Raw genomic sequence first — 72,089 nt, 5'->3', positions numbered from 1 at the left:
AAAGCTTACACGACACCCCTCTTCTTTTTTCTTCTTTTTTTTTTTTTTTTTTTTTTTTTTTTTTTTTTTTTTTTTGCTTCGATGAAAACTTTGAAACTGAAATTTTATAATTTTTCTTTTAATACAATTAATTGGGCCACGTCCCTAGGTGCATATCAGCACATACTACACAACTCTACTAAGTTTGGGGGATTTGCATTAATTAAACTGCCACGTATTTCACGCTTGAAAAAAAGAAGTAAAGTTGGAGAACTGTTACTATTACTAGTAGGAGTATTAGTAAGCATTTCCATCAATTTTGAAACCATGGTTTCAAACCAGCGTTTGATCATCAATTTTCAGTCATGATTTGAAACCTGGTTTGAAACCATGATTTGAACCCAAATCATCCAAAAAGCATGATTTGGGGTTTGAAACCATGGTTTCAATTTTTTTAAATACAACATTTAACCCATAAGTTAATATTTTGTAAAAAAAGACCCATAAGTTGGTAAATATTTTTAACAATTACCCCCATCAATCATTTACCAATCTCATTAACTTCCACCAACCTTTATTTATGTCTACCAACCTTTAATTTATGTAGGAAGATTATATTAAATAGTAGTTACATTACTATTCATGTTAAATTTTTTATTTTATTGAAGTAAAGTTTGATTAATTGATGTTGCATTTTTTAGAAAAGCCTTCTAGTAGTGTACTAATTTTGTTATAAACTATGATTTGCTCATTTGGTAAGATTGTATAAGAATTGATAATGTTTTGATAGTTTTCACAATTTGTGGGGTTTTTATGTCTATATGAGAAAATACAACTTAAAATATCCAAATTATATGTCCAAACATGGTTTGAAACCAGGTTTCAAATCGTGGTTTCAAACTATGTCCAAACGGGGCCTTATTTTCCGATTATTTCATCAGAAGGTAGTTGGTTTGGATGTACTGTACTCTGCTGTTTTTGCTGCTATAAATTTTTGGTAACATGTTCGAAAATTAAAACCTAACCTGGTTGGTTTAGATAAAAAATCAATTTCGATTTCCAACAGAAGAACTCAAATTTTTTATTGTAAATGCCGGCAAATTGAGAGGAAAGGTGTATTGATGTAACTTTTCAAATATATCTAATCTAACTACTCGTTTTTTAAAATTTATTCAACGCAGTTCAAGCCTAGTGTCAATATTTAATTAGTGGTAATGAAATTTCAATTTAGAAGCAAACGTTAAATAGCAAAAGGCACTACTTTCACTTTCCATGCAAGTTAGGTTATACTTTCACTTTCCATGCAAGTTAGGTTGTTGCTTTTCAAATCTTTTTCCCATAATTGCACTAGCTCCCATAATTGGTGCTTTTCACTATCACCTTTATATTTTTTGAGTTTAAGGATAATGATTAGTTGTGATGTATAATTTCATTACTTCTGTGTTTTTTTCCTATTTGTCAGCTATTAATGCCTTGTCCGTGTCCAGATTTCAAACCTTTCAACAAACCTGTCCTCCTGCTATATTTTATGGGTTGATCCTTCAAAGTTGCACCTCCTTCAAACAAAAATAAATTTAATAGTAAAAGATGTTACTTGGGCTTGAAGTGTAAATCATAAATTGAGCTTCTTCTTTTTTTGTTTAGTAGTAAAAATCCCAAACAAGGGAATTAAAACAAATATATACTCCATCTGCTTTCATTTAGTTGTCACTTGTCAGGATAACAAAGTTTGAATAAGAGAATTACTAATCTCCCTTGCTAGTTCGTACTCCCTCCGATTCAAAAAAACTATTCACTTAATCATTTACCACTACTAAAAAAGCGCTAAAAATCGACGGATCAAAAACCGACGACCGGGTCGTTTAAAAAACCGACGGAAAACCGACTCACGCAGTTCGTTTTTTTGTATTTTTAATTATTTTAAATTATTTTAATCGTAAAACCGACGGACAACATCGGTTTTTTTTGGCGAATTTTGAAAATATAATTCAAAAATAAACCGACGTCCCACGTCGGTTTAATTAAAAAAAAAATTAATATAAAACCGACGTACCCGGTTTTATTTTAAAAAATATTATAAATAATATACAATTATTTTGTTTTTAAAAAAAAATAATAAACATTTTTTTTTTACGGACGGTTTCGTTTTTTTTTTTATTTTTGGGGTCAAAATCCGGTCAAATGTGCGGAAAAAACAGTCGGTTTTGTCCGTGGTTTTTCCATATATTGGCAAGAATTGATTCTTTCCCATTTCGGCCTATCCCTCTTCAAAATTAAACCCACCCTCCCCAAACCCTAGCCGCCGCCCCCCTCCCCTCCGCCCGACGCCGCCTCCCATTTCGCTCGCCAACGCCGCCGCCCGTAGCCTCCTTCCCCCCCCCCTACCCCAAACCCATTTTGAAGGTTAGTTTCTCTTAAATTAGGTAAGATTAAAATTCTTTTAATCTTAGTTTTATTTGTAGATTTTAGGCCTAATGCTCGTCTATTTAGCTTTGTTCAACATCATTTGCAATGTTATTAATGTTGAATTTGTGAAAAAAAAAAAGTAAACTTTATTTGCCTAGTTTAATTTACTTGTCATTTTTTTTTTTTTTGGGTTGAGATTGTGCTATATTTCATATTCTTTGTCAATGTATTTGTGTTAGCTTAGTTATCATTCTTTGTAATATTGTTGATGTTGAATATGTGCAAAAATATATACTTTAATTATTTGACTAGTTTTTTTGTTGTTGTTGGATTGTGCTTTTTGTTAGAAACCCATAAGTTATTAGAATTGTTATTGATCATTCTAAATTAGAATGGATTGAGATTGTGCTTTTCAAAGTTAGAATTGTTAAGTTATAGTATTTCTATAACCTCAATACTAAAATGTAGATTTTATTTCTCTAGATTTACTTTTCAATTTTAGAATTGGTTGGAATTGTGCTTTTCAAATTAAGTTAGAATTATTAAGTTATGTTAGAATTATTAAGTTATAATATTTCTATAACCTCAAAACTAAAATGTAGATTTTATTTGACTAGATTTACTTTTCAATTTTTAGAATTAAAGTTAGAATCCATAAGTTATTAAAGTTAGAATTGTTATTGAGAATTCAAAGTTAGAATTAGTTGGGATTGTGCTTTTCAAAATTATATTAAAGTTAGAATTTATAAATTATTAAAGTTAAAATTTATAAATTATTAAAGTTAGAATTGTTATTGAGAATTCAAAGTTAGAAATGGTTGGGATTGTTTTCTTAAGTTATATTTTAAGTCGAATTCTTAAGTTATAATATATTTCTATAACCTCAATAATTTGTGGGTATATTTTTGTAGATGGATCGTATGTGGATGTATAATATGAATAATAGTAATCGTGTGGGTGTACATGATGAATTTGTTGAAGGTGTTGATGGTTTATCAAACATGCAATGACACTTTACCCTTTTCAAAAAAATGAAGGGGTAATTAGGTGTCCTTGTTCTCATTGGTGTATGAAGTATTTGAAACCGGAAGCGGTTAGGGTTCATTTATATACAAATATTATGTTTGATCATGGAGAGACCGATGGGGTCAATGGTATATTTTACAATATTGTTGTCGGTGAAAGTAGTGTCGTGCAGAATATAGTTACGTAATATGAAGTTAATGATATGGTTAAATACGATTCGGGTTTGAACCGAAATGGGGTCAATGGTATATTCAAAGTTATGATAATATTCGTTATATACTAAGTTTCATTTTTTAATATACAGAGGCAATATATGGATCATGTGGAACAACACTTCGAGCATCCGAGCCGTCCTCCACCGAATTAGAGATAGATTTTTGGTGTAGAGCATGGGGGAGTACAAAAAGGGTAGAGCGTATAGGCCCTAGGAACAACTTAAGTCGCCTTCGGGGGATTTGAAGTGGTCTTCTCGACAAGCCGAGGGAGTTGATGATGTTCGTGTCGCAGCTATGGCGTAGCAAATTCGAACTTAATAGGGTTCGAGGCAAGAAGAGTTGAGGAAAGTAACACCATGAAAGCGAATATTGAATTGCTAATGGCACAAGTTAAAAGCCACATCGCATGTGGACGTTTTGCGTGCCCCCTTCTCCCCTGAAGATGATGTGTGTGTGTATATATATATATATATACTTATGTTAAAACTAGTTAATGGTACTTTTGGTTGGTCATTTAAATAAACTTTCAAGGTTTATTTAGATCGTATTTGATGTGTTTTATTATTACTTAGGATGATTTTATGTGTTGTAGCTCTTTAGAATTGATTTGGAGCATTTTAATGCTAGTTTTGAAAACTTTTTGTTATTGGTTTCGAGCAGATTTTGGTTTTTGTGCGGTGTGGTTGCGAAAAATGCATGATTTGCATGCTGAAAATTTTCCGTAAAACCGACGGAAAATCGACTCTGTCCGTCGGTTTTCTGGAATTAATGCTTATATTTTACAAAAAAACCGACTCGCTGTGTCGGTTTTATAATTAAAAATAAAAAAATTATATAAAAAAACCGACGCAAAGGCGTCGCTTTTTCATAAAATATATTATTTATATATAAGATAAAAAATCCGAATTTAATAAAACCGACCCCGTACCGGTTTTTTAATTTTTTTTTAATTTTTAAAAATATTTGAATAAAACCCGACGGACAACGTAACCGATGTCGTCCGTCGGTAAAAACCGACGTTGTCCGTCGTTTTTCCGAAAGCGAGGCTATTAAAACCGACGGACGTTAAAATGTCGGTTTCCGTCGGTTTGGTTAAAAAAACCGACGCTAGACGTCGGTTTTTGTCAACGGTTTTTTCCATTTTTTTAGTAGTGTACACACCCCATAACAAAATATTAATTCCTAGACAAAAGAGGTAATTTGACTAAATTACCCCTTATTAGATAGTTATTAGTATTTGATCACTTAACACTTAATAAGAGCAAATCTGAAAAAATAATATTAATTTTTTCTTGATTTGGTAAGTGGACATTCTTTTTTAAACAAAAAATAAAGGCTAGTGCACACCTTTTTTGAGCCGGGGAGAGTATTACTCCGTTTTTTAATAAATAAAAAATCTATACTACGTGCCTTTTAAGTTTAATAAAACAACTAATCCCTTCGTCCACTTTAAATTGTCCATGTATTAAAAATAGGTATTTACTTTTACTTGTTCAGTTTGAAAAATCAAGAGATAATTTACCACTTTATAATCTATTTTACTCTTATTATTAAAGCTTTAATTATTTTTAAATTCATTTCCCTACATTAATTGATTTATAGTAGTAATAATTAAGGGTGACATAGTAAAATTAGTTTATTTATTTATTGCTTTTTAGGGTGTCCCAAGGCGAACATGAACAAGAAATATAGACGAAGGGCGTGCTAATATAAAAAGTAACTAATTTTTAAAAGAATTTAAGTTTATTCAATATCAATACTACAACAACAGACTCTGTATAATCGCACAATAAAATGCTATGCTAGAAGAAGGGGTTGAACCTTCAACCTCGTGGTTCACAGCCACACGCTCTAACCAACTAAGCTATGTGTGTGTGTGTGTGTGTGTGTGTATATATATATATATATATATATATATTACTAGGTCATTCAAAAATTCAAAATATTTAGAGGCAAATCTTCCTCGTTTATGACATTTGTAATTTTAAAAGTAAGAAGAGAATTATGCATTGCAACGGGTAATATAACTTAGGGTGTACCATCCAAGGATGTGGTGTAGCGAATAATATTACGTCTTTCTTAATCAGAGGTGTGAAATTTGAATCTAGATATGAAAAAATTCTTAATATAAAGCGCTTCTTTTAATGGACCTTACGTGGCGCGAATTCGAATACAATTGGGTTTCAAGCGACCGAACACTAAAAAGAAAAAAAAAAACTGGGTGTTAAAATTTTATTACAATGACAAAGGACCTGTTTGGATTGGCTTATGAGTAGCTAAAAATATTTTTATGTTCGTTTTCGCTTTTTTTTTTTTTTTTGAGTGTTTGGCTGTCCATCTTCAAGCCATTTTATGTTTAAAATAAATCTAAAAATAAAATAAAAACCTATTTAGCTTAACTTATCTAAAACAATTTATAGGCTGAAAACTGTTTATAAGCCCATTCAAACGGGCTCAAAGTGTTCAACTCAAACTATTTTTTTTTTAAAAAAAAAACAAGTACGGGGTATTTGGGGGGCCCGCTCTACAGTTGTTCTGACTACGAGGCCACGTTGTTACAGACAATCCAATTCACCTTTTCGAATCCCATAGAACTGCTCGGAAAAATAAATCCCACCAAAACTGAAGAAAAAAAGATTCATCTCTCTCCACGCCAAGGCATCTTTTGCCAAGTATTTAATTTACACTTTATACACTGTTATTCGCTGTTTTTCTTACAGAATGTATGCGTTCAATATAATTTATTCTTATAGTAATATTTTTCTTTTTTTTTCTTATCCACCAACTAAGAACAATTTATTGTTATAATATGTAAATTGCTTTTCATGTTATTGTTATGATATGTAAATTTTTTAGAGTCAACTTAACTATTCAAGACTTGATAGTATAAAGATGAGTATATAATACCAGTAAACTGTCAGGATAATATCTTGAAGTTTCTTTTTTGTGATTTTGAAACATCAGGATAACAACTATCTTGTAATTATAAAATAATTATTTGTGAATTGTTATCTTCCCGAAATTCGAACTCAAATATTGGTAAGTTCAACCATCCCACCATAACTTTGGGCTTTTTCATTATCACGCTAACTATGTTGAAAAAAAAAAAAAAAAAAAAACGAGGCAAATAGTAGACGACAAGCAAATACTAATAGTAGAAGTGACCACTTCTTCCTTCAAATTCTAGTGATATAAAACAGGATATGTAAGATGAGTAAACGTGAAGACAGCCTCTTTCTTATTGCATTTTTCAGCATACCCTTTTTTTATTTTAGTATCAACTAACATGTATTAATATTAATTATACATGCGGTTGTGAAAAAGTATAAAGTAAGTTTGTTTCTAAAGCAAACTTAGCCAAAAAGGATGTTAATTAGAATATTATAACTGTTCTGACCTTACTTTGAGCGTGGACTAGAATGAAAATGTTACTGATCTTTCTCTTCCATTGTAGGTATTTAAAAAAAAAAAATGTTTCACTTTTATTGAATTTTCCTCCCTATTATTGTATCCAGTTAACTTTTAGATAGGTTCTTTTCACTCAAAAATGAAGAATTATTTTGGTGCCGTTTGTTTGATTTTTTTCTTAAAAACTCAGTTGTTTTAATTTTGTTCGAACAAGTGCCACCTGATACTTGTACTCTTTTTTTTTTTTTTTCCTATTATTAATAAGGTCCAATACACATTAATAGTTTAAAGCCTGTCGCTTGACTCAATTATTGTTATTTCTACAAAATGTATGTAGAATCACGGGTATGTTTGCTCCATAGTATTGCACTATGATGGGTTGTTTTAGTTTTCTATTTGCAAATTGCAATAGGCATCTAATCCAAAAGTTCCAAATACAATTTCTTCCAAAAGACAACTTTTCAGAAGCTACATTCGGGCAAAAAAAAAAAATTAACCTATTTTTGTTGATATATACATATATGTTGTAAGTTGTAACATACGGGTGGTTTGGTAACCGAAATTAAGTATCACTTTTGGTGTTAATTTTGAAATTGCATTTATTCATTATTTGATTCATCACCTATATTATTTGAAAGTCTTGTAGAACACTACAAAATTAATATGCCTAACAAGTTGGAAGAGATGCGAAAAAAACGAGTAAAACCACATCACTCTCTTGAGAATTTGTAAGAAGTCAGTACTCATCCATAGACCACTAATTTTGTATTTATAACGTAGATTATTGTCTACAATTTACGTAAAATATGCAAGATTCTATAAAGACAATCTACGAGTTTCTCTATTGTTTTCCTAACAACTTTTAGTTTTTTTTTTTTTTTTGATTCTTTGGAAGATGCAAATGAGATTAGGCATTGAATGGTTTCCGTTAACTGGCTCGCCATTTTTTATGGTTTAGAAACCCAATCGAAGATGTTTATTAATTGTATTTTTATCAAGTAAAGGTGTTAGAATAAGAATTCTTAAGTTTGTTTATTTCTACTACTTAGAAGAGGGAGTTTGGTCGCCCTATTCCCTAAACTTATTTAAAACGAATAATTCGTCAACGCCGATTGATGGGAAAACTTAATTTTTTTTTCTTAAAAATCCCATTTTCTTAAAAATTTGAAAAAAAAGTCTTCCACATTTAGTTTTGGGTTTTCCACATGTTAAGAAAATAATTAATTTTTTCAAAATTTTATAAAAAATCAGTTTTTTTCACATTTTGGCAAGAAAAACATTTTTCCGGATTTTATTTGAAAAATAAAAGTGTCCTAAGAAAATGAAATCAAGATTTTTTAAAAAAAAAATAATCAAGTTTTCCATATTTTTAACAAATCCATTTTTCCATATTTAAAAAAAAATCATTTTTTTTTTTTTCTTTTTCAAAAACGGGTTTAAAAAAAAACAAATTTTCAATTTTTTTTTTTTTAAAAAGGGTTTTAAAAATCCTTTTTTTAAAAGAAAATTCAGTTTTTTAATCCATGTTTTTAGTTTTTTTTTTTTTTTTTAAATGGGTTTAAAAAAAATCAAATTTTCAAATTAAAAAAAAAAAACGGGTTTTAAAACTCATTTTTTTTTTTAATGAAAATTCAGTTTTTTTTTTTTATTTTTAAAAAAAATTGACACGTGCTGAAAAAATAAAAAAAAATATATATATATATATATATTATTCCGTTTTAAATAATATGTGGGGTAATAGGATGTGTCGTAGCAAATTCGGGTATAGTTCAGGGGGTAACGGTGCCTTATCCCTTTCTACTACTTAGAAGAGGGAGTTTGGTCGTCCCTCTTCGTCGTCAGTTGATGGGCCCCATTAAAAAAAAAAATCTTTTGGGCCCTATATTAAACAGGCACTAAAAAAAAAAAAAAAAATTCTACTACTTAAACTTTTTTTTTCATTTTTTATATTGCTTGGTGTTATTTAGTATGGGGCCCACCCTTTTGGACATTATTAGCTTACACTATTTTTATGCATATATATATATATATATAGACTATATTCAAAATACGATTAATATAACATTGTAGTTTGTGCTTCGTATCTAAATCTTTATTTTATTATATTAGTGTTTGCATACGGAGCACAAACTACAATGTTATATTAATCGTGTTTTGAACATAGTGTGTGTGTGTGTGTGTATATATATATATATATATATATATATATATGCATAAAAACAGTGCAAACTAATAATGTCCAAAAAAAAAGGTGCACCTCGTACTAAAAAATTGTGGATCCCATATATATTAAACAACAACTAATATTTAAAAAAATTATGGGCCCCCTATTAAATACCAACCAGTATTATAAAAAAAAAAAAAGTGAATCTCATAGTAAACACCATGCGTATTCGTAGAAAACACTAATATAATAAAGTTTTAGATACGGAACACAAATTACAATGTTATATCAATCGTGTTTTGAACATAGTACATATAAAAAAAAAAAAATGGGCCCCATATTAAACAGGCCCGTAAAAAAAAATTGTAAAAAAAAAATTGTGGGCCCCATATATATTAAACAACAACTAATATTAAAAAAATGTGGGCCCCATATTAAACACCATCCAGTATTAAAAAAAAGGTGAAACCCACCACATCCAAACTCACGAGAAAAAAAAAAGTGAACCCCATATTAACAAAATCAAGTAATATTAAAAAAAAAAAAAAAAAAGTTAATCCCATATTAAAAAAACAAACAATGTTAAAAAAAAAAAATTGTGGGCCCCATATTAAATACCGTGCGTATTCATAGAAAATACTAATATAATAAAGTTTTAAATACAGAGGACAAACTACAATGTTATATTAATCGTGTTTTGAACATAGTATCCCATATTGACAAAATCAAGCAATATATATAAAAAAAATGAATCCCATATTAAAAAAATAAACAATGTAAAAAAAAAGAGTGCAAACTTTGTATTTTTAACAAACACTAATATAATAAAGTTTTAGATACGGAGCACAAATTACAATGTTATATCAATCGTGTTTTGAACATAGTATATATATATATATATAAAAAAAAAAAAAGGGCCCCATATTAAACACCATCCAGTATTAAAAAAAAGTGGGACCCACCACATCCAAACTCACGGGAAAAAAAAAAGTGAACCCCATATTAACAAAATCAAGCAATATTGAAAAAAAAGTGAATCCCATATTTAAAAAACAAACAATGTTAAAAAAAATATGGGCCCCATATTAAACACCATGCGTATTCGTAGCAAACACTAATATAATAAAGTTTTAAATACGGAGTACAAACTACAATGTTATATTAATCGTGTTTTGAACATAGTATCCCATATTGACAAAATCAAGTTATTATGTTCACTAAATATACTTAAAATATTTATATTTTAAAATAAGATAGAATTTAATGCAAAAGACAACATGACAAGTAAAATGAGCTAAACCGAGAATATTTACCAACAATTAAAAAATAATATTTCTTCGTTTAAATAGAAAATCAATTTCTACAACAAGTCTTTTCTTTTAAAAAATATCAATAAATTTCCGATTTTGTATTCGTAGCAAACATTAATATAATAAAATTTTAGATACAGAGTGACAAACTACAACGTTATATTAATCATGTTTTAAACATAACATATACACATTCTCTCTCTCTATATATATATATAATCACTATTCAAAGACAACTACATACACGGGCATAAGCCGTCTAGTTTTTAAAATATGTGCAAGTTTAACCTTTAAGCCGGCCGTTCTGACTAAACTCTATAATTACTAGCAATTATAGAACACCTCTTTTTATAACATTAAACATACATAAAATGCAGTGAATTGGCAGCGTATGCAGACAGACTCAATATATGGTATAATTTTTATTTTATTTTTTTTGTGTTGAAGTGCACATTAGTTGTTATAATAAAAATTAATTACCACCAAATGATTTGGTGCAACGCATGGAGCTAATCCTCCCTTAATCAGAGGTCTCGAGTTCGAGCCCGGGATATGGAAAAATCCTTGATAAGGACATCGGGTGGAAAACCAAAAAAATAATAATTAATAGATTAAGTAAAATGTTACTTCCTAATTGTATATTTAAATTTCAAATCTACCTCTTACCATTTTCTTGTAAAGTTTTAGAACTTAGAAGTCGCAATATTTTTTTGCACTCTGCATTACGAAAGAGTTGCAAATAGTTTCAACGGGCCTAGAGAGGCCCTCTTATATAGTTCATCTTCTGGATTGGGCTAACCTGGACGAAGTCCACTAATCCACCTACCAAAGAATGGGCAATTTGCAAGAATGTCCTTCGCTGGGGATGGTCTTTAATTTTTGTCCCTCAAATTAGTAGTCCTTAATTTTTATCCTTCGCTTAATATCCCGAGGTCCTGGGTTCGAACCCAGGCTCAATCAAAAAAAAATAAATTCTCAAGGCATAAGTTGGACCAATTTATGCCTTAAGGCAAACTTTTACCCAAAATTAAGTCTTAAGGCAGAGGTTTGCAAAATTCCAGCAAAGTAATTTTTTTTCCTTTAATGCAGAGTTTGAAACCAACTTATGTCTTGCGAATCCCAACTTATGCCTTGCGAAATTTTTTTAAATTTTTAACTGAGCGGGGGTTCGAACCCGGAACCAAGGGGCTTTTAGCGAAGGACAAAAATTAAAGACCACCAATTTGAGGGGCAAAAATTAAAGACCTGTCCTTTTGAATGACTTTTCCTGCAAAAAAATAAAAAATAAAAAAAAATACCACATTCATTCTTAGGCTTATTGGGGTCGAAGTATGTAGATACCTACTTTTGGAATTATCATTTAAGTCACATTCGCAGTGTATAAAAATTATTTTTTCACTTTGAAATAATTTCAGGCATACGACATCTGAAATTTCATATGGATAAAGTCTAGATACGTATGATCGAATCATTCATCCATGCACATAACCTATGATTTTTTTTGTGTTTGTTCTTTAAAATTCGTTTCAATTACGCTAGTTAACTAAATTTCGACAGTGATAATTCTTTTTCAGATAAGTATATTGGGCTAATTGTGCAATTACACAAAGCCTATTTTTGAGACCACTATTATAAATTTTAGGATTTTTTTTTTTTTTTTGCCAGATATGTGGGTAGGATAAAATATACACCTGGTTGGTGCTTACACTCAATTTGCTAGTACTAAAAAATAATATCTAATGGTCATATTTCCAAAGTCCCAAACCCATCACCTTTCGGCCCTCGATAGCCATATCCCTTCAACCCTCTTCATATACAGTCAAACTTCTCTATAATTATCATTCGTTACAACAACAGCTACCCAATATTCAGGGGATCCTTTTCCTGAACCCATTGATTTTCTCCGGAACCGATTTTTCATTTTATATTTTACTTTTCTATAACAACATTCTACCTATAACAACAATGACATTTATTATAGCAGTTAGGGCTGCGTATCGGGTGGTTCGGTTTGGGTTTGAAAGTTATCGGTTAAATTTATCGGTTATTGATTTGTAGGCATGCTAAACCGTTAAAGAACCGTTAAGGTATTGGTTACTGGATTATCGGTTATCGGTTTAACCGTTAAGATTTCACATGAAATTCTTTCAAGAAGAAAGAAACCATAAAAAAAATGGCTTGACCTATAGCTACATAACAAAAACAAGAACAATAGCACAAAACTTAATTACAGACAATTAACCAACCAAACTAAACTTCCAATTCAGTCAAGTACCTCTACTAATTCTTACTCTTACCATCTTTGATGGCATTATCTACAACAACTACTTTGAACTTTTTTGTACTCATCAAATTCCTTACTAATACTTTTCATTCGCAAAGACTTTGTACAACAACAACATAATGTGCTCATAATATTACTTGCATTAGCTACTGGCTTGTCCATATAAAATGCACCTCATGAAATTGCAACAACTTTCTCACTAAAAGCTTCACACATGAGATATAATGATCAGGCCACTTGAGAGTTGAGACTAGAGAGAAAAGGGTAAAACTGAAAGCGCTGTTTATGAAATGGAAGTCAGGTAACCCTAGTCCAACTGTGCAATATACGAAAGGGTAAAATTGTAATTAAATAATTTGTTATCGGGTTATCGGGTAACCTGATAACAAAAATGGCCAAACCGTGACCCGATCCAATAAGCCAATAATCACAGGGCACCACCCGTTATCCGAATAATTAATCTATTAACCCGAACCATTAACCCAATAACCCATTAACCGGTTCAGGTTATTGGTTTAACCGTTAATATGCACAGCCCTAATAGCAGTACACTCTTTGTAAAATTACCTCTCTACAACAGTCATACTCAAATATTGTGTAATAATATTCTGTAAAAATATATTATGTATAAAAATAAAATATTAAAATATTTATGATAATCATTAAGGGAAAACTATCGTATTCCTTTTTGCTGAAAGTTTCCACAAAAATCTCCATCAATTCAAGAGTTATATTGTCACTAAGAGACTGGAATTTACGAAACAAACTACAATTGTAGAATTCTTACGGCAAACTTGAAATATTTTAATTTTCAAGTAATTTTAAATGCATATATTCCATAGATTTTAATTCCTTATTGATACGGTATAACTAGTTATGGATTTATTAGTCACTTCAGTTTTTAATTAATGAAATATGAAATTAATTAAGATTTTAAATTTAACATGTATTTGTTTTCGTTATAACATAAAAAAGTACTAGAAAATAAAACAAATTTTTGGGTACTTTTGTTTATAACAGCTAAATGAGATCCAAACATCAAATGTCAGTATACATGCATAACAACACCTCAATATAGCAACCATGAAATTTTCGGACAAACGCCGTCATTATAGAGAGGTTTGGCTGTATTTTGAATCAAACACTTACATCAACATTCTATAATTTTTTATATAATAATTATATATTATTTTTCTAAAAACATTTACATTACCTACACTATAAAAATTCTACAGAATGACATTATTCCTATTTTTAAAAACATGTTTAAGTCCCTTATATAATAAGAATCACACACAAAGTAACATTCATATATCTAAGGAAATTTAAGATAAATTTGAAATTACACAATAAAATAAGTAAACTAAAATAAAACGAGATATTCTGTCATGTCCCGAAATATGGCCTGAGTGTAACACGGCACTCGGTGTCTGACTGCATGTGACCGAGCGAATCACATGGCTTGCTGAATCAACATGGGGCATGAACTGAATGCGGAATATAACTTTAAAACATGGATAGTCTGAATAACATGAGTTATCATAATACTGTTTAAACATGATGCGGAAATAATCTCAAAATATAATAAATGCTGAGCCAATACTGGCTATACGACTCTGAACATCTGACATGACATAACTGACTAGTCTATGAAACCTCTGGCATGAGTCTGACTGCTAAACTGTTTACCTGGATAAGGCCCCCGGCATACCTTAACTGCATAACTGATATGAAATAAATAAAGATAACACCCCGAATGAAATGGGGCCCACCAATAGCTGATACGAGCAAAGTCCTAACGAGCTGATCCGTCGTCCTGTAAATCTGCATCATGAAATGCAAGCCCCAGGCAAATAAAAGGGATGTCAGTACATTCGAATTGTACTGGTATGTAAAGCAACTGAATGAAATAAGCATAGTACATGGAAATAATAGGACTGAAACTAAAACTGTATCTGTAAGTTGAACATGAACATGAGTATCATCTAACATGAGTGTATATATGTATATAACATGAGTAAAAGCATTTTTAGCTGGGAGAGCATTAATATAACCGACAACATGAATCACCGCGTAGGTATGTGGAGTCTGGCATCCCATGATTTTCTTAAACACGATTCGTACACATGAATTGTAAGTATAATATAACATGAATATATAATTACATATGTACTTGTATGAAAATATAGAGACATGTAGGATTTTCATGAAAATAAGCATAATGGTTCACATTTTGCATTTAAGAGCCCATAGAATGCAAAGTATGGGTTTTCATTGATTATGAACAGATTTTCAATAACAAAAAAGGAATATCAAGAACACAATAACGAATTATTAATATAAACATGGTATATCATGGTACATGTATTTAGGGTTATCATGAACATGTCTAAAACCCTAGTTTTTTACAAGCTTTCGTATAATCATGGAAGAACATAGCGTGGGGAAGAACAATGATGTTCCCTTACATATATAGAAACCCTACATACCTGTAAACGCTCCAAAACTCTTAATAGAATTCTAAAAGCTTAAACCTTGAGCCATGAGATAGGTTTTCTTGAAAACCCTAGATTAGGAACAATGATTTCCTAATTAGATTACATGAATACATGTTAGAAATGACTTGGAATGGCTTATCTTAATGTCTTGGATTGATGGGAGAAGAGGAACTTCGTTCTAAGGCTTGAAGGAATGGAAAAAAAAAAAGAATTAGAAGATTGAACTGGTGTATTTATACTTAACTGCGGCGAGAGAGATACGGTCCATAAATACGGACCATATTTCAAACCATAAATACGGTCCTTATTTCGCGATACGGTCCATATTTATGGACCGTATTTTATCATGGCACAAAACAGAAAGTCGAGGCTGAATTTTTTCCAAAATACGAACCGTATCTCAAAAAACGGACCGTATTTACAGGTCGTATTTCATTAGACAGTTCTACGACCCTTTAGTAAAACGGTCATAACTTTATGTATAGATGTGCGTTTGACCTCCATAATATACCGTTGGAAAGATATTTCAAAGGCATACAACTTTCATCAAGGAAATTTGCCCAAATTCCCAATTAATAAAAGGGTTATAGTCGCTTGTAGTAAGACCTTCTGCAAACTCACTTGAAAACATGCTCCGTAGAGTGGCTTTCAACTTTGCTTTGTCCAAAGACTCTTCTTATGACTTTATTAGTTTTCAAAACACTTCATATACTCCTCCTATTGGTTCCATTATACTACTGTCTTACGAGTCGAACTCCAGCCCGAATGCACGAGGTGTTATTCTTAAATAGACTAATAGCTTCCATATTTAAAGTGCAAAATAATTATTGGTTATACTTGAATATGCGTTCATTTCTTATTTTAGAGATTTAAAAGATATATGTTTATTTTAAAAAACTATATATATATATATATATAGTACTCTGTATTACTAATAATGATATGAGAGCACATCGAAGTTAATTTTAAATACATAGAGTCAAAATCTAGTGTCACCAACTGCCACTCTTAAACTGGAGACGTTGTATTAAGAGTGGCAGACGTTGTAAGAGTCTTCAAGCAAAGAAGTTTACATGTGGCAGATTTTGGATCAACATTAACAGCTTGAGAGTGAGAGAATAGATAGTTTTGCAAAAATTATACGGATCTCAAATATTTGAGTTGCTACATATCTCTGGTGTAGCAAGAATAAGGCTGAGTATAGTTCAAGATGGTGGGATATTTGAGTGTAGAAAGAATGGGTCAAAACTGCAATAACGACTAAACGGGTCGTTACACATTATACGTTAGTTTAATTAAAAAATATGTTTTAATTTAAAATAGTTAAGATAAAAAATCTTATAAATTCTGCACCAAAACTAACCTAACTATCATTGTTTTAATAATGATATAGACATAGATGTTACTTTTGGGCTGCTATTTAAGCTAAGTATTCTAAAATATTTTTTATCAAAGCAAGTTTACAGAATTTTTTTACTAAATCGATCTAATGTGAAAATTTTGACCAAATATCAATATCAAATCTTGTATAATCTATAAAATATTTCATAAAAAACATATTTATATTTTTTCTTTGGCTAAACAAATCTAACGTGAGAATTCTAGCATAAATGTCAAAAATATTATACATTAATTTTTCTATATATATACTATATCCTTATTGATTTGTAAGTCTATCCCAATAATTACTTTTTATTTGCTAATTTATATAGTACTGAAGTACAAAAAATAAAAAAATGTCTCGTGCAAGTTCATCAAAAAGTTCTAATCTCCAAGATGGAGTAATACGAATGTTCACTTGGAATATTAATGATAGTGAAAGCTATCATTGAGAATAGAACAAACATTGGAGGAGTACAATCCTCATATAGTTATACTCCAAAAGGCCAAGAAAAATACCTACAAATGAAAAAAAAATCATATTAGAAGCCTTGTTAACGATCACTTAGTGTTAATGTGGGACTAGAGTTATGTCGATCTTGTTAGTTCTGGTAGAGAAAATGATGGCAAAAACTTATATTTATGGGCAGAGTTTAAATTAGTTGGAAAAACACTTAAATTCTTAGTTATTGGAGTTTATGGAGATTCGGAAAAAGGTCTAAAATTAAGGCCACTTGATGATTTATTAACTAACGATGATCCATGGATTATGTTGGGGAACTTCAACCTAACATTATCTAAAAAGCGAACCTTCAAATCTCCGAGTACGATTTAAAAAAGCTGAACTACCAAATTTCATAAAATTCTTGGCTGAGCCTCATGTCGAAGAAGCAAAAGCCGATCCCGATGAGTACACATTTGGGGATAAACGTGAAGTAAAAAGGTTGTCCAAGCTAGATAGAATTATTTATAATGAAAAAATTACGGAGTCGTTTAAAATTGATAAGCCATCCATCATAGGAACCAATAGGAACCAATAAATCTAACCATTTGCCCATTTTCATACAATTTAAAAAGTCAACTCAGGTCAATATTGTAATTTTATGTGTTTTACCTACTAATGAAAAATATTATTATATAATTCTTAACCTAGTTTTCATTAACTGCAAATTGATTCTTGTCCCTCTCATAACTTTGTCATGTTATTTTGCCTTCTTTCTCAACCAAAAGCAATTATTTCCTTTCATCAAATCTAAATCGCGTAACTTCAAGCTTCTAAGGCTCCAATGAATTTCTTTATCAGATACCTTTTTGCAATTTTTTTTGTAAACCTCTCATATAGGCAAGCATGCTTGTATAAACCTTGCAATGTTCTTGAATATGTTATTTTATGAGCCGTTTGCACAACAGATAGGGAAAAAAACTTATGTTAAAAGAAGTTTGTGGAGAAAGAAATATGTATTTCTTATTTGTTTGAAGATTTATCCTTTACTGGAACACGAAACCTTTTCCATGAAACCACTTTAAAAAAACTTTTTTCTCAAAAGCTTCCTTGATAAACTTAGACTTTGGATTTGTCGTTGCAAGATTTCAATAATTTCGACCAACAAATGCCAGCTTTGTTATTGTACATTATTGTTTATACAATTTCAGTTTATAGTAATATTGGAGGACCCAAAGGAGTTGGCACACATCATGGCATTGAAGCAGAAATCGAGCCAGATTGGAATAGATATTGGTTCATGTGCGCCAGGCTAGTAATCTGGTTTGCTTTGTCCAATGGTGAGTTCCTAAGAGGTCTTTTGCTAACTGTTTTTGAAGAATATTTTGTACGAAAGAAAATATCAACAAAAATAAATTTGTACAAGAAAAATTGTTCAAGAGTATGGTCTAAAAAAATTTGTACGAAAGAAAGAGTGTTCAAGAGTATGGTCTTTATTGTTTGACTAGAAAAAAGAAATAGCTCTATTGAGAAGAGAATGTTACTTTGATCAGCGAGCTGTGCTGGAAAACTGACCTGCTAAAATTTGTCTTGTCTTGGTCTTCTGCGATGACAAATTATTTAAATCATATTAAGTTATATCTTCGCGCTATGGTAAATAAGAAGTAAGAGCTAATTTTATTAAGATATTGTATAAGTGCAATGTGGTTGTTGAGATTGCACTTGATTTAAAGAATGATATCAACGTATCGTTTAGAAAATGAAAATGAAAAAAAGAAGATGAACAAGGAGCGGTTTGGGATTTAATATATGCAAGTTTATAGTGATTATACAGTACATATCATTAGTCAATTTTACTCATATGTTGATAAAGCCAACTCGTGTTATTCACTATAATTCTAGATTTCATAGAATTGGGAAATTCTACGGTATCTGATATCACCTGTTAGATATATCTGAACAAGGGGATAAAGTGTTAAATAAACTTAGTCTTCATATCGGAAAATGCACCTTTGGAAAGGTTTATGCTTGCACTAAATAGCATTGCATTTCCTTAGGTAAAAATGTGTAGTATTAACATAGGACAATACGAACAGGAAGCTTTTGAAAATTGCACAATAAGAACCAGAATTTTAAAATAGCACAACAACGTTTCCACAATAAATAACTACGTGTTCACGAATAAACCAGTCCCTATTACTTCATCCGTTTTATTTTATGTGATGATATTTGATTGGTCATGAAATTTAAGATAGTTAATTTGGATTTATATATTAGATTAGTGGTATAGGGGGGAAAATATTAAAGTAATGGTTGAGAAAATGTTTTGATAAGGAAAACATCACATCAAGTTTTAAAATTTGAATAGTTTAATGGACTTGATTTCTTGAAAGTTTCATATAAATGGAATGGTGTCAAACATAACGGAGCGTCATAAGATGGAAAGAATGACAAATAAATTGAAAGATAGGGAGTAGATAATTGATCTAAAATTGATTGTGTGTTTTCTTTAGAGGAACTTATGTTTTGTGAGACGATTTTGTCACAATTCCGTCACAAATTCTTATTTGTGACGGATTTTGGGCCGTCACATAGTCGCTGGTTGCAAGTTTTTGCGACGAAAAAAATTCTGTCATATATTTTAGTGACGAATTTGTGACAGAATGTACATTTCAATTCCGTCTCAAAATATATGACATAAAATAAATAAATCGTCACAAAATTGTGATGGGTGATTTGTGACGGACATTTCCGTCACAAATTTGTGTCAGATCACAAAATTTTAATTTTTAATTTTAAAATATATAATAATTAATTAATATTTTTATTTTTTATAAATATTTAATATGTAATTAAATTTATAATTTATAATTTATTTATTATTAAATGATGACGAAATTAATAATAACTTAATAGAAAAATCATATTTCCAAAGACCACCGATCTCACTTCTTTATACACACCACTTTGCCTCTATGTTTGCTTGTCTTCCGATGTGGGACAAATTATTTGCCAAAATTTGTGACAGAAATATCCATCACAAATCCCCATCACCAAATCCAGCCAGTGCTAAATGTTGAATGTTGGGGTTGTCATCAAAATGGTCACTGTCACGCCTCGAATCATGGCCTGGGCGTAACACAGCACTCGATACCTGACTGCATATGACCGAGCTAACCACATAGCTTGCTGACTCAACATGGACATGAACTGATGTGAAATAAACTATGAATAAACATAATAATACTAAGCCAAAATGGCTATACGACTCTGAATATCTGACATTATATAACTGACTAGTCTATGAAACCTCTGACATGAATCTGACTACTAAACTGTTTACCGGGACAAGGCCCCCCACATACCTTAACTGCATGACTGAAATAAACATAAGTAAAGATAAAACCCCGAATGAGATGGGGCTCACCAATAACTGGTACGTGCAAAGTCCTAACGAGCTGAACCGTCGTCCTGTAAATCTGCATCGTGAAATGTAGGCTCCCAGGAAAATATAGGGGACGTCAGTACACTTGAATTGTACTAGTATGTAAAGCAACTAAATGAACTAAGCATGGCACATGAAATAATGGAACTGAAACTGAAACAGTAGCTGTAAGCTGAACATGAACATGGGTTTATCTGACATGAATGTACACAACATGAGTAAAACATTTTAAGTGGATATACATATATATATATATATATATATGTGTGTGTGTGTGTGTGTGTGTGTGTGTGTGTCTGTATCTGGTGGGAGAGCCATAGTATAACCGATAATAGGAAATCACTATGTGGGTATGTGGAGTCTGGTACCTGGCCCAACTAGCAGAGCAGCCTCACACCTTGCTAGAGTATGAGAAACAAGCATGACATAAAAATGGATCCAAATTCAACTTTCTGAAGGTATCGTCCTAATATGGGCAGATCGACCCTTCCCTATGTTGGCATACATAGTTTCAGGCTATCTGAGCCTTCCTGGTAAACCTGTGCTACTCCTAAAAACATGAACATGGAGATAATTAGCATCTGGGCCAATGGTCTGTATAACATGGCTTATAAGTAGGGGTGGGCATGGTATGGTAGATATCAATTACCATAACGAAACCGAACTTTTTTATACCGCGGTTTTGATATTATAGTATTTGGTACGGTATTTGGTATGCATTTTAAAAAAGTTTGGTATTTGGTATGGTATTCGGTATTCATAAAGAAAATACCGAAATACCGAATACCATACCGAAGTATATAATTACATATACAATTCATATATCTTAGTGTTATAATACTAACAAATATATAAACTAGTATTATTAGAAAACTAATTGTTTAAACGTTAGAACTTTGACTACCCTATCTTGATTTAAATGTCTTTTTTATGTAATTGATTTACGAATGGCATTGCTTGTACTTTCTTTTGAATATTTTTCCATGTGTAAGGTATTTAGTACATAATAATTGAGACGTTTCTTAAGTAGCGGAAGTCATAATTCTCCATGATATGAGTATATGTAAGTCGAAGTCGGACAAACTATGGTACCGATTTACCGTATCGTAAAATACCAAAACCGAACTTCAAAATACCGAACAATACCGAATTAGTTTGGTACGGTTATGGTATAATATTTTTAGAAACCGAATACCAAAATTACCGTACCGAAGTTTCAAATACCGTACCATGCCCACCCCTACTTGTAAGCATGGCTTGTAACCTTGATTCATAAACATGGCTTGTAAACATGATTTCATGAGTATAGTATAGCGTGGATATAAGTATATAGTATAACTTGTATAAAATATGGATGGATGTAGAATTTCATGAAGTATACATAGACGTTTATATCGTGTATTTGAGAACCCATGAAATGCAAAGTACGGGTTTTTCATGGATTACGAAGAGATTCTTAATAACGTAATGGAATATTAATTAAGAACATAATAAAGAATTAATCATACAAACATGGTATATCATGGTACATGTACTCAGGGTTATCATAAACATGTCTAGAACCCTAGTTTTAGTGAACTTTCATATAATCATGGAAGAACATTGCATGGGCAAGAACAATGATGTTCCCACACATAGATAGAAACCCCACATACCTGCAAACGCTCCAAAACTCGTAATAGAATTCCAAAAGCTTAAACCTTGAGATAGGTTTTCTTGAAAATACTGGGTTAGGAACAATGATTTCCTAATTAGATTACATGAATACATGTTGGAATTGACTTGGAATGGCTTACCTTAATGTATTGGATTGATGGGAGAGGAGGAACTTCTTTCTGGGGCTTGAAGGAATGAAAAATAGAACTAGAAGACTGAACTGGTGTATTTATACTTAACTGTGTCGGGAGAAATACGAATCATAAATATGGTTCGTATTTTAAGATACAATCCGTATTTATGACCGTATTTTATCATGGCACAAAACATAATGTCGAGGCTGAATTTTCCACAAAATACGGACCGTATTTGCAGGCTGTATTTCATTAGATAATTCTGCGATCCTTCAGTAAAACAGCCATAATGTTTTGTACAGATGTGCATTTGACCTCTATAATATATCGTTAGAAAGGTATTTCAAAGGGTTACAACTTTAATCTAGGAAGTTTTCCCAAATTCCCAATTAATAAAGAGGTTGTAGTTGCTTGAAGTATGACCTTCTGTAAACTCACTTGAAAACATGCTCCGTAGAGTGGCTTCCAACCTTGCTTTGTCCAAAGACTCTTCTTATGACTTGATTAGTTTTCAAAACACTTCATATACTCCTCATATTTATTCATTATATCCCCGTCTTACGAGTTGAACTCTAGCCTGAATGCACGAGGTGTTACAATATCTCCTTTTTGGGATCATTCGTCCTCGAATGATGGGTCATGGTTAAGAATATGGCAGGACATGGCTTGAATACATGAACGTGAAGGAAACATGGCATGAAACATAAAGACTGATATACACGACATGGTTTTTTTGAAACATGGATCTTTGGGGCATGAGACATAAATCGTGAATACATGAACATGAAAGTGAAACGTGAGGCATGAATACGTAAGGGGCATGACATGGACATGAAGGATATTTACCTTAACGTTCTCTGCTTGCTCCTCAAACAAGTGCGGATATCTGGATTTCATGTCTTCTTCGGCTTCCCATGTAGCCTCTTCAACTTTTTGACTCCTCCATAACACCTTTACTGAGGCTACTTCTTTAGTTCTCAACTTGCGAATCTGACGATCAAGAATGGCTATGGGGATCTCTTCATAAGTGAGACCATCCTTAACTGTTATAGTATCAGCAGGAACAACCAGCGATGGGTCTCCTACACACTTTCTCAATATAGATACATGAAACAGGGGGTGTACAATAGCTAAATCTTATGGCAACTCAAGTTCATAAGCCACTTGACTAACCCTTCGCAGGATTCTGTAAGGTCCAACATATCTGGGACTAAGTTTCCCTTTCTTGCCAAATCTCATCACACCTTTCGTAGGTGAAACTTTTAAGAACACCCAATCCTCAACTTGAAACTCTAAGTCCCTTCTCTTTACATCTGTATAGGACTTCTGGCGACTCTGAGTCGTTTTCAAACGCTCCTGAATTGACTTGACTTTCTCCATAGCCTGGTAGACTAAATCTGGTCCTAGCAGTTCTACTTCACCAACTTTGAACCGAACAATGGGTAATCTACATCTTTGCCCATAAAGAGCTTCAAACGGTGCCATCTTGATACTACCATGATAACTGTTATTATAAGCAAAATCAATGAGAGGCAAATGGTTATCCCAATCACCTTTGAAATCTACGACACATGCTCTTAACATGTCCTCAAGAGTATGAATAGTACTCTCTGCCTGGCCATCTGTCTGCAGATGAAAAGCTGTGCTGAGATTTACTTTGGTGTGTAATCCTTTCTGAAAGGACTTCCAAAAGTTTGCTGTGAATTGAGCACCACGATCTGAGATAATAGACACTGGGGTCCCATGCAATCTGACAATCTCATAAATATATAATTTGGCATAATCTTCTGCTGAATCTGTGGTCTTGACTGGTAAAAAGTGCGCTGACTTAGTAAGTCGGTCCATAATCACCCAAATCCAGTCATGTTTGCGGGATGAGCGAGGTAGACCTGTTTTGAAGTCCATGTTTATCATCTCCCATCTTCAAATAGGAATATTAATATTCTGGGCCAAACCATCAGGCCTCTGGTGTTCGGCTTTCACTTGTGACAATTCAGACACTTAGTCACAAAATCTGCTACATTCTTCTTCATATCATTCCACCAATAAATCTCCTTAAGATCATGATACATCTTAGTGGAACCCGGGTGAATGGAATACCTGGAGTTTCGAGCTTCTGACATGATTGGCTCTCTGAGACCATCTATATCTGGAACACATAATCTGTTTCAGTACCTTAAAGTACCATCATCTCCCCATTGTTCGAAAGCCGCTGTCTTATGCTTGTGAATCCCCTCTTCCAGCTGCAATAAAAAGGGATCATCAAACTGCTTCTCCTTCACTCTAGCCACTAAGGAGGAATAAGCCCTGTTCTAGATAACAACACCACCATCTTCGAACTTTAAGGGTCGAACTCCTAACCTTGCCAAATGGTGAACTTCACTTGTCATAATCCTCTTATCTGCCTCAGCGTGAGCTAAACTTCCCATGGATCGCCGACTAAGAGCATCGGTTACTACATTCGCTTTCCCTGGGTGGTAAAGAATATCCATATCATAATCCTTAAGCAATTCGAGCCATCTTCTCTGCCTAAGATTCAGCTCTTTTTGCTTGAAAGTATACTGCAAGCTTTTATGATCGGTGAAAATATCCACATGCACTTCATACAAATAATGACGCCGTATCTTAAGTGTAAAAATCACGACTGCCAATTCTAAGTCATGAGTCGGATAATTCTTTTCATGAACCTTAAGTTGACGAGATGCATATGCTACAACCTTACTATGCTGCATTAAGACACGTCCGAGACTAATTCCCAAAGCATCACAATAAACTACGAACCCTTCGGTTCCTCAGCGGCGTCAAAGCGGAGCGAAGTCACCTCTTTTTCAATTCTTCAAAGCTTTGCTCACATACATCTGATCACTGAAACTTAACCTTTTTTTGAGTCAACTTAGTCAACAGAGCTGAAATAGAGAAGAATCCCTCAACAAAATGTCTATAATAATCTGCCAGACGTAAGAAACTTCTTATATTGGATCTTTGAGGTGAGTTTGGGCCAATTCTTTACGACATCTATCTTCTGAGTATCAACCTTCACATCTTCACCTGAAATTACATGGCCTAGAAATGGCACTGACTTAAGCCAAAATTCACACTTTGAAAATTTAGCATACAGCTTACGATCCTGAAGTGTTTGCAATACTATTCTGAGAGTTCTGCATGATCAATCTCACTACGGGAATACACCAAAATATCATCAATAAATACAATGACGAATAAATCAAGATACAGCTTGAAGACCCCGTTCATGAGGTCCGTGAAAGCTGCTGGTGCATTTGTCAACCCAAATAAATTTAAATGAAGCAAGAATTAGAATAAAAGAAGGTCCCCTTAGCGAAATGTCATTCGTCTTTTCTACCCTTTAAAAATAGATTTCACATTAGACAAAATAGTCATTTAATTATTAATATTCGGGACATCAGAATCAAATAAAATTTTGATTATTAAATCTCTCCGTATTTGAATTGGGTAAGAAATCCTAATATTTATAACTTTAAATTTCCTTAGCTCACTTTTGCATCGCAAAATATTTATTTAATAATAATTTTATATTCGGAAAAGACGCATTGGATCAAAGAAGTAAATTCGTGAGCAACAAAGAAAGAGACTCGACCAATTATCCACTCTTTTCGGTATACATATAATTCCAATGCATATTCCTTTAGTCATTGAATAACATATGTTAATTATAACTTTGAGTAGAACAAGTAGTTTGATTGACAATAAAAGGATTTAAAGGTAGCTTAATCAAAGGAAAACAACGCTAGTTAAAAAATTTATCGCCCTAGGAGTACAATATAGACGTCGGAAGCAACCTTGGCAAAAGATGGAGTGTTAATGTAGAGTTGTTCGCGTGTGTATTCAGCGTGCACTCTGATGACATTCTTTAGTGTCATTTAGATGATCCTGAATATTGTTGGATTTCTAACAATTATATCCTTGCAATTATTATTGTCCTATCTTTATGGAGTCTGAAGATGCACTTTCAGTCGTTGTTTTAGAAAAATGTTGTATAAATATAATTTATTTTGGGTATCTAATAAATTCTTAACTACCATAAATTGTATTTACTTTCGGTTGTCTCTATTAGCAATATGTTTCTAATAGTATTACTCTTTCAGGGTCATAAAGGTAAATTTTTTGTATAAATGATTTTTTTATAAAGGAAATCCGTGTAACCCACAAGATGTATCAATGCCCGGATGACTTTATCCGTAAATGATTAAATTCGCGCAAGCATCTTTTTCCAAAGTCAATTGTGAATCGAATTGAGAGATTAATCGGCTTGCATTAATTTTGTCAATCTAAATTAAACAGGTGCGTATGAAGGACCTCTTTGTAAGCTAAGGTAATTTATTGCTTCTTAAGCTCCTTATTCCACATCATTATGTAATTTTAAATATCTATTTGACTTCCTTCAATATTTGCTACATAATACTTTAAGATCTTTAAGTTGAGGGACAAAATTTAATATTTGTTTTATAACTCAAATGTATTGCTTGATAGTATTTAAGTATTTTTTTTTTCAAAGTTGAGTACTAACGTACAATACAAGATATACATGAACATTTTTTTTAGGGACAACTACGTATATATACATCTTAAGGAGAAATATTTACGAAACGTGATGATAGTTTTATATTTACAAAATATAATATTACAAACCTTATACAAAATATGTTTTTTTTTTTTAAATATATATTTTTTATTATTTTTTTTAAAAATATTTTAAAATATTTTTTTCGCTCAAAAATTTGTATATGAAAGTTGTATGAAATGTGTATATCTCGCTCAAGGCTTAAAAAGTTCGCTCAAAATTTAGTGTATGAAAAATGTATGAAATGTGTATATCTCGTTCAAGGCTTAAAAAATCAGCTCAAAATTGTATGCTCGCTCAAGTCTTAAAATTTCACTCACATTTTCGTGTATAAAGTTCATTTTAGATTTCTGTAAAATTAATACAACTACAATAACATTATATACAACTTTGTTACAACATTCAAGACTTAAAATAATCGCTCAAATTTTTGTGTATGAAATGTGTATATCTTGCTCAAAACTTAAAAAGTTTGCTCAAATTTTATGTATGAAGAACGTATGCAATGTGTATATCTCGATCAAGGCTTAAACACTATGTTCAAAATTTTATGCATGAGAATGGTATGAAATGTGTATATCTCGCTCAATACTTAGAATTTCATTCACATTTTTCGTATATAAAGTTCATATTAGGTTTCTGAAAAATTAATACAATAACAACAACATTGTAACAACTTTCATACAATATTCAAGGCTTAAAGTTTTCGCTCACAATTTTGTAAATGAAAATTATATTAAAAATTTCGCTCACACATACACATTTCATACAATTTTCATACACAAAAATTTGAGGTAATTTTTTAAGCCTTTGAGCAAAAAATAAAATTAATTTTTTTTAAATATAAGATTTATTTAAAAAAAAAATTAAAATATTTAAAAAAAAAAACATATTTTCTGAAAAAAAAATAAAAAAACGAAAAATATATGAAAATCTGTCATGTTTCGTAATATATCGTTATATTTTATAAATAAGAAAAACTATCATCACATTTCATAAATATTTCTCCTTAACATATATATATATATATATATATATATATATATATATATATATACACGTAATTATCCTTTTTTTTTTTAGAAAGAACGTCATTTGACCCCCGAGCTTAGACGAAAACTTGGTTTAGAACTAAACTTAAGTTGTATTTATTTACTCATACTTGTCTTCAAGTTAATTAAATACCCTTATGTAGCGCGGCCAGAGTTGAGATTTGGGTGGTGTTCACCATTCGCCTGGTGATTGGTCCACATCATTAAATATTTTTTAATTATTTTTATTTATTCAGTTTTTCTCTTTCTTCTTCATTCTTTCCCTTTTCTCTTTCTTCTTCTTTCTCCTTATCCTCACCACACTTGTAGCAACCACCGCCGCCACCTCCACCACCACCATAACCACCACCTCCTTAAATCAACCCAACTGAAAAATCCCATCTTTATCAAAGATTTTCTTTTATTAATCATATTTCCACGTTAATTAATTCCTAATCAATTATTAAAATTCCTAAATCACAGTTTTTTCAACATTAACTCCCACCCACCTGCCCCCACCCACCAACCTTTCTTCTTCTTCAACCCCCTCCTCCCCTCCCGGGCCACACACCAGTCCATTGAATTCCATTTGAAGGGCAGTTCGTGCAATTTCTTCATTGTTTTTAAACAATGATGAAGATGACCCAACTGGGCTCCATTTTAATTTATTTGTTTTTATTTCCTTTCTACTTTTTTCATTTTCGTAAATTGATATTTGATAATGTCTTCACCTGAAAAAGCATTTACTAGCAGTCACCTACATAATAAATTTCCGGCCAAACCCATCTACTTACTTTTTTATCTTTTCTTTCCCATTTTTTTTATGTGTGTGTAAAACCGCCTAACTAAGCATCAAAGATGTCGTTGGATATAGCTGTTGTATTGGCAACAAAAAATTAGATCTTGCATCATTTTAATGGCGTGGGCGGAGGGGGGCAGGAAGAAGGTGGGTTGTGGAGGCATGGGGGTAGGGTGGGGGGAGCAGCAAGAAGAAGGTGGATTTGGTTGGAGGTGGGGGGAGAGGGGGGTCTTGTGCAGAAGAAGGAATGGAGAAGGTGGGTTTAGTTGGGGGTGGGGTGACCGCAGCTCCGGTGGCGGTAGTGATGATACCTGGGTTGGAATTTGTGGGTGAGGAAGAAGGGTATAGAATTTGTGATGAAGGAATGTGAAGATGACAAATATGGGATTTTTCAGTTGGGTTGATTTGTCGACCAAGATGTTTTCCGGTGAAATTCCGGTGGGGAAGGTATGGTAGTGGTGGTGGAGGATAAGAAAGAGAAAAGAGAGAAAGAAGAAGAAAGAGAAAAGAATAAAAAAGGAAAAATAAAATATTAAAAAAGTATAATTAAGTATAATAAATTGTCATCCAATTAGAAGAGGACATATGTACAGCTAGAATCATTTTAAGTGTTTTTTTCCCCCCTTTTACGCGCTTTTGAGAAAGTTATCACACTTTCTTGCCATGTCACCCGCTAAGGGGGTATTTAATTAACTTAAAAGTTGTTAAGGGGGTAAACAATTAAATTTTAAGTTTACATTAAACTAAATTTTTACACAAGTTTCAAGGGCCAAATAATATATATATATATATATATTTTTTTTTTATTGACGCAATATACACGTGCAAAGCACGATCGTAAGATACGAAAGTGGGCTGCAGGGGCGGGTCAGCCCAAGTACCGAACTGTCAATAATTAGCGTTGTTTAAAAGCTAAAACAAGTTGCTATCTTTGCCTATTTGTATGTTACGGATACCTCTTTCAGAGGGCTTTTTCCCAACCAAAAAAAGCGCACACTTACACTAGAACTATTTTTGTTGCTTTATAGATCGGAAAATCGAGTAACTAGCCGTCGATCGTCAACACATCTCAGGTATAACCTTAACCCTACCTCTTCCGACTCCAATTTCGATTCCGTTTTTGATATATTCCGGTTCCTTCCCCCCCCCCCCCCCAATTGATAGGGAACAAAATTAGGTCCAGAAATTGTACAATGTTGTCATTTAGGCCCTCTTTCTTTACATTGATTGATTTGCGTGCTGTATTCTGCTTTATTATCTTAAAATAACGGATTCTTCTTATCGTTTCCTTGTTTTTATTCGTTTCACGGTATCAATTCAGGCGTACACCTGATGTATTGAATTAGTTTTCTTTATTGGAGGCATTACATGTACGTGGAATAAATCTCCTTGACTTTAGTTTTGTTGAACTTGCTGTAGACGTATCCTTATGCTTCAACAAACATATTGAATGATCTACGTGTTTTGCAGCTCAACTTTGGACCTTCAAAAGCTATTGCGAAAGATTTGACTATCATATCAAACCATGTTCGGGTCCACGAATGGTAAGCATTGATTTCGTCCTTCTTTCCCGCTTATTTACTTATTGGCTTAATACATAGGCAGCCCCTTAAACTTGCCAGGATATTCCATTTAGACACTCAGGGTGTTCCAATTGAACACCTCAACTCCTAATAATTTGTTCCAATTAGATACTTTCGGTTTTAATTTTGGACACTTTTTGCTTGTGTTCTCGTTCGTCTATTAGGTAGTTAAGTTAACCACATTAAATATGTAATCTCCTTAAATTATACGCATCAACCTCGAGTAGAAAATATTCGGGATTTTACTATTGAGGCGAATGCGTATAATTGAAGGAGATTACATATTTTATGTGGTTAACTTAAGTTCCTAATAGATGAATGAGAACACACGCAAAAATAAATTTCAAAATTGGAATCGAAAGTGTAATTATAACAAAATATTAGGAGTTGAGGTGTTCAATTGGAACAGGCTTAGTTCGAGTGTCTAAATGGAAAATCTTGTCAAGTTTAAGGAGTTGGCTATGTATTAAGCCTTACTTATTTCTATTGAAGCAAGTCATGACTAGTATCTTTACTCCTCATAGTTTCCTTTTAACTGATGCTCCTAACAAGAAATAAAAGATTAAAAAAGGACTTGCTCTCTCTTATTTTCAATAGCTGTTCTTTTCCTCGACGTCTCTCGGTGCACCCTGTCACTTTTCCATTTATTATATGCTTCATTTTTTCAGAAGCAATGTTATTTTTATTTTTTAATCGAGGGTCTTTCGGAAACAGCCTCCCTATCTTTCGGGATAGGGGTAAGGTCTGCGTACACTTTACCCTCCCCAGATCCCACATTGTGGGATGTCACTGGGTATGTTGTTGTTGTTGTAATGTTATTTTTTTCCGACTTGTGTTGTGTTTTCTGGAATTTTGTTGTCTAAGATGCAATTGTTTGTCTTCTTTTTCCTCTTATCTTATACTGTGAAGATGTTCACTGCTGACTGTTTTCTGTTTGTTTCAGCTTTCGGGCAGTCATCTACTAGCCCATTTGGGTCGCAATCAGGGTTCGGGCAGACAAGTAATAACCCGTTTGCTCCCAAACCTTTTGGCAGTACAAATCCTTTTGGTTCGCAATCAGGTGGTTCCTTTTTTGGTAACACTTCCACTGGAGTGTTTGGAACCCCGCAATCTTCTTCACCTCTGGGGTCCACACCAGCTTTTGGTGCATCATCCTCACCTGCATTTGGAAGCACTACACCTGCATTTGGAAGCACTACACCTGCATTTGGAGCTTCTTCAACTCCTACTTTTGGCAGTTCGTCTTCAGCATTTGGGGGTGAGTATTTGTTTCCACAAGCTTCCTTACAAAATTGTATTGTGCATAGCTTTTTCAAGAATGCCGTCAATACTCTATTTTATTCTCCAGTGCTGCTAAGGCCAATTGGCTTAATACCATTCATCACGGTTCCGGGTTCGCATCTCAGTGGGTTGGGAGGTCGATAGTTGATGAATAGTTATTATGCATGTTCCAGTGACATTAGGGCTGACTGTAGTGAAGTCTCCTCTTACAATGTATTCGAGGGATCTTATTCTTGTCTAGTGATGCCTTTTGCTTTTGGCATAAGTAGTCTACTCTATGCTTGCCGTTCTGTTATGTCTTCGCATAGTGTTGACATAGAGGTGCCAATAGGGATTCAATTCCATTTCAAAAACTAAGGCCTTATTTGTTTGCACTTAATGGAAGTCTGAATTTCTCTTATTCAGATATTAGTCATTAAGTCTGTTTGTTTTTTTAGGTTTGAATTTTAATCATTCAGATCTCATCTATTAAATGCGTTTTTTATGTGACAACCACTTAATGAAACTGAATATATTTGAAAGATCAAGATCTGTGATAAAGTCTTAATATTATTAAGATGTTTATTCAAATATTCCAACAACAGTTCACTGATTTCATCCATTCACCGCACCGCCATCGCCCACCATTATCAGCTACTATTGTCCCTCTCACCCCCACAACCACCATCCTCAGCAGTCAGCCAGTCACAACCACCGCTGCTACCAATTACTACAATCAACTATCATCACTACTTACAACCATCACCACCAATCACCACTAATGCAACAACCATCAATCACTACTGACAATCACAACTATCAGCCACCATTATATATCGCCAGCCACCGTCATCATTCACAACCAGCTGTCACTATCATCCACCACCACCAACCATCTGCATTAACCACACTTCCAGCCACCACTAGCTACTACCCCCAACACGTGCATTAGCCAACACCATCCCCAATCGACACCCACAACTACCACCAGCCGTCATATGATTTTTAGAAATATTTTATTGATACTGTGTTAGATTGATTTAGTATTTTATTAAATTTTATATTTATTAATGTTTAAAACAAACAGTTTTAATTATTTAGTATTCAGATCTTAATACAACATCTTAATATTCATCTTAATATTCAGACGTTTAATCTTAATAAAAACAAAAGGAGACATAAGTACTAGTGCCTGCATAGAGCCCAAGTGTATAATTAGTCTGTTCAGGTGAATTTTTGTTGTAATTTTCTTACATGATTACATTAATGATATATCCTATTTAAACCTTGTACCTGAAAAATATTTGTTTGATTACCAAGAAATCTACTGTTTCGAGCTTCAAAACGCGATAAATAGTGGGCGTGCACCTCTACCATTGTGAATTTTAGTGCTAATGTTTTTAGTTTTTTCCTAAAAAACATTTCTGATTTTCTTGTTGGCAAGGTTATTAGTGCTAATGCAATTTTTTGAGTCCACTGTAGGGACACTTCTTGTCTTTCTTGATGGGAAGTGATTTCTATATATTATATCTTTTTCCTTCTCTCCTTGTAGTCCTTTCGTTGCATTTTTTCTGTTCTGGTCCAACAGCGAATGCATGTTCTCTTAATTGTCTGAGGTCAATGAAACCCCGTGTACTAATATTTTTGTGGCTTAACCTGTATGTGTGCAGTGTGCATTTTCCAGCATTTGCCCCTTGGAGGGGGAATCAATTTGACATTATTTAAGTAATTGGTGTAATTTTGTTTTTTCGAGTGTCTCATATACTCAATGTAGATCGAACAGTATTTGTTTGTTAGTCAGTTCTGAAACTGTCTTGATTGTGAAGGTTCATCTATATTCGGGCAAAAGCCAGCTTTTGGTGGCTTTGGGTCAGGCAGTGCCCAAACAAGTCCATTCGGCAGCTCGTTTCAACAATCACAGCCGGCATCACAGCCGGCATTTGGGAGTGGTCTATTCGGTTCATCTACACCTTTTGCTACATCAAGTCAACCTGCATTTGGTACTCCGAGTACCCCGGCATTTGGTTCATCCAGCACCCCTGCTTTTGGTGCCACGAGTACACCAGCATTTGGTACATCAAGTACTCCAGCCTTTGGTTCTACACCTAACCCGACCTTTGGCAGTACAAGTAGCCCATTTGGTGTTTCAAGTGCTCCTTTTGGATCCAGCACCCCGGCCTTTGGTGCCACCAGCACCCCGGCCTTTGGTACCACCACTGCTCCTGCTTTTGGCGCCACGTCAACTCCTGCTTTTGGTGCTCCTAGTGCGTCTTCATTTAGTTTTGGATCCTCTCCTGCATTTGGCCAATCAACATCGGCTTTTGGCAGTAGCCCATTTGGCACAACAACATCAACTTTTGGTGCTCAAAGCTCTGCATTTGGTAAGCTGCTTTTATTCATGCAAGACAGACGATAGTTTTGCCACTCTCCCCGTCCCGATTTATGTGATGCTTTCATTTTAGTCCGTCCCAGAAAGATTGATATCTTTCTACATTTAGAAACAATTTAACTTTAACCTATCCCTCTTAATGAAATGATCTTGTAGCCACACAAATATATATGGCTTGTTCTAAACCACAAGTTTAAAAAATCTTTCTTTTTTTCTTGAACTCCATGCCGATTCAAACAAGTCACATAAATTTGGCTGGAGGGAGTATGTTTCTTGATATTACTTGTCTCTTCTCTAATGAGAGGTTTGAAAATCAAAGTTAGTTTATCATGCTATTCGTCTCTGATGCTTGGTCTCATACGGTTTAGGAGCCCAAACTTCTCCAGCAACTTTTGGAAATCCTGGTTTTGGACAGACTGCTGTTGGTGGTCAACGGGGTGGAACTAGAGTTGCTGCATACCAGGCAACACCTGAAGCAGATGGTGGCAGTGGTACCCAGCCTGGTGGGAAACTAGAGTCTATTTCAGCCATGCCAGTTTACAAAGACAAGAGCCATGAAGAACTTAGGTGGGAGGATTACCAGTTGGGAGACAAGGGTAAGTTTTAATGTAAATTATACTCGTCACTTGTTGATCTTTATGTTGTTGATAATTTGAATCTCACATTACAGGAGGTCCTGCTCCTACGGGTCAGTCAACTAGTGGAATTAATTTTGGAAGCTCAGCCTTTGCATCATCATCAACTTCCCCATTTGGCCAGTCCTCTGCAAATCCATTTTCGTCCTCCACATCTTCCAACCCTTTTGCCCCCAAACCATCCCCATTCAGTTCTCCAGGTTTTGGAGTCTCAAGTACTCCAGCTTTTAATTCTTCTGCCTTTCCAAGCTCAAATGCATCTAATCCTTTTGGCTCTACATCCTCGACTTCCCCTTCCTTATTTGGATCAACTCCAGCTTTTGCCCCAAGTGCAAATCCCACCCTCTTTGGATCATCTAGTGCTTCGGGTTTTGGATCATCAGCATCAATTTTTGGCTCCTCTTCAGCTCAGGCTACTGCTCCAGCATTTGCTCCTAGCTTAAGCTTTGGTAACACCCAATCCTCTTCGTTATTCCAATCAACTACCCCTTCATTCGGACAGACGAGCTCGGCCTTTGGACAGACTGCATCATCTTTTCCCCAGAGTACACCGGCTTTTGGTCAATCCAATTTGTTCAGTACGCCTTCTACTGGCTTTGGTGGTAACTTGTTTTCAAGTGCACCATTGCTAAATACAAGCAATACGACGGGATTTGGCCAAACAACGGTAAATTAATCATAAATTGAATTCTATGAAATGTTCTTACGTAACTTCTTTCGATCTCTCTATCTTCTGGTTCCGTTGCATTCATGGTAGTCAGATGATTTTCACAAATATTTGCTGTATGGTTTTGTATGATGAACATGACTGTCGGATAAAATCGCAAGGTTTTGCCATCGACCTTGGGCTGTTTTGTCATCTTGGCTTAAACTTCAGCTTTTAAGCTGGTAAAGGATAGCACCCCTTGGTGCTCTTTTTTTTTTTTTTTTGGTGGGGGGGGGGGGGGGCCGAGGCGTGAGCCCTGACCCGAAGCCAGGAGATGTGGGCAGTTACTTCCATTTTAAATGCAACACTGTGGTCACTTGTAGAAAATAAAGGTGTCTGTTGGCAAAAAATACTTGGAAGTGAGCATGCATTCATGCTTGATTTGTGTTATTTAAGTAGGAAGTGGACCTCATTTAAAGGAGAAGTCCACGGGGTGATAACATTACATAGGCCATTATTGATATGGTTGCAAGGGTGTTCAACGCGGGGAAATTATTAAGAATTGCAATCACGTCTGAGCAAGCAAAGCACCTAAATTTTTATGCATTTATATTCAATGCTTTATCATTTGAGTTGTCGTTATTTCTCTCTCGAGGTTGACTTTGCTTAATATATCTGTTTGATTAATTTTTTGTTTTCTTTTTCTTGCTGTAAAATTATATCAGATGCTCCCTAGGTTATAGATGGAGCTGTTTTTTTTTTTTTTTTTTTTTTTAATCCAGTCATCCGCCTAATGAAGCCTAATAAACACCTTTTCTTTGAATTTGAAGCCCTCTCTTTCGACTCCTTTTCAACTCACTCAGCCTTCTCAGAGTGCTCCTGCTTTTGGGTTCAGTAACTTTGGTTCGACACAAGGAGGTAATTGAAATGTGATAGTTCCTCTTATAGTTGGTGAGGTTGGGTATGCGACTACTAAATCTATGTCTCTTGTTCTACTTTACAGCTGGTGCAAATGGTTTTGGTGGCACACCTGGCCTTTTTAATCAGCCGTAAGTAACAGCTCTTTAAATGATCCTTAAAATTTCTTTTGCCCTGTAAGCACATGCTATGCAGCATTACAGGAAGTTGCTATTTAGATTTGTCTAACTTGTGATTCGTGAATATAGTCTTGATGCCACTAACAGCTCTATCAGTTTATCTGTAGCGTTGCTTCCATTTAGCCTGTATTTATCACTATTGCATTATGCAGTAATTTCCTTTAAGATTTGTCAATTTTCTTTCAATTGATCCCCACCCCCAAAAAGAAGAATGAAGAAAAAGGGGTAAGGTAGTTACCAGTTCAAAAAAAAAAAAAAAAGGGGTAAGGGCTGGATCGTTTCTTCAGGTGACTTCCCTTCAAAAATTGGCTGTGTCTATTCAGTCTATAGGACTTCTAAGTAGTGAGTTCTATACCACCATAGTAATCCGTCATACCATAGAAGTATGACCTTAATAAGAGTTTATGTTATCAAGATGGCATAAACTGTACCCTCCCCAGACCCCACTTTGTGGGATCTCACTGGGTATGTTGTTGTTGTTGTTATCAAGATGGTGGTACACATGAGCTGTGTGGATTCATGAATAATAGACTTTCATTAGTACTGCCAGAGGACATATTCATTTCTTATTGTACATCTTGATCCTTTTTATTTCAGTTTTCCCCATGTACTTCTCTTCTTTCATGACTATCCACATGGAACTGATGAATACCTGTTGCCTACAGGCCAGCTATCCAGAGCTCAGTTGTCGCACAACCCGCAGTTGTTACTAATCCATTTGGAACTTTACCAGCGATGCCTCAGATGTCAATTGGTCGTACTGGCACTTCTTCGTCTATACAGTACGGGATTTCTAGTTTACCAGTAAGTGTGTATGACATGCTTACTTTACTTTAAAAGGGGTTGTGGGGGTGGTGAAGAGACAGTAGTCCCTGCATGGTTTCTCTATGCTTTTCTTATTTTGGTTTGTGGATGGGGTATGCATTTTTGTTTACTTCTACTCCATTTTTTCTTTTTTTATAATATTAACATAAACAAAAACGGATGCACAATTTGTTGCACTTACATGCTTTTCTCTTTATTGTTTAACAGGTGGTTGACAAACCTGTTCCTGTCAGGATATCATCATTACTGACTTCTCGACACCTTTCTCAAAGACGGGTTCGGTTGCCGGCAAGGAAATATCATCCTAAAACTGAGGGCACTAAGGTGAAATGATGTTTAATTTATTTTAGACCTCTAATATATCCTAAATGAATATCTGAATCTACTTTTAAGTGCAACACATTGACTGACTTTAGTTGACTTATGTTTCTTTGTAGGTACCGTTCTTTAGTGACGATGAGGAAACGCCAAGCACGCCTAAGGCAGATGCATTGTTTGTTCCGAGAGAGAATCCAAGAGCTTTAGTAATTCGTCCATTGGACCAGTGGCCTTCTAGAGGTGGTTTGGAGAAAGTAACCCCATCAAAGCACACGTCTTCCCCAGCGCATGAGGATGGTATGTTATGGGTTGTGTTTTACTTACTACGTAGTTCTAAAGCCAACAACAGTCCTCGTCGAAGAGAGATTTCTTCCTTAATGATAGAGCAATTACCCAGTTTTCTCTAAAATTATAGGGACGTACCAACCTCATCTCGAATCATATCCCTAAGATGCAATAGCTCTAGAGTTGAGCTTATGCTTGCGGTTGTCATTTGTGTTGATTTTGACCATCACCTGGGGATTTTCGATCAGTCCTGGCATTCTTAACTAGGCATCTTCTTTCTATAAGGAGTGCTCGGATCTGTAGCGAGAAAGATAGCTCGAGCGTGTGGATAGTTGCCACGCTCAACCCAAATTACACCCCAACACACAGTAGACACGTGGTAGGGTCTCGATATTTCTGTTCATTTTTTATTTTGACTCATCCAGCATGTGAGATACCACACTCAACCCAAGTTACACTCCAATATACAATAGTCACATGATTGTGACTTTGACTCATCCAGCATGTGAAATACATTGCGCTTTATTTATATAATGCAAGTTTCTGATTTTCTGTACTGCGTTAAATTGCATGTTGCTTTTGAACTGATATGAACCCCTAGTGACTTCTGCCCTTGGTGGTTGAAATGAAATAACAGTTTTACACGAAAGAGCGTGGAATTTGCCTTTTTCCTTGTCAACCACCTTTTTTTTCTTCCTCACTTTTCTTGGATGAAGTCACCAGAGAATATGAAAAAGGAGCCGGCGGCTGGCTAGGGAACAAGAATTTGAAATGAAAGAGGGGGCCGGGAACCCCCAACTGGAACCACACATAAAACTAATATCTTCTTCACGCGCAGCTGAATGATCAATGGAGACGAAGAAAAATCAGATCAATGGGGATGAAGAGACCAGTGAACTGTCAATTTTTCAATTCATTACTAGCTAGGAAACAAGAAGCAAAGGAGAAAATTTTAGGCTACGTAATCTATAAATAACCCGGAGCGAGCAAAATCAAGAATCCCTTAAACAAACAGCGTTAAAACAAGAAACTTTAGGCCATGTAATCTTTGTCGAGTCTTGCTTTCAGAACTGTATTGATGCTTAAGTGTTCTTGTTGTATATTGGGTCTTGTTTTGCTGAAGAATGCACTTCTTGTTCAGGTAAAATCGCTGAAGTTTTTTGTGCTCCAGTTAATGAGACCAGTGCAAAAGATAAAGGCAGTAAGTAATTGTTGGAATTATGGGTTATTTCTTTTCTCATACCTTGTTGAAATTTTCAATAAGTGAAAATGTTTCTGAGTATTAATTTGTCAAAAGAATTTTGGTTCTGAAAAATTTAATGTGAACATTTCTTAGAATGCAAAGTTTATAAGTACTATATACAACAAACAAATTCAACACAGTAATATGATCCTAAAAAATCTAGGGTGTCTAATTCTCATCAACCATTAAACTGATTGAAAGGAAAGGGATAAGTAGCATGAGAGAACTCCTGAAACAGTCCCTAGGACTTTGGTTGAATGTAAGAGCGCAACACATGGATTTATGGGTTAGGCGCACGTTACGTGTATGCACGTGCCGCAGATGAAAGATTTGGTATTTAAGTGAAGGGTAGAGGGGTAGGGATTTAGCTTGGAATTGTGCGCCAATGGGCCCTTGAATATTTCTCAGTTACTAAAAAAAAAAAAAAAATCCCCTTGACAAGAGAATCTAACTTTAATAGCTGGAATAGTAACAGTGAAAATGGCCTCTGAAACAACTAGGAAACAAAGTATCAATCAGACCCCTGAGAGCCGCCACATGACTAGGGCATGGTAACAGCTCTGCCTCCGTAACAATGAATGATAAGGTATGGTAAACTTTGCACATTCTTTTTAGCACCCCCTACCCCCACCCCCACCCCCACCCCCCACACTGCACCCACCCACCAACCCCTCCGCTAAATCATCTCCGAGTCCCAGTCTGGCTCTTCTTTTGTTGTTTACATTTTTCCTGGTTATGCAAGTCTATTCTATATTCAAGGTTCATCTTGTCCTGAGTTTCTAGCAGCACCTCCAAGATTTAAAAAACAATCGTATCTCTAATTGTTTAGTCTAGAAGTTGGCATCATGAAAATTATTGACTCCTTGCTGGGCAAGGCGATAGAATCTCTTCCATGATTGTTTGGACAAAGGTTTAGGCTTCTTTCTCAAGCATAGGAGGATTGAGCTCTTAATTGAAACTCCAGCATCTTTCACTTCTATCATCCTTGGCTCTAGTCCAAAAGCTTTTTTTGAGAAAATACACTTAGAAACACTTTTCAAAAGCTTGGTCAAACATTAATAGTTGCTCAAAAGGGCTTTCCAAATTAATAGCCAAACACAAACTGCTTCTCACTATAAGCACTTTTTTCAAAAACACTAAACAAATGTTGATTTCATAAGCTTTGGCTAAATAGACTATAAGCCTTGGTGGACAGAGTTACGTGGTATCTGTTGCTGGTGGAAGATAGCAGGTATCCCGTGGAATTAGTCGAAATGCACCCAAGTTGGCTCGGACACCACGGTTATGAAAAAAAGAGATCTGAAAATTTGAATTTTTAAACCTTTTGTCGGGTCATAATACATTCATAATCTACAACAACATATCCAGTGTAATCCCGCAAGTGGGGTCTGGGGAGGGTGGAGTGTACACAGACCTCACCCCTATCTTGCCAGATAGAGAGGCTGTAATACATTCATAATCTGTTTCAAAAAAAAATAAAAAATGATACATTCATAATAACGTTCACAAACATAATTGAGTTAATCGAAATGCACCCAAGTTGGCTCGGACAACAACAACATACCCAGTGTAATCCCACAAGTGGGGTTTGGGGAGGGTAGAGTGTACGCAGACCTTACCCCTATCTTGCCAGATAGAGAGGCTGTAATACATTTGTAATCTGTTTCAAAAAAAAAAAATAATAATAATAATAATACATTCATAATAACGTTCACAAACATAATTGAGTTAGTCCAACAGTTAAAAGTTTTAACCATGCTGTCCTGTTTGCCCAATTAGACGATCTTCTGATAACCAACCCCAAAAAAAAAGAAAAACAAAACCTGGAACTAGAACCTGGAACTAGCCCTTTGCTCTTTTCCGCTGTCATGATAATAGCTGTTAATTGTGTGTAGTTAGAAGCTCGTTATGACTTGTTAATATGAATGCTGCCTCTGTCTTGCAATGTCACCATTTGTCAGCAGAATCAAAATTCTATATAGTATTTGGCCTTATTAGCTGTATTTTATCCTTTCCTGCAGAAGATTTGGTTGAGAATGGCCTTGATAAAGAGGGTCTCCATAATGCCAAACTGAACCAGAAACCTAATGGCGTCCACGAAGGGCAGCACCTCCAAAAAGGAGGGTCTTCCATTACCCTTAATGGTCATCGAGCTGGTGAGGCAGCAATTGTTTACGAACATGGGGCTGACATTGAGGCTCTGATGCCAAAGCTCCGCCATTCCGATTATTACACAGAGCCACGGATTCAGGAATTGGCAGCGAAAGAAAGGGCTGAACCTGGGTTCTGTTGCCGTGTGAAGGATTTTGTGGTTGGAAGACATGGCTATGGTAGCATCAAGTTCATGGGGGAAACAGATGTTCGCCGGCTTGATCTAGAGTCTTTGATTCAGTTTAACAATCGGGAGGTGATAGTCTATATGGATGAAAGTAAGAAACCTCCTGTTGGCCAAGGTCTTAACAAGCCCGCGGAGGTGACACTTCTCAACATAAAATGTTCTGATAAGAAGACTGGACAACACTATACAGAGGGTCCTAGAATCGAGAAATATAAGGATATGCTTAAGAGGAAGGCAGGAGATCAAGGTGCTGAATTTGTGTCATATGATCCAGTTAAAGGAGAATGGAAGTTCAGGGTGCAGCATTTCAGCAAATATATGCTTCAAGAGGACAATGAAGATGAATGTGGTGAATATCGTTCCCTTTGGCTATTTTGTTGAGAAAGTTAGATAGCTTAATTTTCTGGTGCACCTCCTTTGTGTAAAGAACCCGCTAGCACATTTGTGGAATATGGATTGTGCACTTCCTTTTTTCTGCTTTTGTTGTGGATTGCTGCATTTTTCATTGTATTTGTTTGCTGTTATTGGTTTTTTTACTGTCATCACATCTGTTGTTGCACCAAGTGCAGTATTTGTCATTTCTCTTATTTTGTTAGATCGGAGGTTTTGGAATGAGGGATGCTTCTTTTATATGCTTTTATTAGTGAATCTATCCGCCCTTCGCATGGTCATAAAAAAATTTACAAAAATATCAGCATCCTGATAATTAATTAAGGTACTATCACTTTTTTCAATAAAGAGAAAAATATATTTAAGTTAATTCATACACTTAATAACCAATGAAACATATTTATGTTTTATCTAAATAAGAAAGGTACTATTAGTAGCTAAGAAGATTAGTAGGTAAAAGTAGGATTGCATTAATTTCATCTTGTATCTTCTACTTAGCACACGAATAAAGTTATTCAATTTTGTTTTACTTAGTACTTCAAATATAAATTTTTTGATTAACAATTAAAGGTGTTCTTAGGCAACAAATCAGGTGCTTGTAATTGCAACCAAAAGAAGATGCCTCGAAATAATTAGAGATGTTCTTGCTGTTATAACCAGCTGCAGTTTCAGTCAATTTCGATATTGTAATCGTTAATTATTCATTCGCGAAATAACTACAGAAATTATATCAAAATCAGGATTTTCAAGCTCTTCTAACAAATCAAACTTCCATTTCATGCAATAAGAAAGCAGGAAATTACTATGTATAACATTTAACTCATATCATGAGCTTGTTCGACTCGGAAGAAACCCTAACATTTTCTAAACTTGATTTTAAGATCCGATCTTAGATTTCGACGCAACTTTAGATTTAGGGCCCGTTTGGCCACGAAATTTTTTCAGTTTTTCCCGAAAAACGTTTTCACTTTATTTGGAAATCAACTTGAAGTTGTATTTGGAATTTGGAAAACACCAAAAAACTTGTGTTCACTTTTTTTCACTTTCAATACATTCAAACAACCAAATATTCTTTGCAAAAACTATAACCAAACACAACTCCATCTTCAACTCCAACTCCAACTCCAAATCCAAAATACCAAATAAAGTGAAAAATACTAGGAGAGATAGTATAAGAAATTAAGTTATCCGGTACAAGGATAAGATGTGGGAAGCGAGATTGAGATGGTTCGGGCATATGCACAGGAGATGTGCGAAGGCCCCAGTACGGAGGTGTGAGAGGCTGGCTATGGACGGTTTTAGGAGAGGTAGAGGTAGGCCGAAGAAGCATTGGGGAGAGGTGATTAGACGGGACGTGGTGCAGGTCCGACTTACCGAGGACATGACCTTAGACGGGAGATTATGGAGGACACGTAATAGGGTAGAGGGTTAGTTAGTAATTGAGTGTGGTCTTACTTATCCTTGCATACTGGTAGTCGTAGTATTACTCTTGTAGGCCCTTGTCTTTGATAGTAGTTTGCCTTGCCTTGCTATATTGCTTTGGATTTCTTGTTCTTTTTTACTAGGTCGTCCTATTATCTTGTGCTATTAATGCTTATTATTATTGTGTACTATTACTGAGGCTTTTTCATCTCTCCTTGAGCCGGGGGGTCTATCGGAAACAACCTCCCTACCCGTCAAAAGGTAAGGTAAGATCTGCGTACACTCTATCCTCTTCAGACCCCACCTGGTGAGATTATATTGGGCATGTTGTTGTTGTTGTCGTTTGGCCAAACACCTACTTAGTACTTCAAAACTTGTATATCAAAACTTGTATATCTAGGTAAGCAATGCATTATTAGTTAAGTATTTCTGACATATATATTTTCTGATTATTGTGATGTACAAATTAACTTGCCATATCTCATATTTCATGTGTTTTTAGCTTGTGCAATTTTTTTTTTTTTAAAGCAATAGATGTAAAAATAGGACGACATTCATTACTTTATACTAGTATACGTACCCGTGCGATGCGCGGATTGATTTTTTTTTTTAAATGGAGAGATATAATAGAAACATATGTATATGAACCATGGGTTACATATTGCGAAATTTTTACTCTCAATTTTTTGGACCATTCTGAAGTGCTCACCTCCAAATAGCACAGTTACTGTTGCTTGCACGCCAGTTCCAAATAAGCTACACCAAAGAACTTAAGTTCCATTGTAACAAAGTTTGCTATGAAACACAATTATATAAAAATTCAATTCCTAAGAAAAAGTGTAAATACATAAGCATTCGGTGTGGTTAGACACATAAAATATATTTGATGACTCAAAATCATTCAAACCATTTGACACGAATGGATGTGCATTTCTACCTTTAGACACTTCAGTTCAATAATCAATACAAACTAATGTACATGGGTGTTGTGTGGCAGTATCACAACACTAAATCCGCAATTTAAATATTTCTGCTTGATTTCGGTGAGGGCATCAGATCATCAAATTACATGGGATTTGACTATTGAGTGGGCATAGTGTCCTTGTGGAATTAACTTGCTGAAAGTTTGCTTAGAAGTCTACAAAGTAGTACGATCATTAGGCTTTTCGAACTATGACTTTCCACTCTCGTTTGTACTTCCACTTCATCTTGTTGGTGCATAAATATCGGTGCTCCTCTTACCTGACAATATTTAGCACTTGTATTAGCACAAGGAGGTCTAAGAGTATTGTTATATAAATCTAGGTGTCTACTAGTTTACTACCAAAAGAGTCATCAGATTGGCACCAAATCAAATAAATGGAGAATTAAGTGTATATATGATGAAAAAGGCTTATATGTGAAGCAGTGTAAGGACGACTCTTACAATTGATTCATTCATGCCTATCCTGGTCAGCTCATCAATTAGCCATCTCTCTGATATGTGGCTACCAATACCCATTCTTATCTTAATTTGGGCTTCAGCTTACTATTCATCCATAAAACATTAAATTTATTAAAACTGTGACTGACAGGACATATAGCTGGAAACTTTGTGAGTATTGGTTGCACAAAGTCAAAACCTTTATCTCATTTCCCATCTCAAAAGTAAGGTTTATGTGTTGATTAATTCCAGATCGTGCTGCATCATTTGTGGAACCTTTGAAGAGCCTAATTGCTTCCAAGACGCGATCCTCATTTGCAACTTGGGAGCTAAAATCATGATAAAAAAGAGTTCAATTTTTGATTAAAAACTGTTTGTATAGGCTAAGTTTAAAGGATAAAGTTTATATTGAAAAGAAACACTTGAAAAAGGAAATTCTCCTAAACAGCTTAAATGGCATAGCTAATAAGAGGATGAAACAATCCTCGAAGAATTTGATCACAAAGAAGCAGCTTATAATCGTGGTTACTTACAGACTCATTCTTGCAAGAGCTCGATTCAACCTCACTATGGCCACACAGTAATTTATATTATTGTTGCCTTGCCATTTTCATTTGATTGCCGCCTCATATCCTGAAGAAGATAACAAAAGAAGCAGATATCAGTGAGAGATGTACATCATTTTCACAATCAAGAAAGGATTGTACTCAAATGCTGCTGGAAATCTAATTCTGAACAATCCCCATAGTGATCCAGTTGATATAGTTACCTATCTAATATTGACATAATTTTCTTGTTACATTGAGACTGCAGAATCTGACTTTAGTGGATGGCAATTGGTCTTAGAATTACGACGACAGTGAAGTGCATAACTTTAAGCCATATTAAGAACCAACCTTTTCAGCCAATTATACTCCTTAGAAGTTCTAGCGTCATCCCTAGATACTTCAGCAAATGCATGGTCATTAGGTAAAATAGATGGGGCTATTCCCTAGTTCATTAGATTACAGATGGCAGTCGCACGTGGATGGACAAAACATGTCGTTGAACACGATATGTGCAGGACTTAAAAGGGGAAACAATTATAATGGATTCAAAATGTGTTAAGCCTTAAAATATTACCTCCATTATCAGCCTCGGAGCTTCATTCCCCTTTATATGTGCTTAGCTCAAAATTAGTGTTTGCCTCCCTTCCATAGCACTTTATAGCAGCGTTATACGCCCTGAGCCAAATACCAAGTCCTGTAAATGTTAAAAGCGTGAACGACATAACATAAAAGGGAGGCGGGGAGTCAAGTTATGATCATTAGACGTCGAGTTATGATCATTAGACCTTACAGCTTCCAGCATGTTGTTAATCTGTCCAAGAGAGATATACCTACAAGCATATATCCAATTACACAATATTCCTTCTTCTTTATATAATTGGTACAACGGCATGATAATATACCAAGAAAGCTTTTTAACAGTTATGTCGCTTATTATTGAATATGCGAGGCTTCTCCCTCCTAGGAAAGCAGCTGTAGTACATAAAGTTTGTCCCCTGAGAAAGATTAACTATATCATATAACAGCTAATCTAACTGATTCTTGACCTCAATTATGTGACTATTTATATTTGAGTGTGCTTGTATTAATGTATCTGACTCATTATGTTTTTCAACTATAAATCCTATTCACTAGAAAGATTAATTGACATCTTTTTCTGACTTCAGACGCGGCATAGGAGCCAAAATGCAATAGTAGAATAGCATTCATAATTGAGATCATAAGAAGTCAACAACATAAGGCTTTAGGCAAAGGAGTAAAGTAGAGTATTCCTCCAAGAACAACCCCTAGTGGATTCTCATTGGCAGCCAAACCAATGGTTGTAAGCTGAAAAGATGTTACAACTGCTAAAATTAGGAGCTATTTCAGAAGTTGTGTATCTCTTCATTGAAAATGCTTGTAATTTACTCAAAAGTTGTTAAAGAGATAGGGTCCATTTATTTTTTAATCCAACAAGAAATTGTAAAACTCTTGCAATAGTTCAAAACGTAGAGAGACTGATGAAGCAGTACCGTCTGGGGTCGTCCCTATGCCGTTTATGAAAAGTTTCGAATGTCCCATACTATTTTCCGTGGTTTGGCTGCTTGTGGTGCTTTGCAAGGTGTAAAGAAAGCTTCTTGGTAGACAACATCCTTGCTTTCTTCTTTTCAAGAATTAGTAGTCTACGTACGAAAGATCTACTGGATTTCATATACTAAAGCCAAGTAGATTACAATAAGACAGGTTTTCTATTTCAGGAGTTGTCACAGTTTTTCCAAATAAATTGTCATGTTGCAATCTGTAGCTTGTCCCACATCCATAGTTCGACTGTGCTAATAGACGACTTTCATATCTGTTGAGTAAACATCAACATATCCTGATGTTGTGGGCAAGGTATCCCTGTAGGGAATTTTTTCGAACATAAGCATCACTTGAGAAAAAGTGAACTATAGCTCGTCCCACATCCGGAGTTCGATTGTGTTAGTATACGATTTTCATATCCGTTGAGTAAATAACACCAAATGCTGGTGTTATGGGAAAGTTCTCCCTGTAGGGAATTTTTTCGAACATAAACATCACTTGAGAAAACGTGAACTAACAGAAATTGCATACATTAGTTGTATCAACAAATCAAATTCTAGTCCTATATAACTTTAAATTTGTCATATAGTAATATATATCAAATTGGGATGATTTTGAGTTTTGCAAGTCTCATTATGTGAAGATGTTCAAACAGTGCAAACGACACAGAATCCTAAACAAAATAAATTGATCAAAACAGAAAGTCAACATACAGCATACTCGTCACTGAGTTATTCAACATTATTTGTCTGGATCTAAACATCAAAGTGATTCATGAAAGTAAATTGTCCAAGAATGTTTAGTTTCTCCACCAAAAATCTACAACATTAACATGAATATACATACGCGAAGAGTGAACTTACCCTGATTTCGCGAGAAAGTGCCAAGGCTAATTGGGTTCTGATACTCTAGTTCAGCATTCAATTTCGCCGGTAAAAGAGATTGACATTTTTACTTCCCTCTAGCTAGCCACAACTCTGGTTCACCTGAGAAAATTATACATCAGAGAATAGGTTAGGACACGGAAAATGTATACATCAGTGATACTTCTTCCTGCTTCCTTCAAGCTTCCATTGTTACAACAGAATATTCAAAAAATGATTTATAAGCCTAAAGCATAGACATCAAGTAACAAAAACATCTAGAAGACACTTATAGCATTCATATAATTAGAGAAATAATATTCTCACATCCATTAATAAAAGAAAGATCAAGTGAAAAGTCATCTGCTAATTAAGCATGGGTCGTTGATAGTTAGGCTTTATCTCCTTCCTGTCTTGTCAAAATTACTTTGTCAATGCAAAATCACATGGGAATCAGGATTACATTTCTTTATAGCTAAGTTTTTTTGTTAACACAAAGGTATTAGACAGCGATAATACAATCGAAATGTACATGAAAGCAAATGAGAATTATGTCAAAAGCCATTCTTTAAAGTAACAACATATTGCTTACTGATGTTGTGTAGTAGTAATAAATAATATACCTCTTGGGATGTTGTATGATGTGCAAGTCATAGCACTCCTGCGTGAAAAAGGAAAAGAAACAAAACTTGTTTTAGTTACTTTAGGCATATTATTAAACACCTTAGTTACATATAGTAGAACCTACACCAATGTACGAATAATTTTCATAAGAGGTGTTTGATCAATTTATCAAGTTCCCCAAAAATTAACAAAGAAACACGAACAAAAACACCCAAAAAAACACTATGTATCATCCATCAAACTATTAAGAATACAAATGGTACAGTGGTCAAAAGTAATAATTAGGAGTTAGTTAATCATTGCACAGCACGTGAGTAAATGAAGTATATAAAAGACATAATATACAGCGCGCCTTCTTCTTCTTCTTCAAGTTCTCTCAAGTATTTTAGGAAGTCAAGTCCAGCTGAGAATGATCTAACCCCGAATTTAACATGGTATCGGAGCGGGATCCTAAGGAGAAATCAAAGCAAAAGAGAATATAATCTCTAAGAAATATAGAATCAAAGGTTTATATAGTAGTAATACCGCAACACTAGGAAAAGGAAAATACAGTGCAAATTAAAGACACGAAGCATATAATTTACACAATGTTCAAGCAAACTTCTTCAAGCAAAGAAGATAGATCCGACTTGACTCGCATCCTAAACCGAGATGGCAACTTCAAGCAAGGTAAAGTTTACCACTTCTACTCTAAATTGAAACGAAATGGATATGATGATCAACTTGTGAATGGGAACTAAGATATACCAACCAAATTGTTGTTACAGCAACAGAAATCAAATTCATAGTCCTATTAGAATTGCCGGTTCTTATAATAAAAAAATATCCGAGGAAATACTCGAATTTTAGAAGGATATGAAATTTCTGCTTGTACCCGGACTTCAGAATTCGATCTACATTGTACTGGACAATTTTTTTTTTGCACTTTTCTATTTAAAAAATTATCCTCTTTTTTTTATTTTTATGCTAGTACTGAGACTAAGCATGATTTGGTGCTTGCACTTTTCTTTGTTTAATTCATTCTTTATTTCTTAGCCTTATATTTTTATTCTTATAATAAAAAAATTTAATCGTTATTTGTTAATGGGATAATACATCAAAGTAGTTGTTTTTTTTGTTTTTATTTTTGATTTTAAAAACTTTTTGCAGATATCATGATCATGAAAGCGGATAATGCCTTGAATTTTGAATCCTACAGTTGATGAAGAATACGGAGATAATGTTGTCGCTCCGGTCGGATACGATGGTATCATCGGCCTCGAAAAAGGGATTGATTGACTGATCTCCAACGATACACGGTTCTTTGATCGAGTGCAAGATATCCTTCCTTAGTTGAGTTCCCCTAAACCAACGAGTTATCCACGTTGTATTCCCAATTTTCTCTCTTTCACATTTACCTACTTTTATTATATATATATAGATTTAATGCGTGAAAAAAATAAATATTGGGTTGAAATACAAAATGAATAAAATGGGTTGACAATACAAGGATTTTAAAAAGGACCCAAATCCACCTTTGAAAGACTCTAACAATCACCAGGGACGATATACACGTAGCAAATAGTAGTAGATAGAAGCAACACACGGTAAGTAGAAGTTCGGCGGAATACGAAGCATGGCGACGACGGTGATGAATCCATCACTACCAAATAGTATTAGAACCGAGTTATCCACGTTTCCCTCCAATAAGAAGAGTGTTATAGTTCCATCAATCCATCATCCGCCATAAAAATATCTGCAACTCTCCTTCCATGCGTATTTTTTTGTTTTTATTTTGATTTTAAAAACACTTAATATTGTTAACTGCATATACGTATATATAGCTACTAGCAAATAGTAGTAAAAAAGTTATCCACAAAAGTTTAGTTCATCAATCCATCATCCGCCATAAAAATATCTGCAACTCTCCTTCCTTTACACTGATAGCTCTTAAAAAAAACCCTACAAAAAGTTTCTTCATACTACCAATTCAACCTTCCCAATTTTCAAATTTCCTTTTTTCTAACCCTAATTCCTCTTTCTTTCATGCCATATATCCAATAACAATTTTTCTACTCATGGACTTGGTTTATTCACCAATGACCAAATGCATTTCGGTTCCATTTCCTTCATTCACTCATCGACCACCACTTGCACTATTTTCTAGGGTTTCCATTTCGCCCAAATATGCAAATTCTCGCCCAAAGATGTGTTCTGCTTCTTCCAGTTCGGATACACTTATTGAAGGGCATAAATCTCTTGAAGTTGTTAGTAAGAAAGAAGCTGAATATGGGGACTTGAAATCTTGGATGCATGACAATGGATTACCTTCTTGTAAAGTTGTTATTAAAGATAGGCCTTCTCATAATGCTAAACATCTGCCCATTCACTATGTTGCTGCTAGTGAGGATCTTCAGGTTGATTATTTTCTTGTTCTTTTTCCGTTTCAATTTGTTTGTCTGGTTTTGACTTGCAGGGAGTTTAAGAAAGTAAAAATAACACTTTTGAATCTTGTGCTCTTAAATTTAAAAATATGTTGAATATACCAAAATACCTTTTAGTCTTGTGATCTTAAATATGCCATGTGTAAAGTTGAAATTAAAGAGTCTCCAAATAGGAGAGAGTCATTCTTTTTGAAACGAACTAAAAAGGAAAATAAAACAAGCAAATTGAAATAGATGGAGTATTTATTTATTGAATTTTCTTGACGCGAGGTCTACTTGTGTTTATTGTAGGCTGGTGATATTGCTTTTTCTGTTCCGGATTCTTTGGTGGTAACGCTTGAGAGAGTTTTGGGAAATGAGACCATTGGTAAAGTGCTGTTTTGTTTTTTGCAAGTACACTTTCCATTTTCTCGCTACTTCGTTCCCGTTTCTTTTGGCACTAATGCTATCTGAGAAATCAAACAGATTGTTTTGCTACATTTTTTACAAACATATTTTAAGTATAAACCAATAGTTTTAGCTTGTAAATATGTAAATTTTATTGTAGAAAAAAAAAAGCTTGAAATCAGTTTCTAAATCCACACAAAAATTAGATGCATTGGCCCTTGTACTCCTCAACGTCATTCTTTTTTGGGGGCGGAGTTAGTAAGTGAAAACTGTGTGGATTACGGACTCTCTTAAGTTAGAGAACGCATTCGCCCTCCTCTCCTCCCACTCTGCACCCGACCCCTCTTTTCCGTTTTACTATTCTAAAGTCCGGGAAGTAGATGTGCAATCGATAGAAGCAATTCAAAAAGAGTCTAATTTTTAATAGCTTTATGCAAGTGATGGTTGGCCAAGAATGCTTAGTTGGAAATAATGGGCGATTTAATACATGATGTATGGTTTTTCTTTGTCCTTGCAAAATAGAAAGTTGATTAGAAAAGTTTGTTTTACAGCGGAACTCTTGACAACAAACAAATTGTCTGAACTAGCCTGCTTAGCGCTTTATCTGATGTATGAGAAGAAACAAGGAAAGAAATCATTCTGGTACCCTTATATAAGAGAACTGGATCGCCAGCGGGCAAGAGGTCAGCTAGCTGTGGAATCACCTCTTCTCTGGTCAGATGCTGAACTTGATTACCTGACAGGGAGTCCAACTAAGGTATTTTAAGTCTCCATCTGCTGATAGATATCAGAAGTCCTATCTTCATCGCTAAACAAGATTTTGGTGAAAATTTAGGCTGAAGTTTTGGAGAGGGCTGAAGGGATCAAGAGAGAGTACAATGAGCTTGATACAGTCTGGTTCATGGCTGGATCACTATTTCAGGTTTTATAATTCGTTCTATTCTGATATATTCTCACTTGTGCACCATCACACTCGTCTTAGCGATTAGCCAATTACCTGATTAATTCTGATGTTAACAACAATCATTCTTGTGCAGCAATATCCATATGATATACCCACTGAAGCATTTCCTTTTGAGATCTTCAAGCAAGCTTTTGTTGCAGTGCAATCATGTGTTGTACATTTGCAGGTTCGTCACACCCTGATAATGGGATTTTGTTAAGTTTATATTTCTTATAGCTCTATGTGTAAGAATGACTAAGCCAATTGAAGTCCTTATCAAAACCAGAAAATTAGTCTTGCCCGGAGGTTTGCACTAGTCCCCTTGGGACCACCACTATTGTCCTATTGTAGCAACTGCAAAGCAATGTTAGCAGCTGTTAATGGTGCAGTGCAACTGGCCGTTGACCGCTCTTATAGCGCAGGAGATCCAATTGTTGTGTGGTATGTAATCTGCCTTCTACACTTTTTGTTAGTTTTCAAGTTTTTTCTTTCAACTCAGACCACAGCAATTACTACATGGTTGTGTTTCAAATCTAGGATGGCACTCCAATATGGTGGAGATACAAAGAACTAGTAATGGTCTATATCCTTGTTTAATTTTCACCTCTATTGAAGACTTGTAACTAGTTAAAACTTTGTATGGATAGTTGACTTACCTATCAAAATAAAAAAAATAAAATGGGATAGATAGATAGACTTTGCTTTAGGCATAACCAAATGTATTGTCCTATGGCTGTTGTTTGGCAAGATATATCTTAACAATATGTTACTGCATTTTTTAGGTGTGGACCACAACCTAATTCAAAATTACTTATTAACTATGGGTTTGTTGATGAAGATAATCCGTACGACCGTCTTATGGTGGAGGTAATATTTATTGTTTAAACCAATCTTCACACAATTGTATTAGGTCTTCAGTTTGAAATAATTGCCTTTAATACAATTCAGGCAGCATTAAATACAGAGGATCCACAATATCAGGACAAGCGACTGGCTGCTCAACGGAATGGTAAACTATCAGTGCAAGCTTTCCAGGTAGAATTCTCAGTTTTGAGGAATATTGTCTGTGATTTGTTTTTAATTTAAAAAGTTTTTAACATTCCCATACAACAACAGGTATGTGTGGGAAAAGAAAGAGAGGCTGTGTTGGAGATGCTTCCTTATCTGAGACTGGGATATGTTTCAGATCCTTCGGAAATGCAGACTGTCTTATCATCTCAAGGCCCTATTTGTCCGGTAAAATCTTCTGGCTGTTGTAAGCTTCTAGCATAGTTATGTGAAACGATAATTGCATGGACCAGAGAAAGTAGAGATTCTTGTTGACCTAACTTCTTCTCTCGTTTGAATCAAATAGGTGCCTATGTAAACGATGTGATATATTTATCTGTAACCAGGCAATATAATTTCAATAGAACAGGTTGAAATCACAAAAGGATGCTACCCAGAGAAGCACGGTTTCCAATTCCTGTGGCAACTGATACTCATTTACTAATTCCTGTCAAGTGCAGATGATTGTTTACATGTCACTGACATGTCATAGCCAGCTAGCTGTTGATGTAGTTCAGTAGTGTATCATGTCATGTAGCATGGATCATTTGGTGCTTTTCCAAGTGAGGAGTTTGATGCCACCCAGAGAAGCATGGTGTCCTATTTTATGCATATCTTGCTCCCAGTTCTACTAAAACTTATTTCATGGCGTCTAGCTCGTAACTATGGAAGACCATACTCTGGATAAAAAGAGAATAAAAGGAGAAAGAAAAATATTCACAGCATCCCAACTTAAACCACAATTGAAATTTGCTGTTATCCAGTTACACATTAACAAAATGTGAAAATCTTACCTCTATTTTTAATCAATACAGATGAGTCCTTGTATGGAAAGAGCAGTTCTTGACCAGTTAAGTGATTATTTCAAGGCAAGGCTGGCTTGTTATCCGACCATTCTAAGTGAAGATGAGGCTTTGGTAATCTCCTAATGCTTTTTCGAGGTTGAACATTGATCTATGGTCATCAGCATGAGTCTAATGTCAGTTTACTTCTCATAGTTGGCTGATGCTGATCTGGATCCAAAAAGGCGAGTTGCTACACAGCTTGTCAGGTTGGAAAAGAAAATTCTAAATGCTTGCCTGGAAACTACAGCGAACTTCATTAATCAATTACCTGATGACTCCATATCTCCGTGTCCGGCTCCTTTTGCTCCAACATTGAAATGATATAGGTCTCTCTCTCTCTCTCTCTTCTATCTTCCCCTCAGAATAATTTCTACATCGATTGTTATTATTATTTTTTTTTCTGAAAAAACACTCAATTGCAGAGATTTTGGATGAATCTTCACTTTAAAAGCTGTGGATAGATTGAGCATCTTTCTCAAGTGTATTGATACTGGGCCAACTAGACTGCTCCTCAATGAGGTCAGTGGAGATGGTGTTTCAACTGTATCTAGAATGTTCATAATGATTTTTTGTGCATCCTTTACTAGAAAATTGTTCAGTGTCACTGATGATTTTGCTTTAAATTTAAATATAAGTATTCGTATTGTATCTTCTAATGAAACACTGAGAACTGGGAGGAAAAAAAGATGACAGTTGTCATGTAATTTGGTCATTAAACGCTGTATTAAAGCCATTGGTCCAGAACAAGAAATGGACTATGGATTTCATGAAATTGCTGTGAAATTAGCTTGAATTTGTTTAAGTGGAGTCACGTGTCACTTCTTGATGTTTGTGAGAGATAATAAGCAATCAAGATTAGTTTTGTTTTGGCATAATTAGATGTCATGGTACCGGCGTTAAATTTTCTCCAAGAAGTTGAATTCCTGCAAAATACTATCCTCTTTTTTATTTTTTATTTTAAAGCAAGCGGTGAAGTTATTTGGCACTATGCTTAATGTGGGTTTGCTTTTGTTTTTTTCTTTTTCTTTTTCAGGTGAAACTTATAGACGGTAGTTTAAAGAGACTAAACCAATGGAGTAGTCCAAAAGGATATATATACGTTTGCTCTGTACAATATGCTGGCAGTTCTATAAGATCCATCTTAGACCAATGCTCTCCTCTTCATTGTCATTCTCCTTGAGCCTAACTGTGTATTAGCCTTCTTTATCTTTGTCTTCTTCTTTTCTAAATTTTTCTCGTATACATTGAGTTACAATGGTGATGCATTTAGGCGTATAAAGAGAAGGTTCTTACTCGATGCAGTGCATCATTGTGTTGCCATCTATGTGATGTTAATCATTCTTTGTAAATATCGGTCTTGATGTACCATATTCAATCAGATGTAATGCACTATGAACATGTTCATAAGTTGACGTTGTATGTTGACCACCACATTTGTCAGAGATGATATTACATAAACAGATGGACTCAAAGCTATTAGGATCTAGCTTTGTTGCCCTTCAAGAGAAAGGTATTACCAATGTCGGAGTGCATGAAGAGTGCAGAAAACTGGGCTTTTCTTCAGAAAGATAACTCTCCAATGGCAGTGGAGAAATGATCTGTGATCTTTTTTCTTGGAATCTTCACCTCTATTGGAGACTTGTAGCTAGTTAAAACTTCGGATGTAACGACGGACTTTGCTTTAGAGCTAATGCATTGTCTTGTGCTGTTGCTTGGCATCTTTTGGCTGTAAGATCAATGTTAGGAATAGTAATGATTGTTAAAGTGGGACTGAATGAGAAATATGAATGGCGTAGGAGAGCTTTAAATAAACTTCTTAAGAGGCTATACGTTGGCTTGAAAATTTGAATATGTCAATTGCACTAACTTCAAACGTTATGAGTGCTTGATTAGTTCCCAGTTGATACGGGTACGAAAAATGTATTCATCAACACATGCACAATTATGTATAAAACAGAAAATTCACTTAGTTTTGTGCCAAATTGTTGTGTAATCAAGGCTTCGGCAAATGAGAAAAAATCACTCATGCCAAAAGTGATTTTTGCCTCTATGAGATTTGAAGTTGAAACCTTTGAAACCTCATTATTTTCCTTTCACTTTATTGACCGCTAGACAACATCTTTAGCTGCTTTAACATATATATTTTTTTTAATTAAAAGAAATGCAAGTGACTTCTGTTCCTCATACTGGTAAGTTGCAGCAGAGAAGATATAACTAAATAACATCTATTAGTGGAAATCAAGACACCGCAGTCCAAAATATGACATCTTAATCGTAGCAGTGTCCTTTTGGAAGGTTTATCGAGTAGAAAGACAAAAAATTATGACTGAAATTGCAGTAGGGGAATACCGAGCAAATCGCCTATGGTCCAACTTATCTTACGTTTGAGTTTGGTTCAAAGTAACATTTAAAAATTGTGCGAAAAAAGATCTGGCAAAAACTCATATTTGGAGGTGCAAATTTTGCCAATTATTGTGGTCTATTTTTTAGAGTCTGATGCACCGGTTAGAGGCATAACTTGTGTTCTTTTTAGTGTATAGTGCAACTTTTTGTGTTGCATTTTCCCAACATTTGATGGAAATCTCCTGCTGTTTTTGGTTAATTTTTTTCACAATTCTCTATTCTAATAGATAAATTTTGTTAAAATATTTTATGAAAATTAAAAGTGTCCATTTTTAAAGCTTAAAGCTGGTCACAAATCTTCTGATTCTAAAGAACGATTTTGTCGACCCTGACTAGTTTGGGATTGACACGATCGTTGTTGTTGTGTTGATTTGTGAACAAAACATGCTTCGACTCTACATATGTCATGCGTTTAGAAAATTGGAATTTAAGGATATCTCGTTTGTACATAATTAAGTTGAAAAAGTAGCACTTTATTGTCCTCCTTGAATTATTTGCTTTTTCTTTAACTATTTGACTATTTGTTTATCTAATTTACATAGGCTTTGACTAACATGTTGGGAGTAAGAAGGATCTATCAGTTTTTAGGCAGGAAACTTCAATCTCAATCCACAGTATGGCCTTATTTCACATCCTATTGTCATTTAATTAAGAAAGCCTCATTTCTTTTAACAATGTCTATTCTTCGCCATTATCTTCAAATGGTCGTTTGTTAGTTTAATAACCTAATTGTATGTTGCAGAAAGCCAATTATTTCATTTCATTTTCTTACCGTCGTTATTATTTTACAAAACTTGGATGTATGCACTTCGGGTTAACTATGGTTGAAGCAAATTTCATTGACATTCAACCTGTTATCATGCATTTCCTGCATTTTCTCCAAAGAAAGTACAAAAAAGAAAAGCAGAAAATAATATATTTATGTACAGGTGAAATGCTGTGCATACTTGGATAGTGTGGTAACAGCAAAGTTGGCCTTAAAGAAACAAATGATAAAGATAGAGAAGCCTTTTCAAATGAAAGGAATTATTTGAAGGCAACAAAAACATTTTGTTGATAAAACTGTTGGGTTCGAAATAACATGGCATTATGCGGAAGCTAATAATGGCAAAGCTTGAAGGACGATAAATCAGACACAAAAAATATATTAAAAAACGTAATATTATAATATAATTTGGTCAAGTGACCTACATATTAAAAAATAAATAGAAAAATAAATAAATAAAAACTATGAGAGAATAATCTATCCCTGAACGAAACTCTTTTAATGACTACATTGTAGATATTTTTCTGTTTTTTTTTATTGTATGAGAGGGAGTCTTCTATATGAGGTCAAAAACTTTTCCTCTAAGAAAAGAAATAGCCAAATATGGAAGAGAATTATATTTTCCTTTCAGGAAAAGTAAAACAATTATGGTTATACTTTGACTTTCCTTCGAGAGAAAAAGTAAAACTCAAATATGGTAAGAAAATCAGGGCAAACCCCAAACAAATCTCCCCTTTTGACCTGGATTTTCTATGACAAAAGTTGATCCGTTTTCTTCACATAATCTTCATCACTGCTACTTGCTATGATTAAAAGTAGGTATGGTTGAAAATTTGAGTCTTGTGTTTTAAATGTGAGCACAGGTTGAAAGTAAAGCCCATGCATTGAAAGTGAACATGGGTTGAAATAGGCCCAAGCGTTAAAAAGAAGCAAGGGCTAATAGTTGGAGCTCATGCGTTAAAAAAGTAAGCATGAGTTAAAAATTATTTTTGTTTTAAAAATATGCAGGGATTGTTTAAAATATGCTTGAAAATTGTCTCCACATGTAGTACTTCAGATATCTTTTGTTTTTTTATTTTTTGGACGAAAATCTTCATAATCGTTGAGTTGGTTGCACTTGAACCGATCCGCCTTGAAACTATCTTCAACCTTGTTGGACCATTGGATCTGATACCACTTGTTGGATTCGAAATAACATGGCGCCATGCGGAAACTAATAATTACAAATCTTAAACAACGATAAATCAGACACAAAGAAAATACAATAAAAAACGTAATATTATAATATGATTTGGTTAAGTGACCTATATATTGAAAAACTAATATAAAAAAAAAATATTTAAACTATGAGAGAATATTACTACTCTTTTAATGATACATTGTAGATGCTTTTCTGTGTTTTTTGTTGTATGAGTGGAAGTCTTCAATATATGGAGTTCAAAAACTTTTCCTCCAACAAAAGAAATAGCCAAATATGGAAGATAATTATATTTTTCTTTCAAAAAAATTAAAACAATTATGGCTATACTTTGACTTTCCTTCAAGAGATAAGTAAAACTCAAATATGATAAGAAAATCAGGCAAAACCCCAGCAAAAACCAGGTTTGACTATATGTTTCGCATAAATGGTAGAATGAAAAAATAGTGCACTGTGAACATAATATGAAAATCAATTTTATTATTAACGGCTTTTCAATTTTTATTAGAGTTAGTTAATAAAGGTCGTAAGAATGAATAGATAAATAAAAATACACTTAAAGGTAGAAAACATGGCAAACTTCTGGCACTTCTTATTTTATTTTTATTTTGTATGATATTGGTTTGAGATGAGCTTAAATGGAGTGACATGGTTAGTGAGGATTCATATAGTCGATCCTTGCTTGAGATTAAGGCGTACTTCTTGTTGTAAAGGATGAAAAGATGACATTAGTTTACAAACTTAAGTGCTCAAACATGTATACCACATATTCCACTGAATTATGGGGTCAATTGTTCGCATGATCATAAAACTAGCGAATTAATATTGCTCAAAGAATGTGGTGGTGGTTGGAATTTGGCTCGTTACTGTAAACATTGAAGTGGAATGAAATGTTGAGTTGTTTTTTTTTTTTTTTTTACTGCCAATTGGAGTCTGCATCTTTTCATGCTTGTGCATGCAGTTATATGGTTGAAGACAATAACCTAGCATTCAGTTATGTAGCATCCAATTGTAACTACAAGCCAAATGGATCTTGATTCTTGAGCAATCCACAGTGGCCATCTTTAAGCTCATATCTGACATGAGAAGTTCTGTGCTTGTTGTCTGATTAAGTTGAAATGCTTAGATTTGGGCTTCTTATTATTTTAGTATATATTTCTTAAACCACATTGATTTTCAGGCCTCTCCAATTTTATCATCCTTTGTTTCAGAGATAGATCAAGAGGAAGTTGGATCTGGTGGCATGAAGTCTCTTAAAGCCTTGACACTCATAAGAGTGGGTGTATTGGGGCTCTTAAGTTTTGCAGCAATAGCATCAGCTGCTGAAGCTGAACAAAGTTTGGAATGTCCAAGCTATCCTTGGCCCCAAAAAGGCATTCTCAGCTCATATGATCATGCTTCGTGAGTTTCAGCTAAATCTCTAGCTCCTCCATTGCTCCCCTGCCTTAGTTGGTCTCTGCATTCAGCTGTAAAACTTATATGTGATAACATCGTTTTCACACTGTTTTGTGCTTCTAATGCTACTGTCCCCTCATCCCACTTTCTCCATCCAAAAATGTTAATTCCATGCTAGTTGTGGGTTTTTTGATAAGGATTTTTGTCAAGTGCACTTGATCCATTATAAGGCTCCGAGGTGTTCACATTACATGACATTTTGCTCGGGGTAGGCATTCCATAATGATAGTTATGAGCAAATAAGAAGTTTGTTCAATTTTCAAGTTGAAAACATGGAATCATCACAAAAGAAATGAAGAATGCGGAGATAAGGACCAAAATAGCTGGAATGAGCATCTTAAGGAAGAACAAGGCAAAGTGATTCGTGACTTGGTCGGGAAGGGGATTTCTAGGAATAACTATCCCCGCAACCTAAGATACAGGCTAAACAAGAGTTAGATGAGGATTCTATTCCATGAACCAAACTCCATGTTATTGTTCTGTTGCCACCTTCGGGGAATTGATCAAGCAATTATGTAGCTTGCTTAAGGAATTCAACTGGTGATTTAAACTTATATTCAGTTGGATCACTCTGGTTGCTCTTTTGCAAACAGGATTCTTCATGGTCACCAGGTTTAACAACAAGTGTGTGCATCTGCCACTCAGTGTCGCTTATTTCATACCGTGACTTGGTTGGGGTGGCCTATACAGAGGAGGAAGTAAAAAGCTATGCTAGCTGAGACTGAGGTTGTTGATGGGCCCAATTATGAGGGTTAAATGTTCACTTGTCCTGGTAAGCTGAGTGATCGTTTTCCTCCAGCCATATGCAAATGAAGCAGCAGCTAGATTTGCTAATGGGGGCGCTTATCCTCCAGATTTAAGTCTTATCACTAAAGTATTGCCTACCTTCTCATTCTAATTTAAATCAGGCCTGTTGTCTGCCGTAGTTATCTTTCGTTGCTTTTTCTCAGGCCTAATGGTCAGAATTATGTGTTTGCTCTTCTAACTGGTTATCGTGATCCTCCTGCTGGTGCTATGGCATGATAAGTTTCGTAAACATTTGTATTTCTCCTTGACACTAGTTTTGTGCTCATGAAGTCTTAAAAGCTCTGAACTGTTCTACTTTCCCAATGATATAATTTTAAGTTATTGCTGGTGGTGCCGCCATAGAAGCCCGAGAAACTTTGCACAGTAGAAGTATTTTTCTACTCTCATGTTTCTATCAGAATTTCTTCATCTCTTCCCTCATATTTATATGGTTTTTCCTTGTTATTGGGAAGAGCAGGAGATTAGGAAAGAGAGCAGTTTGTGTTTTGTTTTGCTGTGTAACTTGAAGAGCAAATATTCTGAACATCATGAGCATTCTAAGTTCTTCCATATCCTGGCCATGGTTATAACTTTGTCTCCAAATTAGTGCGATTTTTTAACTATTGTTCTCATACTGAGTTTCAATGCTTATATACTGGTAGCGTTCCAAGTTGTCATGCTTTTTGCTCAAAATCCGTAAACTGTTGGGAATATTCATCTTGTCTAAATAAGGCATCTGTCTAATTCTAGCACATGTGGAGGTTAGTTAATAATTCATGGCCATACCTCTAAAATTGTCTAATACCTGAAATCCTCTGTTGCCTTAAGAAAAGTGTTTTCCTGCTAGTGTTTTGTAAATTGTTTTGTGTCTGTGATTAAAATTAAATTACTGCTAACTTCTGACTTACGAGCTTGATGGCAAATTGCTTTCTTGCTTCTGCTTGCAGACTTTGTCAGTTTAAGTATCTATCGTCCGACTGAGAAGGGGGGGTGGTATTCATCTATTTAACTGATTCCTTACCTCAAACTTTAGGCATCTTTATTATTTGATGTTGGAATCAGGATCTGGAGGGTAATGATCCTATAATTGTATGTTTTAAGTTCTTCTCATTGCTAATCATTAACGGAACTAAAAAGTGGTAGGAGCAGCATCAATCTAGGATTGTTTAGAATGGCAGGATCACATCTGATGTATTGCTGTGGAATCTTTACATCCACAATTCAATTCCATTTGCACCCTTACTATGTCATTTTTATCATCTGGTTTTTCTTATTTGTGTATTTCCGTTGCGTGTAGCTGTTATGCTTGCAATTGCTCTACTTTCCTATTCCCCCCTTACGTTTTTTTTAATCTCCGCATTCTTTCTATCTTTAATTGAAGCAGAACTTGTTATCTCTACCAGTCAAGCTCATACCTTGTTGTAAATTAGTGATGGACTGCACTATAATCCTTACTTCCCTGGCGGTACCATTACAATGCTTAAAATGGTTTCTGAAGGAGCTGTCGAATATGAAGATGGTTTCTCAGGTTGGCTCCCATTATTACTTAGGACAGCATATATTTTTGCACACTTCTGGTACGTTAGTTTGCAAAACTGCAAGCTCACTTGGTCCTCCATATTGATATTGTAGATGGGAAAAGATGTGATATCCACTTTATCTTGGGCTGCCGAACCGAAGATGGAAGAAAGAAAATTGGTATTTAGGTTTCTGTATTCTATAGAAAACATTTTACGTTACGAAATGGTAGTTTCTGATAAACTTGTATTCCATTGCAGGTGGGATTCAAATGTTGTCCCTTGCGCTACTTCAAGCTGCTTACGACAGGCGTTTGAGGTGGTCTGTTCTTAAGACACGGAAGCTGGTACTTGATGTTGTCAATTAGAACTTTCACTTATTTAAAATGTTTTTAGAGGGAGGGACATGATCACCGGATAATATTTCTTCAGGAAGCTTTGTTATGAACTATTTACATCGAGATTGGCTGTTTATTGGCAATCTGTACATGCTAAAAATATTGTTCTCTATTTTGAGGTAGAATAAGAGACGAGATTCATGTAACTTTAATTCATTGTAACTGAATCTTTGAACTGCGGACAATTTTCAAAGTGCAAAATGACCCTGTGGTTTCTAGTAACTTATTCTGTTTTAATTTGGCTGTCTTGACAATTATAGTAGCTTTTGCTTTCTTCATAGGTCAGGTTGTAAACTAAACTGTCTCAAGCTACAACCTTGTCTTATTCTAAGACTTCCTACTATAATAAATTGTAGAGCCAGAGGCGTAGTTTTGAAGTTGAAACTGATGTAATCATTGATCATTAGGTTTTGACTATTTGCGAGAGAAATTGATTCTGAAAAAGAAGAAAAAACAAGAGTGCTTGGCCCTTGATATGTTTTTAAATAGTTTTTTTGTGTATTCTTTCTGAACTTGTAACGAGGATCTCATTCTCTCACTAAATAAATGTGATGCTAACTCTTCTGTGCCATCATCCCAACAGGAAGCTGCACAAAGGAATGAGAAATGAAGAGACAGTGAAGGGATAACATAATGATTAGTACGCATTAAGAAACAAAATATGATTAAATTGAGGAACTTATTCTAGTCAATTAGTGACTGCTAATAATGACCACAGTGTGTCTCTCTCTTCTTTGCTTTGCCTCGTTTTCCTCTGGCTCATGGCGAAATATTTGCTCCTTTTTCCGACACATTAAGTAAAAGGGAAATGGTCACATTTATTCATATGCTAGTTTCAGTGCACGCGCTTTGCGCGTGATCAACACGCATACATCATTTGACAATAAATATTTACAATATATATATGTAAGTAAAAGATTAGTCAGCTTAACACATGCCTCTTGATTAAATAATTAAACGTCTCAATTACCTAAAGGACTCACAATGATCGACTAAACCAAAACAAAACAAATAATATAAGAATATACAAAATATTTTATGGCAGTTTTTCTTTTGCCAAAAATAAGAGAGTTTTTATGTCACGCTCCGAGCCATGGTTTAGGCGTAACATGACACCCGATGCCTGACTGCATGTGATCGAACGAACCACATGGCTTGCTGACTCAACATGGACATGAACTGATGCAGAATATACTATGAACATGCATAATTTAAGTAAAGCGTGAGATCATAAATCGTAAGTCTGAAAAAATCATAATATCATAATAATAATGAGCCAAAATGGCTAGACGACTCTGAACATCTGACAACTCTGAACATCTGACATAACATAACTGACTAGTCTACGAAACCTCTAACATGAGTCTGAACTACTAAACATGATTGTTGGGACAAGGCCAGCATACCTTAACTACATAACTATCGTAAAAGTAAATAATAACAAGACCGAAGGATGGGCTCTACCAACAAATTGATACGTGCAATGTCCTACTGCGTATGCGTTGTCCGTAAGTCCGTACCGCATCGTGAACCGCACGCTCTCGGGCACAGTAGGGGACATCGGTATACATTGAATACTTGGTATATAAAGCAACTGAATGAAATAAGCATGACATAGGAAATAACATGATAAGAACTGAAACTGAAACTGTAATATATATATATATATATATATATTAAACATGAGTAAAAATATATGTGGGAGAGAATTAATGTAACCGATAGGAAACCACCACGTTAGTATGTGGCTTCTGATCTCTGCCTGATCAACTAAGCCATCTTATACCTTGCCGGGGTACAAGACATAAACATGACATGAATGGATCCAAATCCCTCAATGGGACAATATGAAGGAATCGTCCTAACTGGGCGGAGCTATCCTTATCCTACGCTGGCAAATGTAGTTTCAGGTATAAAACCTTCTCGGTAATCTGTGCAACTCTCAAAAACATGAACATGATATATTTAGCTAAGAAGCCCATGAATTTCATAAAATGACTTGTATTATAACATAAATATAGTTATATAATATACTTGCATGAAAAGGTGTAGACGTGTAGGATTTTCATGAAATTAAGCATCATAGTTCATAACTTGTATTTAAGAACCCATGGAATTCAAAGCATGGATTTTCATGGATTACAGACAGATTCTCATTAACCAAAATGGAGTGTTAAGAAAACAATAACGAATTATCTGTACAATCATAGTATATCATAGTAAATGTGCTTAGGGTTATTATGAACATGGCTAGAACCCTAGTTTTGGTGTAACTTCATACTTTCATGGAAGAACGTGGCGTGGAGAAGAATAAAGATGTTCCCACACGTAGATAGAAACCCTACATACTTCTTATTGCTCCAAACTGGCAATGGAATTCCAAAAGCTTGAACTTTGAACCTTGAGATGGGTTTGCTTGAAAATCCTAGGTTAAGAATAGTGGAGCTCGATTAGGAATCGATTATAATATGATAGAAATTCCTGAAAATGCGCGGAAAGGACTTACCTTGATGTAGGAGATGGTTGGGAAGAGAAAAACTTTATGCTAGGGCTTGGGATTCGTGAAAACTGATTTTTCTAGAATGAAGTGTCGTATTTATACTGTTTGCTATTGGGGAGGATTGACGTTTCGACGGTCCGTCGAGTTGCTTTGACGGTCTTAGTTAGATTTTTGACGATGCATCATTGACCGTCCATCGTCGTATCGACGGTCCGTCGATTCGACCATATTGTCAGTAGCCTGTGAAAGTCCAGATAGTTTGCAAAATGAAGTTCCAGGGACGGTGCGTTTTGACGGTCCGTCGACCAATCGACAGTCCATCCCTCTGGCCTTCGAATGTCACCTGCAGAACTGAGTCTGGTTTTTCGACTTAAACTTTGTTTTTTGGCTTTTGGGATCGCTTAGTCATAGAGCCGGCTTAGTTTAAAGGTATGAGGTATTACATTTTATTTTTCTCTTTTGCCAAAAATAAGGCAATTCTTGTTTTGCCAAAAATAACGACATATTTTTATTGCAGTTCTATTTTGAAAGAAAATATATTATTTTTATTCTATTATGATATGGATGGACTCTTTCGTGATACAAGGTAGAAGCTTCACCTTAACTTGAAACATAATAATTAAGTCATAAGATTTACAACTGAGAAAGGGAAAAAGAAAAGCTCCATTTCTCTGAACATAATTACAAAACTTATACAATAAATTGAATACTTTTACTCATATTGTTTTAAATCAGCGCTGGAAATATAATTATGGTCACAAAAGCAACAACAGAAGAATCTCACTACTAAAAAATTGTCAAAAACCGACAGGAAACTGACCAATCACGGTCCGTCGGTTTTCATAGCGTCGCTTTTTGAAAACCGACGGACTGCGTCGGTTTTTTTAATTTTTAATTTTTTTAATTTAAAAAGAATTACTATAAATTTTATAAAAAAATCGACGGAGTCCGTCGGTTTTTTATTTAAAATAAAAAATTGATGCAGTCCGTCGGTTTTCTGGAAATTTTACAGAATTAATTTCCAGAAAACCGACTAACTGCGTCGGTTTTCTGGAAAATTTCCTGCATGCAATTGCTGCATTTCCTGCAGCCACACCTGCACAAAACCAATACAAAGACCAGCACCAAAACCTACTCAAAACCAACACTAAAATGCTCCAAATCAATTCTAAAAGAGCTAAAACACATAAAATCACCCTAAGTAACAATCAAACACATCAAACACTATCTAAACACATCAAATACGATTTAAATAGACCTTCAAAGTTAAAAAATATTTAAATGTCCAACCAAAAGTACCATTAACTAGTTCTACATAATTTTAACATAAGTTCATAAAGCATAAAACATAAGTCCATTATGAAATCCAAACTAAAACATAAGTCCCACGACTATGTAAATGAACCCTAATCGCTTCCGGTTTCAAATACTTCTTACACCGGCAATGAGAACAAGCACACCTAATTACCCCTTCATTTTGAAAAGGGTGAAGTGACATTACATGTGTGATAAATTTGTCAACAAATTCATTATGTATACCCACACGATCACTATTATTTATATTATACATCCGCATATGATCCATCTACAAAAATATACCCACAAATTATTGAGGTTATAGAAATATATTTTAACTTAAGAATTCTAACTTAAAATATAACTTAAGAAAACACAATCCCAACTAATTCTAACTTTGAATTCTCAATAACAATTCTAACTTTAATAACTTATGGATTCTAACTTTAATATAGCTTTTAATCTCAATATTCTTTTAAAAAAAGCACAATCCCAACCAATTCTAACTTTGAATTCTCAATAACAATTCTAACTTTAATAACTTATGGATTTTAATTTTAATTCTAAAAATTGAAAAGTAAATCTAGTCAAATAAAGTCTATATATATATATATATATATATATATATATATATATATATGACTTAACAATTCTAACTCAATATATAAAAAAGCACAATCACTTTGAATTCTCAATAACAGCCAATTCTAACTTTGAATTCTTAATAACAATTCTAACTTTAATAACTTATGGATTCTAACTTTAATATAACTTGGAAAAGCACAATCCCAACCAATTCTAGCTAAGCTAACACAAATACATTGATAATGAACATAAAAAATAGCACAATCTCAAACAAATATATATATATATATATATATATATATATATATATATGAAAAGTAAACTAGTCAAATAAAGTTTACATTTTTTCGCAAATTCAACATCAATAATTTAAGAAATATACAATACCGACCAATTCTAACTTTCAATTCTCAATAACAATTCTAACTTTAATAACTTATGGATTCTAACTTCAATATAACTTTGAAAAGCACAATCCCAACCAATTCTAAAAATTGAAAAGTAAATCTAGCCAAATAAAATCTACATTTTAGTTTTGAGGTTATAGAAATATTATAATTTAACATTCTAAACTTGAAAAGCACAATCCCAACCAATTCTAACTTTGAATTCTCAATAACAATTCTAACTTTAATAACTTATGAATTCTAACTTTAATATAATTTTTAAAAGCACAATCCCAACCAATTCTAACTTTGAATTCTCAATAACAATTCTAACTTTAATAACTTAGGGATTCTAACTTTAATTCTAAAAATTGAAAAGTAAATCTAGTCAAATAAAATCTACATTTTAGTTTAGAGGTTATAGAAATATTATGACTTAACAATTCTAACTTTGAAAAGCACAATCACAACCAATTCTAACTTTGAATTCTCAATAACAATTCTAACTTTAATAATTTATGGATTCTAACTTTAATATAACTTGGAAAAGCACAATCCCAACCAATTCTAACTAAGCTAACACAAATACATTGACAATGAACATAAAAAATAGCACAATCTCAAGCATATATATATATATATATATATATGAAAAGTAAACTAGTCAAATAAAGTTTACATTTTGCAAATTCAACATCAATAATTTAAGAAAGCACAATACCAACCAATTCTAACTTTCAATTCTCAATAACAATTCTAACTTTAATAACTTATGGATTCTAACTTTAATAACTTATGGATTCTAACTTCAATATAACTTTGAAAAGCACAATCCCAACCAATTCTAAAAATTGAAAAGTAAATCTAGCCAAATAAAGTCTATATTTTAGTTTTGAGGTTATAGAAATATTATAACTTAACATTCTAAACTTGAAAAGCACAATCCCAACCAATTCTAACTTTGAATTCTCAATAACAATTCTAACTTTAACAACTTATGGATTCTAACTTTAATATAACTTTTAAAAGCACAATCTCAACCAATTCTAAAAATTAAAAAGTAAATCTAGTCAAATAAAGTCTACACATTAGTTTTGAGGTTATAGAAATACTATAACTTAATAATTCTAACTTTGAAAAGCACAATCTCAACCAATTCTAATTTTGAATGCTCAATAAAAATTCTACTAACTTATGGACTCTAACAAATAGCACAATCCCCCACCCCCCAAAAAAAAAAAAAAAAAACTAGTCAAATAAAGTATACATTTTTGCACGAATTCAACATCAATAATATTACAAACAATGATAATTAAACTAACACAAATACATTGACAATGAACATAAAATATAGCACAATCTCAAGCAAAACAAAAAAAATGAAAAGTAAACTAGTCAAATAAAGTTTACATTTTTTCACAAATTCAACATTAATAACATTACAAATGATGTTTAACAAAGCTAAATAGACTAACATTAGGCCTAAAATCTACAAATAAAACTAAGATTGAAAGAATTTTAAAAGCCCTAATTTAAAAGAAACTACCTCAAATTACAAGTTAAAAACGGGGTTGGGGTAGGTGGGGTTGGGCTGCGCAGGTGGCGGCGGGTTAGGGTTTTTTATTTTAGAGAGAAGTGGGTATTTTTTTGGGGAAGATGACAAATGATATGCCAAACCCGTTTCTATCATATTGTTAACAAAAATAAAAAATAAAAAAAATAAACCGACGGAAAAACCGACGCGGTCCGTCGTTTTTTTTAAAATGTTGACCAGCCTTTGACCAAAAAAAAAATTAAAAACCGACGTAGTCCGTCGGTTTCTTTAAAAAAAATTCGTTTATTAATATTTTAAAAAACAAAATGAATTATAAATTATTTAATATATTTTTAAAAATAAAACCGATGTTGTCTGTCGGTTTTTAATTAATTAATTTTTTTTATTAATAAAACCGACGTGGGACGTCGGTTTTTGTAAAAAAGATTTGGCTGAATATAATTTCAAAATTCTGCGGAAAAAACCGACGTTGTCCGTCGGTTTCTTAATTAAAAAAAATAAATTAGAAATACACAAAACTGACGCACTGCGTCGGTTTTTCAAAGCGACGCTTACCCGTCGATTTTTGTCCATCGAAATTTGGCAGTTGTTTAGTAGTGTCTCACGGAATAAAAGACAAGATTCAATCATGCAAGAAACCCCTTTGCTCTTTATCTGAGACAAATTTCGATTCTCAAAAATTAACTACAATCACAAATAAATTAAATATGACAAAAAATAATAGTACTGATGAAGTTCTATAAGTACAATTTTATTTATTCCGTGATTCTTCTTTCTGAACTATTCTTGGGGATTGGAGGGCCGGGGCAACTATTTCTCGAATATAGAATGATGTGGATCTCCTTGTGATGTTCTTGATCTCCAAGAAAGTTGGGCCGTACTTCGAATCGATCACGTGAAACAACTTCTCTTGATCTTTCCTTCGCCTTTTCTTCAATCGATGGCCGAAGTGGCATGTCTCTCGAGTGAAGGATTGTATGGATCTTCTTGAAGTCCGACGACATGAGTTGATCTTGAGGAAGAACGTCTCTAGATCTCTATGATTTTGAGAAAGAGAGTATCTGATGTCTTGATCTCTTGGTAAATATCCCAAGATACTCCTAACGAGATATAAGTGAACTCCGAAGAGAACAACCTAGATAAAAAATAAGGAGAAAACGAAATCCAATAATTACTGATAAATTCTTACAATAAAAGAAGAATGAACCAATCTTAAACTATAGAATCAATTCTTGAGAAGAATTTATGCATGAAATATTCAACGCGAACCGATCTTAAACTATTGAACCAGTTCTTGAGAAGAATTTATGCACTAAATACTCAATGATTGGCTGAAAATCACTTTGTTTCCTTCTTTTGAGTCTTCTATTTATTTTCCTATAAAAGAATTTACATAACAAACAATTAGTTATAAATATATATCACACATCTGAATAAAGTTGCACGCGAAGATAAGAAAAGATGGTAAGCAACAAAGAGTTCAAATCAATAATAAACTTGGATAATAAAGAAAAGTATGACTTATGTTGTGAACTAAGGAAGTTTTTCAGACCCAAATACTTCTTCACAACAAAATTAAAAAAGAATGATTGAACAGTCACGTTATTAATAAAGCAAAAAGGAAATTGTGTTTTCTGATATAAAAATAGATGATGAATTGAGTAAAAGTATTGTGATTTCAAACAATTTGTTTATACCTCAACTCCAAGCAGGGAAGGATGTAGCCTTTCGAGACACTGAACCCGTAACTTTCGATATGGTGCATAAATTAACGATCTAATAAAATTTAACTAATATTAGATCTGAACCCCTAATTTAATAGTAGTATGAGTATAATATTAAAAATCTTAAAAGTTGAATTCATTAAATATAAACCCTGGATCCGCTTCTGATTCCAAAAAATAAAACCAACATCAAAAGTGATACAAACCTGGAATTAAAAAAAAAAAAAAAAAAAAAAAAACTCATAAACATAGCTCAACCGACAAAGAAAAACATACTATACTAAATTACTAACGCACATTGTGTTACTAAACAGAAAGACGATGGATACAATTCCAAAGATTATGCAGGCAAGATCATTACAACCTCTTTCTCAGATCGATGACATTGTATTCGAGCATATTAATTCGTTGCCAATTTTACTGATTTATATTACATGTTCATGAGATCGTTTCTCCGTGAATGACTTGTTTTGATAATTCAGCTTCAACTAATATCGTTAGCATCTTGAACACACTAAATACTTGCTGCAAGAATAAGAGAAACTCGAGATGGTTAGAAATGAAGGTATTGGAGCAAGCCCACAAATTTGGGGAAACACCACGCAGTAGAACAAAAGATTTAACAATCATGTCTAAAAAAAAAAAATCACCATTAGTTTAAATAGTTTACTGTACGGTGCTATTACTGTTTGTCCCTAAATCACATTCTTAACCCTTTCACAATTTTACTTCAAAACCCTAAATAAGTAATATGAGTCGTCTAGTCCTAATATTACATTTTTTATTTAGTGTGAGATATTTTTATTTGAAGAAATATTACAATATTTATCCAATGTGGAATCATAAATATTAAACAACCTAATACAAAAAAAAATCATATATGTTTAAACTTTCCCTAATAGATCAATCACAGTTCCTAGAATAATACAATGTTGTAAGGAAATTAAAGACTCATATGGCAGTTATTATTTTGCCAAAATTAACAGTGTTTTTTTCATTTTTTTTTTCAAAAAATATTTGTCAAAGTCAAAAAGGGCTCAATGAAATATTATAAAGATAATTAAATAATAGTTTGAGGAAAATAATAAATGACAGTTTTGTCTATTATAGAGTCTTTAAATGAAGGGCAAAAAAGTTCAATTAACATTTGGGTGAAAATTATTTTAGTCCTCCAACTTTACTCTAAAAATCAAATACTTTCCCCAACATTGAACAATCGACATTTTCATCCTCTTATCTCAACTTCCGACCATTGACCGGTAACTTGAGAGTAGTTGACCGATCATCGAAGGGGTAAATGGAATTTCACTTATATTCTTAATTAATTAGTGGGTATCGTAATTAATCATACATAATTTTTCCACAATTTTCCTCCATTAATTAATTATAACGCGTCTCTATCTTCTTATTTTTAATTGCATCAAGATTTATCAATTTGTGAATTAGGGTTAAGATCACATGATCACAAAGCTGAAAGGTTCTCTGGAAGTATGAAGTTGGCAGAGATACACTAGAATTAATTAACGGAGGAAAACTATGAAAAATATTATATATAATTAATTAGGGCATTCACTAATTAATTAAGAATATAAGTGAAATTTCATTTTACCCCTTTGATAATCGGTCAACTAATCTAAAGTTATCGGTCA

The 72,089-nt window shown here is 34.1% G+C and overlaps 2 protein-coding genes, 1 long non-coding RNA gene and 1 pseudogene across 5 annotated transcripts; 3 read left to right on the top strand and 1 right to left on the bottom strand.

Moving 5' to 3' along the window:
• Nucleotides 1-29,691: 29,691 nt before the first annotated feature.
• Nucleotides 29,692-42,008, top strand: LOC132038186 (nuclear pore complex protein NUP98A). Of its 3 annotated transcripts, XM_059428898.1 has the most exons (13): nucleotides 29,783-29,850; nucleotides 30,248-30,321; nucleotides 31,304-31,618; nucleotides 33,447-34,001; nucleotides 34,378-34,605; nucleotides 34,680-35,311; nucleotides 36,121-36,208; nucleotides 36,294-36,339; nucleotides 37,053-37,191; nucleotides 37,420-37,536; nucleotides 37,650-37,827; nucleotides 38,957-39,016; nucleotides 41,080-42,008. In XM_059428898.1, exons 2-13 carry the CDS (start codon nucleotides 30,303-30,305, stop codon nucleotides 41,775-41,777), a joined length of 3,075 nt encoding a protein of 1,024 aa, XP_059284881.1. In that variant the 5' UTR covers nucleotides 29,783-29,850; nucleotides 30,248-30,302; the 3' UTR covers nucleotides 41,778-42,008. The 3 variants fall into 3 exon arrangements, with proteins under 3 accessions (XP_059284890.1, XP_059284881.1, XP_059284885.1); XM_059428907.1 differs by lacking the exon at nucleotides 31,304-31,618 and having other exon boundaries at nucleotides 29,692-29,850; XM_059428902.1 differs by lacking the exon at nucleotides 38,957-39,016.
• A 1,977-nt stretch (nucleotides 42,009-43,985) lies between these two features.
• Nucleotides 43,986-48,421, bottom strand: LOC132038181 (uncharacterized). Its single transcript, XR_009410157.1, has 4 exons — nucleotides 47,603-48,421; nucleotides 45,165-45,264; nucleotides 44,635-44,960; nucleotides 43,986-44,450 (listed from the first exon to the last, which is right to left on the bottom strand). It is a non-coding gene; the product is annotated as an uncharacterized LOC132038181 (long non-coding RNA).
• Nucleotides 48,422-50,165: 1,744 nt separating this feature from the next.
• LOC132038174 (uncharacterized) lies at nucleotides 50,166-55,283 on the top strand. The gene is made up of 13 exons (XM_059428891.1): nucleotides 50,166-50,622; nucleotides 50,941-51,016; nucleotides 51,588-51,793; nucleotides 51,872-51,958; nucleotides 52,074-52,166; nucleotides 52,266-52,420; nucleotides 52,762-52,846; nucleotides 52,928-53,014; nucleotides 53,096-53,215; nucleotides 53,842-53,943; nucleotides 54,025-54,197; nucleotides 54,294-54,390; nucleotides 54,905-55,283. Exons 1-11 carry the CDS (start codon nucleotides 50,284-50,286, stop codon nucleotides 54,190-54,192), a joined length of 1,518 nt encoding a protein of 505 aa, XP_059284874.1. The 5' UTR covers nucleotides 50,166-50,283; the 3' UTR covers nucleotides 54,193-54,197; nucleotides 54,294-54,390; nucleotides 54,905-55,283.
• A 1,545-nt stretch (nucleotides 55,284-56,828) lies between these two features.
• Nucleotides 56,829-62,616, top strand: LOC132048067 (cytochrome c1-2, heme protein, mitochondrial-like; annotated as a pseudogene).
• Nucleotides 62,617-72,089: the final 9,473 nt, after the last annotated feature.

The sequence above is a fragment of the Lycium ferocissimum genome, chromosome 2 (assembly GCF_029784015.1).
Source record: "Lycium ferocissimum isolate CSIRO_LF1 chromosome 2, AGI_CSIRO_Lferr_CH_V1, whole genome shotgun sequence".
In the NCBI taxonomy this organism is placed as follows: Eukaryota; Viridiplantae; Streptophyta; class Magnoliopsida; order Solanales; family Solanaceae; genus Lycium; species Lycium ferocissimum.
This window is presented reverse-complemented; position numbering and strand designations above follow the sequence as displayed.

Bases quoted from the DNA above. Each gene is read 5' to 3' on its own strand.
- LOC132038186 (XM_059428898.1), top strand. The intron at 36,209-36,293 runs GTAATTGAAATG...TCTACTTTACAG, and splicing joins CTTTGGTTCGACACAAGGAG to CTGGTGCAAATGGTTTTGGT. The intron at 37,192-37,419 runs GTAAGTGTGTAT...ATTGTTTAACAG, and splicing joins ACGGGATTTCTAGTTTACCA to GTGGTTGACAAACCTGTTCC.
- LOC132038174 (XM_059428891.1), top strand. From the start codon at position 50,284: ATGGACTTGGTTTATTCACCAATGACCAAATGCATTTCGGTTCCATTT. The intron at 51,794-51,871 runs GTATTTTAAGTC...GTGAAAATTTAG, and splicing joins TGACAGGGAGTCCAACTAAG to GCTGAAGTTTTGGAGAGGGC. The intron at 52,847-52,927 runs GTAATATTTATT...AATACAATTCAG, and splicing joins ACGACCGTCTTATGGTGGAG to GCAGCATTAAATACAGAGGA.